At 57.7% G+C, this 65,988-nt stretch overlaps 1 protein-coding gene across 2 annotated transcripts; it reads left to right on the top strand.

The window, feature by feature from the left end:
• Positions 1-34,633: 34,633 nt before the first annotated feature.
• UBAC1 (UBA domain containing 1) lies at positions 34,634-55,320 on the top strand. Of its 2 annotated transcripts, none has more exons than XM_072778652.1 (10): positions 34,634-34,850; positions 39,387-39,507; positions 40,661-40,734; positions 44,422-44,529; positions 45,602-45,704; positions 45,971-46,079; positions 46,705-46,945; positions 49,803-49,889; positions 50,508-50,646; positions 54,703-55,320. In XM_072778652.1, exons 1-10 carry the CDS (start codon positions 34,713-34,715, stop codon positions 54,816-54,818), a joined length of 1,236 nt encoding a protein of 411 aa, XP_072634753.1. In that variant the 5' UTR covers positions 34,634-34,712; the 3' UTR covers positions 54,819-55,320. The 2 variants fall into 2 exon arrangements, with proteins under 2 accessions (XP_072634753.1, XP_072634752.1); XM_072778651.1 differs by lacking the exon at positions 34,634-34,850 and adding an exon at positions 35,554-35,748.
• Positions 55,321-65,988: the final 10,668 nt, after the last annotated feature.

The following is a 65,988-nucleotide window of genomic DNA, read 5'->3' as shown; positions in this document are numbered from 1 at the left end:
CCCAAAAGAGCAAAAAATTAGGGAGGATTTGGTGTCCCTGCCCTCAACCCACTATGCCTGGGGCTGGGTCATCTGTGTATGCATCCCACCCAACCCTGACCCAGGTCCCACTCGCCTCCTATTAGGAGCAGGGCAGGGTCCCAGGGAGACGCAGCCAGGGTGTGTGACAAAGGAGGGGCCCAGGGCCCTCGCTCAGCAGGAGGTGGGGGTGGGAGCCAGGCTGGGCTGGAGTGCATCCCCATATTGTGCTGCAGACCTGGGGGCATGTGCACTCTGAGGCCAGGGGGGCAGGCAGGGGGAGCCTGGAGTGGCAGGTGCTGAGGTTCTGGAATGCAGTGGCAGGGCGCAGCCAGGAGGGGCTCGCAGAAGGTGTTGGTTTGTTACAAGCTGGAATGCTCACTTTGAAGTTCAGTTTTTCGATGAGCGAGGGTGCTCACTTGGCCACTTGTTCCGGGGGCTTGCTTCCTCCTAAGTCCCAGCCCCCCACCCCAGCAGGACCAGACACCCCTCTGTTCCCAGACTTGAAGGAGTCTGTTGGTCCCTCTCCCCGTCCCCAGCCCACTGCCTCCCCAGACCAGGTGCAGAGCAAGAGCAAGCCCGCGCCACCTGTGTGTGCACGCAGGGCTGCGCAGGTTGGCTCAGCCCTCCCTGTGACCCACAAAGCTGAGCCCCCCGCCCCACACCCGGCTGCAGGCAACCTGCAGTGGGGGCTTAGGCACCTTCCACTCAGATTCCTCCTGACTGCTGCCCTGCCGGGAGAGGCTTTGGGGGAGACCTGGGCTGTGGGCAGAGCCTCCTGGCCTCCTCCAGCCAGGCCAGACCCCTGCCTGTGTTTCAGGAAGATCCGATGGCTCCTGGAAAGGAGTGAGGGGAGCTTGGGCAGGCCCCGTGGGAGCTCGTCTCAGCCCCTGTGCCCAAGGCCAGGGGTGGGCAGGGGATAGTCTGGGCCTGAAAGGGCTCCACTCTTGCTGGGCTCCAAACCCACCACTTGGCCCCAAGCTGAGCCTCTCTCTCCACCTCTTTTTTCCCTGACCTGGGCCCAGTCGGGCTTGGAGCTGCGTGGGGCTGGGGCTACAGGCCACTTGGGAACTCACCCTCCTGCATCTGAGAGGCCAGCCCCCAGCATCCTCAGGCGGCCAGTGGGGGATGGAGGGGAGGATGGGTAAGGTGGACCCCATCACCCTCTGCAGCTTCCTTTCCTGACCCCAACACCCCAACGTGCACTTTAATTTGACCATCCCTGAGGACCCTGGGGAGATAGCCAGCCTGTCCTGGCTGTCAGCAGAAGGGCTCGCGCACTCGCTCTCCCTCCTCCCCCTCCCTCCCTCCCCTCATCCCTCTCTCCTCCACTCCAGAGTGGCCGCCGCGGGGGGGCCCCCCCCCCCCCCCCCCCCCCCCCCGCAACCCCAACCTGAGGCCAGGACACGAAGGGGTGCCCCTGGCCCGGTGGAGGCGGGGCGGCGCCCACAGAGAAGGCCTGACCGCTGCTCAGGCCAGCACAAAGTCCCATGACCTCTGTCCCTTAATTGTTTATAACCGCCGTCTGTTTTGTTGTTCTGGGTAAGGAAGGCAAGAGCTATACGTGAAACTTTAGTACTTCAATGTGAATGGGTTCTGAGCTCTCCCTGTGCCCCAGGCGGGCCAGGCCGAGCGTTTTGCACTAATGTGTCCCGCGGTGGACGTGGGTCCAGAGCGTTTGCAGACGGGCATGGCTGATGATTGTATCTGCCGGGGCGCTCCCTCCGCGTCCTGAATGTTCCGCGGGGCGGGCAGCGGCGGGCCTGGGCTCGGAGGGGCCTTCCAGAGTGCCTTAGCATCTTCTGATCATTTTTCCCAAGGAAAACCAATTAAGAAAACCGGACCCTCCCCCTCCTCTGTTTACAAGACGACTAATCCTGTCCTGTGAGCGTGATCCTGACTCACCCAGACCCTGTAGACCGAGAGACAAGCCACTCAGTATTTATGACATGTCTGCACCTTTATTCTCGAGCTTGACTATTAGCAATATGCATACACTATGTAGAGTCTATTATAGAGCTAAGTTAGACCCGCGCCTTCTCGAGGAGGAAAGGGACTGGACCCTGGCGGAGTGGACACGGTGGGCAGCCTGCTGGGCCCCCGTCCTCCCCCGCCCTCCCCAGCCACCGGGCTGTGCCGCAGGAGGCGGCTGGAATGCAGCGCAGAAGGTCCAGAAGCAGGGATGAGGAGATGTGACGGATACTGTGAGCCGGTGGGGCCGCCGGCCTGGCCGGTGCGTCTCGGTACTTGAATTCTGTCTTGTGTTCTGCACTGTGTCTGCTCTCACCCAGAGTTCTCTGTGGTTGCTTCACTTTGCGTTTGAATCGATTGTCTTGCCTTGCCCCATCCCCCCAATGCGGCCTCGTGGGTGAGGGGCCGCAGCCCCTCTGCCGGCCACCCTGGTGCCAGCCCTGGTGCCAGGACCGCCGTGGGAGCTCCTTCTCCTTTGGTTGTGCTTGGAGCTGGGAGGGGATGGTGGGGGTGTGGACGGCCACTAGGGTGTTCAGGGTTTGCGGGGGGGGCCCTGACCCGGTCCCCTTTAATGGCAGGAACCTTCAGAGCACCAGCTCACACCCATCCCCCAGCCATTTACTGCTTAGATTCCCCTCAGATGGGTTATTTTTATGGAAATATCTTGATGCTGGTGGAAGGAGGCCGATGGCCCATTAAGCAACGGAAAACTGCAAGGAAACCTCTGTTTGCTTCTGCGAGCAGTAAATCCTAAACACAGAATTGAGAGTTCATAGCTGTCTTGAGCTTTAACTACTGTTTCAGAATGTTGCTGGTGCATAAATTTGTCATTATGTCAGCCGGGCAGCTCCGAGCACGTGTTACCCGCTGCCACTGCCGGCCAGAGATCGTTAGGGCTTGGTACAAGATGTTTCTAACATGGCAAAGGTTTTGGATTTTGTTTGTTTGTTTGTTTTGTTTCTTTGGAAAAAAAAAACTGAAAAGGAAAATTATGCAGAATCTAAAGCATTCAGATTGGACAACCTGCTTGAATTCTGATCAACCCTTTCATTGTTAGCGTTTTGCACATGATTGTAATTTTTATGTCAAAAGAAGCCAAAACTTGCAATACTATTTTTAGCAGACAAAAAAAAAAAAAGAACTAAGTATAAAATGTATAAATATTTTTGACTTGAACATTTGGATGGCACTGGGTGCAAACAGACCATTCATCCTTTGGACGGAATGTTTGGAAAAAAGAGCCTTTTTACAAAGAGACGGTTGATGTCCAGTCTGGTGAGGGGTTAAGTCCTATTGTAACTCACGACTGTTAAACAATAAATAAATGAAATCACTGTCCCTATGCCGTGGAGCAGGTTTGTTTCCTAGAACCTCCCCCCCCCCCCACCACCGTGAGTGAGCTGGTTCTAGCCTCAGCAGGTGCGTCCTCTCTCCTTCCCACTGCTGTTCCGCAGAGTCAAGACTGTTGCTTCTGAGCCGAGGCCGACGCTGCTGCACTGGTCACTCCACCTGCAGAGACGTCCGCCCCACGGGCGGCCAGGAAACCCAGGGCTTCTGTTGCGCGCAGAGCCAGTTCAGGAGGTGGAAGTCAGTTACAAACAGGAGGATGTGATCGTTAATTGTAAAGCGCTTTGTAAAATTCACATTTACAGAATAATAAAGTCAGTTCAAACCCAAGTGAATAAAGTCAGTTCAAACCCAAGTGGCCTGCACTTTACTCAGTCAGTGGGACTGGGGCAGACACTGCGGGGCCAGGGAGGAAGCCGGCTGTTGTGCAGGGGTCCCGGGGAGACTTGGGACACCCTCTGGGCCCAGGATCACCAGGGGGGAGTGGGGCCCACAGGCTCGTTGCCCACTGCCCACCCAGGGGCAGAGATCTGGCTGCTGTGGGGTCCGGGGCCACTGAGGCCTTACCTCTCCTTCCTCTAATGTCTTAACTTACAGGGGCAGGGGGCTGGGTGGGCAGGATGCCCAGGGGTGGAGGGGGTGACATGCTTGTGGGAGGGCCCTGGGAGGGGCTCCTTTTCTTTTTATTGTCTGTAAACTGGGAAAGCCAGCTCACCTGGCTCACCTGCCAGCCACCCACCAGGTGTGAGGCTACCTCCTTCCACCCCAGCTACCTCCTCCCGGCCGGGTCTGCCCCTAGATGGACAGAGGGAGAATTGCAAATGAACAGAACAGAAGGTGCCCCTGCCTGACTGGGACCTCTGAGACTGGGTGGCCCCCACGGCATCTCCCACCATTGTTGGCACCATCTGACCAGACCAGCTCTGGACGGAAGTTCTCACGTCTCTGCCTCCTTTGTTTCAGCTCCCCCTGAAACCTGAACCCTGGGTGAGCAGGGCATCAGTGTGTCCCTCAGACCTGGATTAGGGCCCCCCACCCCCCCTCGCACATGCACCCCTCCCGCCCCACCTCACCCTCACCACCCACGGGCAGGCTCCCGATTCCTTTATTCCTTCACGTCTGCCCCGCTGCTCTATGCCTGAGCTGAGCCATGGGTGTATTTGCTCACTTGTTTAGTGAGCTGCTTCTCCCAAGGGCGGGGGTCTGTAGACCTGCTTCGTGGGGATGTCCCCAGAATGCAGTCCCCTGGAGCCATGGCCAGCATGGAGCAGGCACAGAGTCTAAAGTGGGTGGGTGTGGGTTTCTAAGGGGCCCTCTGCAGTGGGGAGCCCTGCATCCAGGGGCATGGTGGCTTGGGATCCACACATCACAGTCTCTCCCCAGGAATGCCCAGGGAGTCTGGGCTGGGCGGGGCTGAGGAGCTGGGTATGCATGTGCCCACCCCACCCCCAAGCCCAGCTCTGGCCACTGGGACAGCGTGCCACTTCTGGTCTTGTTTTCAGAGCTGTTTCCTGCCACCCCCAGTCCAGCTGACCGGAGTCATCTCGGGCCTGTGCAAGCCCCTTCCCACCCAGGCCTCCAAGCTGCTGGATGCGGTGGATTCCCTCGTCACCTCCCTGGGCTGGTGGAGATAAGCCCACCCTTGGGCCATGGTACACACACGTGGGAGGCCCTGAAGTCCCCTCACAGGCTTCCAAATGCCCCACCCAGTTGGTCCAGGGCCAGCTGAGGCCCTAGGAGTGGGGGTGCGAGGAGGGTCTGGGCTTGGAACCCAGTTCTGCTGGGATCCTGTGGCATGGGGTCTCCAGGTGTTTCAGGATGAGGGTCCAGGCACCCGCCAGCCTGTGCTCTGTACCACCCCCCCACGCCCCTGTCCTTCAGCCGGCCTCCCTTCCCTCGCAGTCTGGATAGAGACTGGCTGAGGCATCAGACGCTCAGCCCCTCCTCTCAACCCTTTGTCCTGCCCTGGGAGGAGGGTGCAGCGTCAGCAGGACCAGAGGCTCTGCCCTGGAGCCCTTTGTCCTCAGCATAAAGGGTCTGAGCCCCTGGGGTGGGGGTGGTTCTAAGCCTGTGGAGGAAGTGCAGGAGGTGGGCAGGGAGGCGAGAGGGCCGGTTGCTGGGGGCCTGGTCAGTGCAGGGGGCTGGCAGGGAGGAGGGAGGGCCAGGGGCGATCACTCGTCATTGACAAGCCTTCAGTGGTGTGTTCTTCACAACCCCCACTGGATGGGCACCATCCCTGCCTGGAGGGGGAGCCTGAGGCCCTGCACTGGGCACCCCCTGCCATGCTGGCAAAGCCTGGCTAGAAGAGAGTCCCTACTCATCTGCTGCTGCCAAGGAGGCTTGGGGCGGGTCAGTCTCAGCTCTGTTATATCCATGCCATCCGGTGGCCCCAGGAGGGCTGGGGCAGGGGGATCTGCTTAGATGTGGACACAGACACTTGTCAAGGGACCACTGGGGGATCTCCATCAGAAAGAAAGGGGAGGGTGGACAGGTGGACAGTAGATTAGGGCACTGGGTTGGGAAGGGGGGTAGGGTGGTAGAAGGGGTGGGGTCTTCAGTGCACCTGGCTCTGAGATATTTTGGCCACTGGAGGCCTCCACATGTCTGGGCACATGGGGGACATGCAGGAGGTGACAGTAGGGGTTATAAAGGGTCGGCTGCCCCTGTATCCAAGGGGGCACGATGCCATTGCCTTCTTGGGCTCTCCTAAGGAGTCTGTGGCCCGTACTGAGGGATGGGGCTGAGGTAGGGAGGGGCCCAGGAGCCTGTAAGGTGGGGGTGGGGATGCATCAGGTGCCCTCAGTGGGAGCACAGCCACGAGGGGAGGCTGGACAGGATCTCCGGCCTGGGTCTGTCCCTCCCCTGTAACCCCCTCGATGGGGCCTCCATCAGTGAAGGGAAGCTGTTCCGGGTGGACCAGGGGTGGGAAGGCTGCTGTGATCCTAGCCCCCCCCGGCCAGAACTCCCTGGGCCCACTCGTAGGGACCGGGTTCAGCTGCAGGTTTCTAACCGAGAGAGGCGGTGGGGAGGGTGGAGGAGCTCAAGTGGGCAACACGGTGGCCCTGACAATGATAGCGCCAGGGGTCTCATCCAGACATCCTCACAAACCTCCGCCCGCCCCCCCCCCCCATGCTAGGGAGGCAGGTCCAGCTAAGCAGAAGCTGCTCCCAGCCCCCTGGGACCCATAATTGACTAACTCCAGCAGACATTGGGGCTGGGAGATGGTTAGCACTGCCTGGAGGCGGGGGCATGCAGAGGCTCCGGCTTCTAGGAAAGGCAGCCTGTTCCTCCAGGGCGGGCCATCAGGGCCTCAAACAGGGCCAACCAACCTGGGACAGAGCCCCTGTGCCCCGAGCTCGGTGCATGGCCTGGGGCCAGCCGGCTCCTGCCTCAGTAACGCCGTATGTGAGGGATGGGCTGGTGTGTCCCCACTCTGCCAGTTAGGGACAGAAGTGACCCTGGCCAGGAGCCAGCCATGTGTGTCCCTCTGGCTTCCCTGTGGTGACGCAGGCTCTGGAAAAGCACTCCCCCAGCAGCCCTGGGCACCTGGTTCAGGAGGCAGCCCTCCCCGGGATGGAGGTTCCAGGAGGGGGGGGCCCATGCTGGCACCCAGATGGGCCACACCACCCCTCGGGGCATCCCACTCTATGGCTCTCACCCCACTCCAGCAGTGGCCAGCCTTCTGGAGTAGGGCAGGGGCAGAAGTTTGCCCCCAAGGAAGCAGTCGTAGGAGTCTGCCCTTGCCAGGAGGGAAGGTCACCCCTAGTGGCAGCCCCCAGGGACAGTCCATGAGGCAGTGGTGGGGAACGTGACCTCTGCAGGCCCCAGCGGCCCGGGTCTCCATCCTGGGCTGTCTCCTGACCCCCTCCTTCCTCTGGGCCCGTGGAGGCCTGGATGCAGCTCGAGGCTGGGAGAGCATTTCCCGCCCTGAGGGAGTGAGCAGCCCATGGAGCCTGCACCAGCCGGGATTGATGGCTCCCAGCCTCCCTGCCAACAGGGACCCTGGCTGCTCACCGGTCCCATTCCTTCATCCATTGACAGAACCCTTCCCCATGTCCTCGACCTCCAGCGATGCTGCACTGAAGGGACTCTGGCCTGGAGGAGTCCCAGCTTTGAGGTCTGACTAGGGCCATGAGCTATGACCCTGGCATGTGTCTGCCCCTCTCTGGACCTCGGCCTTGGCCTCCCGACTGCAGGGTCTCTGGGGCCTTTGGGCTCTGAGACCCCCGAGGCCTCACCACCTGCCTGAAAGGCTGTGCTCAGGCCTCTGGTGGGGAACTGCTCCACCCACAGAACACAGACAGGGCCAGGATCCAACGTAGGTCCCCCAGGGGGTAAGGAGGGCAGGCAGGAGCACCCCTGGTCTGTGAGCAGGAGTCAGCACTCTGGCTCAGGCCTCACTGGGAGCCAGCCTGACCCTGCAGGATCCCATGGAAGCCCCAACACAACCCTGTGAGGCCACCTGGTCCCAGCCCCATTTTTCAGGCAGGGAAATTGAGGCTCCTAAGTATCCGGGGTCTCCCCTGTGGCAGAGCCAGGATCTGAATCCATCCCTGCTCGGCAATGACCTCAGTGACCCGGGCCGAGGGGCAAGGCTCCCCAGGATGGCAGGTTGGAGGGGCTCAGCCTGGGCCCACAGAGAGGTGATACATTCCCTCAGCCTCACGTGTCGGACCGGGGCGAGGGCTGCCCATGCCTCGCCCCTGCCACAAGGGGACCCGCAGCCCTTCCTCTGAGGAGGGAAAGAACAGGGCACCTAGCCTGTCCCCACGGGTGACCCCGGGGCTCTTTAAGGAAGGGCAGAGCGCCCAGGTGGCTCACCTGGGGACACCCATGAGGGGTACAAGGGGCCCAGAGCTGGAGCCACCTGCCGGGGCAACCCCTGGGCCTAGCAGAGCAGGTGAGGAGCAGGTGAGGAGCAGGTGAGGGGCAGGCGGCCTGGCCTAACACAGCCCTTGCCCCGAGGGGCTCCAACCTGCAGAGGCTGGTGCTGGGAACAGGGGTCTTGGGGGCTCCTTCAGCTTCTCAGTCAGGTCCCCGGAGAGGAGGCGGTTGTGGTCCTGAGGAGCCGGCATCTGGCCCAAGCGGCCACGGGGGGTGAACAGACAAGCCCACTGGGCAATATCTGTGTTCCCTCAGGGTTAGCCTCCAGATGCAGGGCTCAGCAGAGGCCTCTGCATGGCAGCCCCACAACCCCAAAGAAGCAGGGAGCTCACAGCCATGCACATGGGGGTGGAGCACCCACTCTTGTCACCAGCGGTGGGCCTTGAATGACACTTTAGAAGCCAGAGCAGGATTCCCACGGAGGGTGGGCTGGGCTGCAGGCCAGGTGAGCAGCCCTGTGTCAGCTGCAACCCCTGTGAGCGTCTGCCCCAATTCTGGCTTCAGCTTCTGGGGTCAGGGCTCTGGAAAGGGCCAAGGGTCGGTAGGGAGTAATTGTGGTCTGGGGGGAAACCTTAAGGGGGACACTGCATCCAGTACAAACTACAGGAACCCCAAGAGCTCTCTCTGCTAGGGCGGGGCCCCGTCATCACTGCAGGAGCCCCCCCCCCGCCCCCCCCACGCCCATAAGGTTCCCAGCTCCCTCATGGGGAGGCCATCACCCAGGGTTGTCACCCACAACCCAGGGTAGCCCTGTGGCCAGCAGAGGCGAGGCCACAGGAGGCGCAGCCACACCCCACCATGCCCCGCCCCTAGGCCCAGCCCCACCCCCCAGAAGCCCATGGAGCCCCTGCCCCCAGCACCAGGCCTTGGACCTGAGGGCTGATGGGCAGGGCAAAGCTGTGGGGTCCTGCAGGGCACGGGGGTCACAGGGACAGGGGACTGGACCCCCGTGGAGAGGGGACTAGGCTGCGGAGCTTGGAGCGGGGAGGGATGGCCCCAGGGCCAGGACAGATTCCTGAGAAAGGAGCTCCGGGCTGGCTCTGATCAGAGTGGCTGCCTCTCTCCCTGCCAACAAGGTGGGTGTGAAAGGAAGCCCCACCTGCTCCTTGATGAGTGAGGCAGGGGTGGAGGGGAGGGGTGGAGGGCAAAGCCAGACTCACCACCTGGAGGCCCTGTGTGGGCTGGAAAGGGTCTCCCTGGGCTGGGGCCCTGGCTGCAGGGGTGCCTGGCCTCGTCTGCACACAGGCCCTGGGAAGCCACCCGCCTTTGGGACCGCACGCACTCCTTCCAGAACCTTCCCGGGCCCAGGTCCGTGCAGCCCCAGAGCCAGCCTGGGCTGGACAGCTGACTTGTGCCCTGGCTTCAGCCCCTATGGGAACTCCAGTCCCAGGGGACATACCAGGAGGTCGTGCACTGCCCAGTGCTGGCCCATGAGCGTCTCCAGGACCACACGGTGGAGCCCCTCCTGCAGGGGACGCTGGACTTGGGTTGGGAGGGGAGCATCAGGCCACCTCAGACGAGCAGTGCAGGACTGGCAAGGCGGGCACGGCTGGAAGGGAAGTTAGGACCCGGTGCCAAAGTGCTTGGAGGAGCCCAGCCTTGATCGGATGGACGGACTCGCGGGAGACCCACCCTGAGTGGGAATCCAGCAGTGATTAGGCCTGAAAGCTCAGGCCATTTAGCTTTTATTCGATTGGCAGAGAGGCCCTGTGTGCCCTCTGCTTTTTGCCGTTTGATTATATGTCTGTGCTCAAAATACCGCTCCTGGAATGCAGGCAGCCGGCAGGACTTTGGGATGGAAATCAATTTGATTAACAAGCGGTCGATCACGGGGAGGACCCAGGCCGGGATCCAAGCGGAAGCCAAAGTGGAACTTTCCGAGGACACGTCTGTGTAGAGGAGCCCACATGGGAGGGGCTGTGGCGGGGTGGGGGGATAGGCGGCCTAGGAGCAACCAGGATGGGCCGTGTGGAGCACCGCCCCCCTCCTTTCTCCCCGCTTTGGCCTTGGCGTGCACACAGCTCCTCTGGGCCTCTGTTTTTCCCTCCATCAAATGGGATCTGGCTGCCTCCAAGAGCTTGGGACCCCCGAAGTCATGCTTATGGGGTCCACACTGCTGCACAGTGCAGAGTATAGGTTCAATGGGTGCTGGCCGGGCAGGTTCTGCTCAGGCCAGCCAAGAACCTGGCTCCCCAGCCTGCATACGCTCAGCCACGGAAGGATGCCAGTGGGGGATGCTGGCACAAGAATCCAGGGAAAGCTGGGCCCAGCAGCCAGAGTAGCAGGGTCAAGCGGGGACAAGCCGTGTGGGGAAGGACCCTGGGCCTATGTTCCATGAGCCTTGGCTGGGCCACTCTGAACCTCAGTCTCCTTCTCTGTGCAGGAGCAGTAGCTCCCACCTGGAAGCTGTGGAGGGAGGAGGGACAGTGTCCATCAGGCGTGCCACACATTGCAGGGGCATGATCACAGTGGCCTCCCTCCTGTTCTCCTCTGCTCAGGGCAGGAGTGTGAAGGGTCTAACCCTCAGCCTTCACCCCTATGTGGAGGCAGGTGCCCCTCTGAACTGCCTTCTCCTGGTGATCCCTCCAGCAGAGGCTGGCCTGGACCACTGGGTCAGGCCTCCTCCCCATTCCTGCAACAGAGGTGTCCTGTGCCCATGTCACCTCCACCCAGCAGAGGGTGGCCCGAGGCTCCCCGCCTAAGCCTGGGCCAGTGTGGGCCCCTGGCAGGACGTTTCCAGGCCTCCCCAAGATGCTCCACACCTCTGCGCTAGTCCCCACGAGGTGTCATGGGCGAAGACACATGGTGTGGGGTGGGGAGCAGAGCAGCATGGGAACTGCTTCATCCTCTGGCCAGATGCCCCGGGCAGCGAGCAGCCCGGTTCCACCCTTGGGCTGGGGGACTTTTGAAGTCACTTAACCTCTGTGAGGTTTTGCGAAATAACAGTTTCTACCTTGCCCAAGTGGCATGGAAATTGGAAAGTGCCTCTCCATTTGGTATTTATAGAGCACCGACTGCATGCCACGAACTACGTGGCTCACGTAGCGTGTGCTCAGAAACCGTGGCTGTCACCTTTGGAGCCTGGTGCTGACAGCCATCCCCATGGGAAAGCGGGGACAGTTTCCATACAACAGGTGGGGTTACCCGAGGCTACGGACCCCCCGGCTCACACCTCTCTGCTGCAGGCCTGCCTCGCGGTGCCACCAGGGGGCCCAGCAGTGGCACTGGGCCCTGTACACCCCGAAGAACTGCCAGGGGGATGTTGAGGCAAAATCCTGTCCTCCCCCGCACACCATGGCCCTGGGCGCGATGGCTGGGAGGTAGAAACCACCCAAGGGGCATCTACAGGTGAGGGGATGAGCACGCAGGGTCCACGTCGCAACAGAATGCTCAGAACCAGAGAGAGGAGATGCTGATTCACGTGGCCACGTGGATGAACCTGGAAGACATGATGCTGAGTGAGAGCAGCCACGTGCACGAGGACACGCACCGTGGGACTTCACTTGTGCCAAATGCCTGAGACAGGGAAGCAGACCAGTGGCGCGGGGACCCAGACTGGGGGAACAGCTGCCAAACGGGCACACAACCTCGTTCTGGGGGGAGATGACGTTCTAAACTTGGGTAGTGGCATTGGCTGCACCGCATTGTTAGGAATGTACAATTGACCACTTTATAACGGTTAAATGTGTAAATTTTATCTTTTGTGTATTTTGCCACAATTTAAAAAAGTAACTCCTTATGGCCAGTGGGTGGTGGAGCTGAGTCAGGCCAGGCAACACCCTCCACCGACCACTGTCCCAAGCAGGGGTTTGGTGCCAGGGGCCCCTCGTGGCAGGCAGAGTGCCCTCACCAGTGTGGGCTTGCAGGTGGGATCTGGCCAGCCGTGGGGCTCCGAGCACTGAGAGCAGACAGGTGCGGGAGGGCAGGGCCCCAGCGGGGATGTGGTGTGGCTGAGCCCGGGTCTGTGATCTCCAGGATAGATAGCCCAGCCCTGCCAGAGGTGGCTGACTTTCCTCAAGCGGGCAGCGGAGGGACAAAGGCCTGGCTATCAGAAGGGCAGGTGAGGGATCCCTGGGTGGCTCAGCGGTTTGGCGCCTGCCTTTGGCCCAGGGCGCGATCCTGGAGTCCCGGGATCGAGTCCTGCATCGGGCTCCCGGCATGGAGCCTGCTTCTCCCTCCTCCTGTGTCTCTGCCTCTCTCTCTCTCTCTGTCTATCATAAATAAATAAATAAATAAATAAATAAATAAATAAATAAATAAATAAATAAATAAATAAATCTTTAAAAAAACAAAAGAAGGGCAGGTGACAGGGGCAGGGGACGCTGTTAGCTGCAGGGTGGAGCCAGGCTGACCAGGGGCACAAGAGTGGGGCACAGAGCCAGCTTGGGATCGCTGGTCCCAGAAGGGGCTTCCTGACTTCTTCCAGACCAGGGGTGACCTGGGTCAGGAGGGGCTTCCAGGGCAACTTCCAGATACTGGGGGAAGGGACAGGAAGGGACAAGGGACAAGGCCAGAGAGGCAGCCATCTAGCAGGCCCAGGGAAGGGATCAAAGAGCCAGTAGTCTCCCAATCCCAATGCCCCCCAGGCTGTCCCCACATGCCTCCCACCCCCCCAAGGTCAGCCATCCACTGGTGAACCCGCCCCGCCCCTCCCAACCAGGAGGAAGGTGCTCCAGTCCCCCTCCCCTCCCCGCCCAGGCCTGTCACCATCTTGTTCCCCTTGCAAAAGGGTCCCGTGAGCAGCCCCTAGCCACAGGCTTCCCTGCATCTCATGTCTGGGGTAGGGTGTCATGAGGGTCACCTGAGGGGGCCAGACACCCTGGCCCCTGTCCAGGGACAGAGGCAGCAGAGGGTCCACAGTGCCCTGGGCAGCGGTGGAGGGGGGGGCAGGCGGGGAGCAGGACAGGCTTCCTGGCTTCCTGCTGGGGGGGGCGGAGCGGGGGCTGAGGGACACAGCCAGGACAAAGATGGGGCACCCAGAGCCAGCATGGCTGCCCGGCCCCGGGGTGGGGGGGCCCAGCCCTGGAAAGAGAAAGGGGATCTCCTGTGGCCCTGTCTCCCATCAGATTCCCCGGCTGGCTCTGGGGTTGTGCTGAGAGAGAGAGAGAGAGAGAGAGAGAGGGAGAGAGAAGGCCCCGGGAGAGTGAGTGCACGCCCCGGGGCCAGCCTTCGGGGGCGGGCGGTGGGGGGGTGCGACGGGAGCCACAGCTGTGCATGTGAGTCCCAGCACCTTGCTTTTGTGCTGCTCTGAGTCATGTGTTCCCTGCATTTGTAGTTAGTGGAGCAGATGGTGGGCGCAGTAACACTTTAAATTAAGGATGCTAGAAGCACATTAAATTTAGATTTAATAAGACAGTTATTGTATGGAAATTAAAGACCCATTGATTATTCTTTGATTATTGAGATCTAAGCACTTACTGCATCTATTGCCCAGGTTGCGCCTGGGTGCACACAGGAAGCGGGGCTGGCCTCTCCATCCCAGCCTGCCCTGGCCACCTGCCTGCCCCAACCTGTAGTTTCCAGAGCCCAGTCCCCCCAGGCTGGCCTGGATGATGTCATGGAATCCTGCAGGAGAGAGAGGTTGGGGGGATGCCCGCCCATGTGGGTGGATGCCTGAAGGCCAGGTGCCCGGTCTGGGAGGGGAGCCCTGGAGCTTTGGTGGGGTAGGGGACACTTCCTCGCCTTGGGCTGCCCCCTCTGCCGGCCCAGGGGGGTAGAGGAGCTGGGGAAAGGAGTGATTCCGGAGCAGGCCACCCCCACCCTGTCCCCAGCAGGCCCCCACTTCCTCTCAAGCCAGGGGCTAGAAGCCGCTGAGTGTACAACGAGCTTCTGTGGCTGCCATCAATTTGGTCACTGTGTCCCTCCTGAGACAGAAGGGGAGGTTCCTTCCGTCTCCAGACAGCAGGAAACTAGTTTCCCAACCTCGAGCAGATTAACACCCCTACTACCCTTCCCATAACTGGCAGCCGCACTATTGATAATCAATCTCCTTTGGCCCTAAAAGTAGATGTTAATCACCTGCTTCGGGGGAGCCAGTGGCCTCCACCCTCGGCCTGGCCAGGCGGGGTCTGAGCAGCCCTGCAGCCGCCCAGTGAGCCTGGGCAGGGGGCTGGGGGCATGGGGCCTACCGAGGACAGTAGCACCCAGGCCTCCAGTAACTAAGGTCAGTCACATATTCCCTCCTGGAAGGGGGCCGACTGGCTGGACGCAGGCCCCTCTGTCACTTCCAGGAAAGGACCTTGCAGCATGGGCATGGGAGGGTCAGGAGGGAGGTCAGCTCTGTCTGTGTGTACCCAGCAGGGCCTCTCAGGCAGGGGCAAGATTCTGGCCCAGGCTCACCCTGCAGCTGGGTGGGTGCTCCCAAGCTGCCCAGGTGTACTAAGTAAGAATACGTGACATCTAATTAAATCTGAATTTCACACACCAATATTTTTCTAGTATGTCCCATGCAATTTGGGGGCACAAACGAAGGAATCATCATTTATTTGAAATTTATTTATTTATTTATTTATTTATTTATTTATTTAAATTTTTATTTATTTATTTATTTATTTTAAAGATTTTATTCATCCACTCATGACAGACAGAAAGAGAGAGAGGCAGAGACACAGGCAGAGGGAGAAGCAGGCTCCATGCAGGGAGCCCAACACAGGACTCGATCCCAGGTCTCCAGGATCACACCCCATGCTGACGGCGGCGCTAAACCGCTGAGCCACCGGGCCGCCCCTATTTGAAATTTAAAATTAACTGGGCATTCTGTATTTTACTTGGCAATCCCCCCTCCCCCACACCAGCTCCTCCTGCCTCTGACCCCCTGTCTCCCGGGCCCGCTCTGGCCCTCACTCCCTGTGCCTTGACGCCTTGGCCTTCTCTCTGTCTCTGCCACGGGACCTTTGCCCACACAGTCCCTCTGCCAAGGCCACCCTTCCCTTTGGCCCTGGCTGCCCCACGGAGCCCGCAGCTCTGGCTTGGGCACCCTTGGCCGGGGCAGCCTCCCAGGAGGGGCTGTGGTCGCACCCCAGCCACGAGCAGAGCAGCGCTTGTTAAAGGCGCTCCGCACAGCTTCACCCAGACTCATATTTTGGATTGGTGTCTTCCCAGTGGGCTGGAGGTCAAGACCTCGTCTGTCCCAGTCTGGCCCTGGGTCAGACTCAGCACTACCCCGGGGGCACCCTGCCGACCTCGGCACAAAGACTGGCCTTTTGAGCCTCTGTTTCCTCATTTGTAATGGGGGGGACGGTGCGCACTTGAGAAATCTGGTTTCTGGTGATGGCAACAGAAGCCACCTGCCTGCTTTTCTTAGGGGTCTGTGGGGACCCGGAGAGTCCAAAGCAAGGTGGCAGGAGGGGTCCAGGAGAGCCCAGCAGGATTGAGGGACCTGTCCCCCACCCCGCCTTCTCATGAAAATGCAGGTGAAGGAGGGGAGGTCTCTATTTCCAGTTAGATGCCCAGGGAAGAGAGGTCCTCAACACACAGGGGACCCCCAAGCTGGGAGGAAGACAGGAGTCCACATGTGGAATCTCTGGGTAGCTGGGAGGACCCACCTGCGTGTCTGATCTTCAGGCAGTGGAGGGGGAAGGGGATAGGGAGGGTGGGGTGGCTGCTTGCCTCCACCAGATCTGCCAGGCCCCAGGCTCTCTGGACCCCACTCTGCCCTGCCCCATCACCAAGGTCAAGGTATAAGGCAACGCTATTGACTCTACAAAGCACTTTCTGAGTCTATAATTTCATTATGTTTTTCCACAAATTACAAAATAATTATGATAACGGATCATAGCAGCAGCCACGTCCTGAGCACTTGCTGTGTGCCCGGAACTTCCCCCACCCACCCTGTGACCCTGACCAGGCCCCTCCTCAGGGCTCTGCACTTCTGCTGGGGCCACAGTCCTGGGGCCTCTGAGCCATGGGATGAGGTGTCCTCCTGTATACAGGGACCTGGGGAAGGGCGCGGGCAAGGCTGGGGTTGCCCAGCACTTATGCTGAGAAGCTGCAGACTGGCCCTTAGGAGAATGAGGATGTTGGGCCACAGGGCAAATTTCCCCACGGGGACGGAGGGGCCCTGCCGACCAGCTTACAGATTAGGAAACTGAGGCCGGGAAGGAAGCCAGGAGGGAGCCCAGGCCCCTCAACCCCTTCCCGTCTCTCTCTGCTCCCTCCTCTGCCCCACTCGCCACCCCCCACCCCAAGCGGCCTATGGAACCTCATGGGTCGCCCTGGGGTGCCCCCGACCCCTCCCACACACCCCGAGGGCCCCGCTGCATACGGAGGCCTGTGCCCCATGGGCTCCCTGGGTCCTGGGCTGTCTGGGAGCAGCAGAGCCACCCTGTGGCTGGGTACACACATGGGCGCCAGCACCCCCAGAGACGCCCTCCCTCTTCCCGGGAGATGGCAGGCAGCCCCAGGACTTGGGCTTCTTCTGTAGAGAGTGGGGCCACGAGAGGCTGGAGGCCAGGAGGTTACCCTCAACTCGAGATGAGGCTGGGGGGACACATAGGGAAGGCACCCCAGCACAGGGCTCCAAGGCCTCCCCCCCAGATCTCCTCCAGTTCCCACCACCCTGTACTCTGACATGGGGAGAGGGAGAGCCTTGAGGGTCTGGATGCCAGCCTGGCACCAGAGCCCAGGCCCAGCTGCCAGGGACAGATGGGTGGGAGGGGAGGTCCCTCGAGTACCCCAGCCCTGGGAGCTGCACCCTCTGCACCTCTCCCTGCCTGCCATCTCCCGGCCGGGATCTGCCTGTGGGCACTGCTCACTTCTTCTGTTTAACCAGCGAGGTTTCGGCGGGGAAACTGTCAGCGGCAGTCTGCAAACATCCCTTCCCGCTCAGCCGCGCCGCCTGCCAAGCGCCACCAGCCGACAGCTTGGCTGGCAGTCGGCTGGCGCAGGCTGCCTGGCCTGGCACCGGGTTCCTCACTGGTGGCCGGGGAGGGCCGTCCGCTGCCGTGCTCCGCGTCCTGCCGCCTCACAGCAGGGCTCTGGCCCCACGTGCCCCCAGCCTCATCCCCAGGGCAGCCTCTGCAGCCCCAAGGCCCCGCAGAGCTGGGAGGCTGGGGACCCCTGAGGCTCGCAGGCACCCCAGGAGGGATCACAGAAGTCTGGGGAGACAGGAGGTGTGCAAAAAGAAGCTGTAGGAGGGAGCAGGTGTTGCCGAGCCTTGGGGGACCGGTCACCTCTTGAGGTCAGCCCTGTGCCAATGAATGCTTGAATCCTCCTCCTTCCCGGGACACTGCTGCCGACTCCTGTCCTGGCTGGAGGGAGGCCTAGGGCCCAGGGCCTTCTCCATGGAGCCGGGCCTTTCGAGAAGGAGGTCTGCAGGGCACCACTGCAGGATCGACTCCCAGTTCACATGAGGGGCTGGCTCGGTTTCACCCCAGTTAGGCCCCAGGGCCTGCTGGCCAGGCCTCCTCTGGGAACACTGAAGGCCTGGCTGGAGGGAGTGGTTTAGGGCTGCCTGGGAACGCCCCAGCCCCCAACTGCTCCTAGGCCCCCAGGAACACCCACTCTAACTCTCCACGACCACCCATAAGACTGGGTTGCACAATTTACAATTAATAATCACACTGTTTCATGGCCTCATAATTAAGTGTCTGTTCATCCCGATTATTGTCAGAGAGTGATTTGTCGTTCTCCAGGCAATAAAGATCAACCTGCTGAAGGCGGGGCCTCGGAGGAGTGTGTATCCCTCTGCCTGCCCGAGTGCCCCCCGACCCCTGGGCTGACCGCCCCTCAGCCTTGGCTTTCTCTGCACACACCCCAGGGCTGCAGAGGTGCGCGGGGTCCTTCTCGCTGCACTTGGGAGCCGCCAGGCAGAGTGAGCATGCGTGCATACACACATACCCCTGTGAACACAGCGCGCTGGAGGTGGCTCTCAGGGGCTGGGGTTTTCAATGAGGAGCCCCCACCTGTGCCTCAGTTTCTCCACCATCTGCAAGGGCCGATGATCCCTCACCCTTTGTCTCCTGTGGCTGAGGGACGGTGGGTGGAGGGACGATGTGCGAGACCATGGCCAGTGGCCCAGCCCCTGTGGTCCCTCCGCATGGGGGTCTGGACCTCCTGAGACCCCTGGTCCATGAGCCAGGTCCCTGGGGAGCAGCATCTGAGGGTCCAGCAGTTGTGAGGCCCTGAGGCCCACATCTCGAGTGTCCAGCTTGGGGCAATTGAAAAGCCCTTCGCTGCCAACCAGGGCGAGGGCGCACTCACTGGTGTTCCTGGGGAAGAAGCAAGGCCTGGAGGCGCCCAGGTCCTGGAGGGAACAGGCTGGCCTGCCTAGGCACCAGAGCCCCGTCCTATACTCTCCCACCTAGCCCGGAGGGTGGGGCTGCTCATCGTGGAGATTACCCAAGGATCATGCCTCACCATCCCTGAGGGCTCCAAATGGAGGAGGCAGAGGGTCCTCTGGGGCTGACAGGGAGTCCCCAAGGGTGGCAAGAGCAGAAGCCCCCTCCACACCCCATGCTTTCCGTGCGAGGAAGGAGGGAGCTATCTGAGACCTCAGGGCCCCGAGCCTGCCCAACCTGGCCGCCCTGCCCCTCACTGGGCCGGAGCTGTGTCCACACATCCTGCACCTGCACATACAGACCCAGGCATAATCCATATTTGTTTGAGCATTTAAAAATTAGGGCCAAAGTATACATAAAAGATTTTTTGGGGGGAGGAGAAAATCTGAAATAATGAGCTAACAAAAGGCATTTGGTGAGACATAATCTAACAAGAACGGACTTTGAAATCATGGTTATTGGCCATATTTCCTTTCAGGAGCAGCTAAAGACTCCACAGAAAGTAAAGCAATTAAAGTCTACGTTTATATTGCACATTTTCGTCCAGCGAGCCACTAACGAGGTGGCAGCATTAACCTAAGCGTACTTGGCAAGTGGCCGTGGGCATCCTGGGGACACTCGCTGGACCAGCCGGTAGAGCAGCTCTCCCATGCCCAGCCCTGCAGGGGCAGATGCTGAGCCCTGCCAGCTGGAGGGCCTCGTCCTCTGGGAGGGATGGGCGAGGGTGAGCCCGTGGGTTGCACAGAGCCCTGGGCCTGCATGTCCAGCAGCTCCGTGGACATGGGGTTGTTTAGGGGAAAGGGTTCACCTGGGAGAGGGGGGTCAGAGGTGAGTCTAGGCCCTGGACCAAGCTCAGCTAAAGTGCTTCCTCCCAGAGGCCCCACTCTCTGGGGGGTGGGGAACTCAAAAGTCAGGGTGCTGAGCTGGGCTGACCCTGAAGCCAGCACTCCTGCCTCTCCCTGGGCCTCAGGCGCCCTTCCCGGAGTGACTGCCAGGTGTCTCTGCCCTTAACTGGCTGAGGCACTGGCTGGGGCACTGGCTCGGGCAGGTGACACTGCTTCAACTGCAGCCCTGGGGGCCAGAGGAGAGGCCACAAGGGGACTGTCTCCAGTCCTGGCCACACCTTGCCACCCCCCAGCACCGCCTGTGGGTTCTGTGCCTGACTTTCCCCTGCGCAGGGGTTGGGGAGACAGGGCAGGAGTAAACATCCCGCCCAGTGGTAGAAGAAGCAGCCTGAGGACACACTGGAGCTGGCATCTCAGTCGTGGACACTGATAGGGGGCAGCTCTGAGGAGACAACAGGCACAGGTCTGAAGGCACCCAGAGGGATGTGGGGGCTGAGAGGCCAGCCGGGGCTGGAGGCCCAGGGGCAGGAGACAGGTTATGTGGACCTGGAGAAAGGGACCCCCTTTCTTCCCTCCCTGCCCAGGTAAGCCTGGCAGTGCCACCCTTCAGGGTTTTTACCTGGATTGTCTAGTCCCACAGGGTCGGGGTTAGGGGCCCATGCACTTCCTGGAACTCAACCCCTTTAAATATAAGACCCTGCGCAACGTTTGTGTTGGAACTCTTGTGAAAGTCACCCCAGGGCCCTGCCTTCTCCAGAGGTCCCCTGAGCCCCACGGAACTGGCCAGCCTGGGACCCCCCTCCTGGTGCCTCTGCCCACCCTGCTTCTCAGACACTGCTGGGTACCCCAGCCCTCAGATGCTTTCCCCGGGCCAGAGAGTCAAGGCCACTTTGGGTCAGTTCCCGTGTCCTCCTCTGGGCCCTACTGTCCCTCGGGGTGGGATGGGGGGCTGTAGGGTTAGGACCTGTACTCCGGGTCCTGCTTTGGCCCCTCCTCCTTCCAGGGGCAGGTGGTGGGAGCAGAAGGGTTGCCCGGGCCGCAGCCCCCGGTCACACCGTGGGCCTCCACCAACAAGACTCAGATGGATTTGAGACAGGTCTGCGAAGTCTCATACCTATAACTTTAAATTAAAAAAGCCATGTGCTGTTTATGGTTCTGTCGGCAGCTCTGCACAGCAGCCCCATAAAGATCATATTATAGTACAAGCCATTATGTGCCGAGTTTACTATATATACATTTCTAAATGGTTCGGCAAACAGCGGCCTACTTATGGGCAGGGAAGGAGAACTGGTTCATTTGGGGTAACAAATGATCCTTGATTTGATTTTAAATGCAGTGACAGCCAAATTTATTTCTTATTTAATCACTTCCCTGTGCTGTTCAGAACAGAGTGATATTAAACTCCACAACGCAGAGCAGACTCTGGAATCCGCCGAAAGAGGCCTGCGAATAGATTATGTTTATAGGGTAGAGCGGTGCACATAACCAGAATGGGTATTTTTGTCATTTATACAGTGGCTTACATCATTATTTCTTCCTGCTTCCAATTTTTCAGTAATAAAAATATAGGCAATGTGATTCTCTTTGCATTACAGATAAACCATCCTGATTCTTTATTAAATATTTGTATTAATCTCAAGTACTACAAAGCGTTCACACAGATACATCAAGCCCAGGGCAGCCATTCCCCTCTGCTCACTCTCCACGAAACAGCCCCTTTACGAGCAAGCGGCTCCCGGAGAAGAAGGTTTCCATGAGGACCGCCAGGCCCCCCTCTGTCCCTGCTTTATGGCCCGTGTGCATGTGGCACCATTGGGACCAACAGGATATTTGCTCCTCAAGATCCAGCAGTGTGGGCGATCACACCGCAGTCCCCAGTTTTCTGTTCTATTTAATTAGGAATTACCGCCCTGGTGTCAGTCACGGGGGCTGAGACACACAACACCTGTCTGCTGCTCCAGGGGCCCCAGGAGGGGCTGCGCCGGGCAGTGACCAGCTGTTTGGGGTCATGGAGCCCCGGGGGCCGGGCCGGAGGGGTAGGGAAGAGAGGGTGGGTGCCAGCTCTGGCCCCCACTTCCTGGGTGGCCTGGGGTGAGTCTGCCTGCCCCCTCGCCATGGTGGGGAGACATGGGTCACCCAGCGTGGGTGACAGCTGGGTGCTCACGTTCCTGGGAGGCCGGAGGAGGTGGTCCTCCTGTACCAGGAGAGAAAGGAGGGACCCTCAGCCCCAGCTGTGCCTCCATGTCTTCCCTCCACCCCCCTCGGATTCCATGGCTCCCACAAAGGTTGGTCATTGCTGCCTCTGGCCGCCCAGGATCGATGACAGCACAATCGAGGGGACACCTCTGGGTGGTCCCAGAGGGTGTCTGCTCTTGGGTAGGGTGTGGATCTGGGCCTGTCTCAGCTCTGGGTGTGTCTGTGAGAGGTGGGGGGCTGGGGCTGGGGTCCAGGGTTCTCCAAGGATCTCCCAGACTGGAGGGGCTTCCGATGGCCCTGGGGATATGGCAGGTAGCCAGCTGGTGGTCAGTGCAGGGCGCAGTGTATGTGGTTTTGCTGCAACCACTAAGAACACGGTTACTGATGCTCTGTGGGGCCAAGACACAGCCATCACTGACCCCCGTTCCCAGTCCAGGCCACCCCACCCCGTCCGTGTCTACCGACCTGATTTGTGCATGCCAAGGCCCTGGGGCCCTTCATCTTGGGCTCTCGTCAAGCTTTGGTTGGGGGCTCTCTGATCTCTGACCCCTGAATCCTCCACTGACTCCATGTTGGGGGACCCACCCAATCCAGCCTGGATGGGTCAACCAAGTTTCAGGTCCAGTCATGACTCTACCAGGCAGGTCTGGAGGCCTCAGACAAGGCCCAACCTGTGTCCTCTATACCCACCTCCTGGCCTGGCAGGGCTTCTGGGGGTCCTAGTGAGAGAGGGTGAGCCTTGGTGAAGAAGCCCTGTCCCTTAATCCCCGGAAGGACAACCCAGGTCCACATTGACCAGATGGTGCTGGAGGAGCAGTCTGGGAAGGCTTCATGAAGGGGGAGCTCTGGAGAAGGCCATGTGTCCAGCAGGAGCCAGGGCAGGGAGGGGACAAGCTTGGAGGGGGCAATGCATGGACAGGGGATAGAGCAGGGCAGTGGATGGTGTGTGGGGGAAGCAGATGGAAGTCCAAGTGCCAGGCTGCAGGGCTGGCACGACTACCCAGGGAGAATGCCATGCCGACGGCTCCCTGGGGACCCTGCACTTGGAGCCGGCCTAGCCCTGCAGAGCTACAGGTGTCTCCAAGACAATGGTTGAGGTGGAGAAGGGGCGGAACAAGCGACCTGAGCCCAGGGCTTACCCGACCCAGAGGAAGGAGGGGTGACTGGGAACCACTGCCCAGTCCAGCCTGGGCGGGTCAGGCAGGGCAGGTGTAAGCCCTGTGGGGCTCCTAGCGCTCCATCCGGAACAGGTAGGACCCACGTCCCTTGCTTACAGGCGGTCAAGGCATCCTCGGGGCCTAGGCCTCGGACAGTCTGCATCTGGGGATGTGTTGTGTCTGGGAACCTCGCTGCCTCTGCGGAGAGTGCCTGCGTGGAGGAGGGAGGGCAGCTGGCTGGCGGGGCACCAAGGGACGCTGTGTTCCCACCACCGGGGGCCCTGATCTGAATGCAGCTATGTGCGGCTGCAGCACCACCTTGGCTGCCAGGACTGGCTGGCCCAGAAGGGAGAGGGGGTGTGGGAGGGGCCTGGGGAATGCTGGGGAAGGGGGGGCAGGGGAGGGGGTTTGGGAAAGGGTCTGGGGAGGGCTGGAGGAGGGGGTGGGTGGCTGCCCTGAGCCCCTGCCCTGAGCCCCGTGACCATCCCACGGAGGCCCCCTTCCACGGCAGAATTGGGTGACTGAAGTGGAGACCCCTCCAAATCCTGTGATCTCCCCCAAAGTTCCAGTCTCATTGGAGGAATAGGGTGGGGGCTGGGAGGGGGGCAGGGGAGCCACTGTGCAAGCAGCCACCCCTTACTCCGTACCTCCATGTTTCCATCATCTTAGTGGGACTTGTTACCCCTGGGCGGGAGTGGCAATCCCATAAATGCCAGGGGCAGAGCACAGCCAAGTGGGTGCCCACTGCAGCAGAGAGGGGGGCTGGGTCACCTGCACTCTGGCCCTCTGTGCCCTCTGGAGAGTCCACTGCCCCTCCCCCAGCCTGTCTCCGTTGCCCTTTTGACTGGGGCCCAGGGTGCAGAAGGGCTGAGGGGCCTGGGTGCATGTCCTGCCTCTGCTACCTGCTGGCCGAGTGGCCAGGGTGGGATGCCCTGTCCTTACCCATGAAGGTAGAATGCTATGGAGTGTCCTGGGGCTGAGCAGGGCTTGGGTGGGCCAGGCCTCCTGGCTCTCAGTGCAGGGAGACAATGAGGGTGGGCGATGCTGTGTTGCTAGGGGTTCTACGTGCCCCCCCCCACCCCGGACAGACGGTTGCCACCTGGGCTGTGTGCCAGGTCTCCAGCCGGCTGACGAGAGGCCCATGTGCTGAGCCTGCCGGTTCCTGACTCATCCACAACTGGGCGTCCCTGGCATCAATGCTTCCCGTGGTTGCACACAACCCAGTGGGGGTTGGGATCTGCGAGGTCCCTGGGAGCTCCCTCAATCCCCATAGGAGCAGCGGAAGGCAGCCAGCCTCCCCCTCCCTACTCAGGCCAGGCATGGGGGTTGGGCTGAGCCCCAGGATCCCCGAGAGTGGGAAGGCCACAGGCAGCCCACAGACTCCCAGGATCTGCAGGGAGCCCTGCATATCACCTCACCCACAAGCCCAATGACAATGCACTGTGTTGGGGGGCTGTGTGACCCATGTGACCACCTATCAGCTATCACCTCCCCCACCGCACCTCCTCCCTGGAGGCTGCCCCCCTGCCCTGCCCTCCCCTGCCTTGCCCCTTTCCCCTGCCCCCCCCCCCCCGTCCCCCCCAGGGCTCTTCCCTGCCACCCTCACCGGGAGTCTGGGAGTCTTCAGGCTGGAACCCGTGGGACCTCCGGGACCTCCGTTTCTCCTAATCTGCACACAATGCCTACAGAGCCAGGCCCAGGAATCTGAGGTCTCAGCCCCTTAGGGTTGGGGGCAACGACTAGGGGTAACAAATACAAGGGAGAGGAGCCAGCAAGCCCCTGAGGTTGGACCTTGCCAGAAGAGGCCGAGCATTGCTTGGAAGAAATTAATTTTGTTTTGTTCACATCATGCTGATGGTGTATTTGCCTGGCACCTCTGGGGGGTTCTCTATGCTTCTGGTTTCTGGGATGTTATAACGGGAGCTTTGAGATACTGCAGCCACACCAGGGCACCGCGGATCCTGTGGGCTGAGCGCTTGGAGCATGGGGCGGGAGGCCACTGCGGAGGCCCTCAGAGCCCCTGAGCTCTGGCCCGGCAGGCACCCCGGCTCTCCTGTGCCTCTGCCTCGACTCCTACCCTACCCCGGGGTGAGCCCCCTCACCCCGCCCTGTCCCCGCAACGCTGTGCTCACCTCCTCTGGGCTGACGGGAGAGGTCCATGTTAGATGGGGTCAGAGGCTCAGTCTGGGAAGGTGGACAGTCCTGGGGACGAATGGGGGCGCAGCGTGTGCGTGACGCCCCTGAACTCTGTCCTTAGAAACACTAAGATGGTAAATTTTGTTTTGTGTTCTTTGCTACAATTAAAAAATTTAAAGAAAAAAAATTTAAAGAAATTTCTTGGGGGGGGGGGGCATAAACAGACACACACAGGAGAGTCTATCAGAGGGACACAGATGCCACCCTGAAAGAGCCCCAAGGGGCCCCAACTGGGACAATGTGAGAAAAACATGGAGTTGTGTTGGACTCAAACCAAAGTGTGAAATAAATCTCCAGGATCTACTCGGGTATCAGAGTGGGAGGGAAGAGACAGATATCCCAGCAGACACTCCTTGGGGCACACGGTACCCCCTAGATGTCGGTGACGGTGACAAGCCCTGCCCCCCATGCCTCAGCCGGTGGCCAGGGTCACCAAGGTCACCGTGATAGGCCATGCTGACGGCGTGCACCTGACATGTGGCATGAGAAGGGTCCCAGCTCTGGGGTCTCCCCAAACCCCCACCCCAGTCCCATCATGAGGAACACATCAGAGCACAAATCCCAGCTGAGGGCCATTCCATGAAATCCCTTTCCTGTGCTCCCCAGGGCCATCGAAGTCATTGAAAACAAGGGTCATCTGAGCAACCATCCTGGCCCAGAGCACCCCCCAGGACAGCTGCCTGTGGGGAGGGTCCACGGTGGGACCCTGGGCAGGTAAGAGGCTTAGGTGAAAACTAAGGACATCTGGTGAAGTGTGCACTTAAATTAGCTACATTCCTGGGGATGCCAGGCATTCTCAGGGAACATGTGGCGGGGGCCTGTGTGGGTCCCTCCAGCCCCTGACCCCAGGCCAGCTTGTGGGGTGTGTCTTGGTGTCTGGGCCCCGGCTGCGTGGACCACCGGTCCTGGGGTAGGGGGCTCTATGAGGACATGTGGGCTTGGGGGGCCTGGGGGCTCTCAGGGAGATGGAGGGATGGTAGTCAGCGCTCTGAGAGGGTGTGCAGAGGGAGAGTGGCCGGAAAAACCACATTTTAACCCATCATAATGTGGACAGTTTTGTTATGAAAAACACCAGAAAGCCATTAATGTAAATCATGAAATATTCAGCAAGGCAGTCACTTAAATGGCTGGCGTTCCCAGAATTGGTGCCGGATGCTTCCTGCCTTGGGGGCGCCCAGACATAAGCTCCTCTGTGCATGTTCAGAGGTCATTATCTCAGAACTGGGAAGCGTTAGATCATCGCTGTGGAGGCCCGCAGCCGAGCAGGGAAAGGAGGTGTTTCTGGGGCCGCAGCCACTGTGCCCTGCACCCCCAGAGGTGGGGTCCCTGGACAGGGGCGGCCAGGGTGGAGCCTTCTCCATGGATTCCAGGTGGCAGGGTCACAGAGTGAGCTGTCCCCTGCGTGAAAGTCCTCCCTTACCATGCAGCCCAGCCCGCGCTCCTGCAGACGATGAGGAGAGCTGCCATGTGTCCTTATTCGCACTTCATGCACCCCTTGCGGACCTGCAGTCCTTTCTCCTGACAGCAGGCTAGGGCCGCCTGGCCGGTGAACTACAAGCCCAGCATTTGGGTCCGGGGTCTGTTTGGTTTTGGAATTGTGCTCTCAGACATCATGCCTGCCCCCGAAACACTCCCCATAAGATGAAGCAAAGCAAAAAACAAACAAACAAAAAAAAACCCAAAAATAGAAAGCAGGAGGACAAGAGTGTGAGGATGGCCGCACTAGTGTGGGTGCCGTCAAATGCCAGACAACAGTGTCAGTGAGGATGCGGAGACTGGGAGGCCATGCGGGCTTGGAGTGGCCACCCTGGAACACAGGATGGAGAGTCCTCCAAAAACTGAAGGCAGGTCTGCCATCTGACCCAGCACCCCCACTCCCAGTATGTCCCCAGAAGAACTGAGAGCAGGTTTTGAGAAGACTCTTGTATACTCCCGTTCATAGCAGCCAAAAGGTAGACACAATCCAAGCATCCAAGTGATGGTGGATGGATAAGCAAAATGTGTTCCGTCCACACCACGGACCATCACTCAGCCTTCAAAGAAAGGAAATCCTGGCACCTGCTACGACATGGGCCTGAGGACATGGAGCTGAGGGAGATGAGCCAGCACAGGAGGACAGATTCTGTATGAGTAGAAACTCCCAGAAGGCCCCAGAGCCATAGATACTGGGGGTGGGAGAGTGGCAAGGGAGGGCTGGAGTGGGGCGGGGACAGGTCAATGTTTAATGAGGACATAAGCTCAGCCTGGGAAAATGAACAACACATTCTGGGGGTGGACAAAGGGACAGCTCACAACAGTGTGAACGCACTTAATACCCCTGAATGTGCACTTAAAAACGGTTAAGATGATAAATGTTATGTTATATATATTTTACCACAATTGTTAAAATAAAACATGAGGGACACCTGGGTGGCTCAGGGGTTGAGCATCTGTCTTTGGCTCAGGGCTTGACCCTGGGGTCCTGGGATCGAGTCCCATATCGGGCTCCCCGCAGGGAGCCTGCTTCTCCCTCTGCCTGTGTCTCTGCTTCTCTCTCTGTCTCTCATGAATAAATAAATAAAACCTTAAAAAACAAAACAAAACATGAGCAGATGAGGATGTGAGCAGTGTGGGAGGACGGGCTGTGTGTGTCAGGGTGAGGGAGTCCACGGGCAGACAGCCGGGATGTGGCCAGCCAGCGGGGTAGCCAGCTCCAGGGCAGTGTCTCAGCATCTCAGAGAGAGAGGCAGCCACACCTTTTTGGCCTGGAGGGACCCACTGGACCAGGGGTCTGGGCTCAGGAGATGTGGGGTCCATCTGACGTGGGCCTGCTCCTCGCTCTGGAGAAAGCAGGCAGGTGTTTGGTGACATTTCCCCAGGACTTTGTACCTCGGGCTCTGTGGGGCTTCTCCAGCAAAGAGGGCGGGCTTTGCCTGAGGCTGTGCACCTGAGGGCCACCCCAGCTGGGAAAGGCTCTCGAGGGCCTGGGTCCCCTCCTGCCCTGTCCTGACTCCGCATGACCACAGGAAGCCTCCTGTCCACTTAGGGGCTGCCTGATTCCACCCACAGCCTCGGGGTTTCCTGGGTGCCCATCTGAAGGCAGGAGGTGAGCAGGTGAGGCCAGCACAGGGGGCAGGGGAGGCCTGCCTGCATCTCTTATGTGTGGCTGGCCTGAGAGCTGCTGATACCAGCATTGTCCCCGGGGAGGGGGGGGCGTGGCCCCAGCCCCTGGGAGAGGTTTGTCTGTGGGGCAAGGGGTGTGCTATTGGTTGTGGTGCCCCCAGCGGGACTGTAAACAGCATTGGTGCTGAGCCAACTTGCGCCCCCCCCAGTCCCCCTCCCACCCCGGGCCCACAGTGTCCCTGTGAAAAATCACCGCACGCTCCACAAATGCCATTTCAGCAAAGAGCACACAGCCTTCTGGAAACTAAGCCTCTGGAGGCCCTGGCCACTCAGATTCTCTGTGACAAGATCCCAGGGACAGTTAAAGACGTCCGGTTACAGTAAAGCTGCTCTGGTCCTGATCGGTGGTTTTCATGGGGGGCGGGGGTGTGTCAGTGTGCACCGCCCTGCCCACTGATCAGAGCCATCAGGGAGCACCTCGGCACTTGCCTGCTGCATCCTCGGGGAGGTGAGAAAAGCCACTGGGATTTCCACATCTCATGGGGATCCCATCCCTGGGGCCTGCGAGGTGGCTCCTTGGGTGTCAGCAGAGGGCACATGGGCTCCTGAAGGTCCAGACCCCAGGCTTTACACACCTTCCGTAGCTCTACTCTGCAAAGGGAGGTAACGTTCCTAGAGGAGCTCTGGGGGGGCCACACCTTGCCAGCGCGTGCTGTTTCCAGACTAACCTTGTGTCGCGGGCCTTCCCCCACAAGGCCCAGAGTGACTCGTTCATTCGCTCACCCCTCACTCACTTGTTTGCAGAACGAACAAGAACCTGGCCGACTGCCTGCTGTCCCAGGAGCATCGCGTTGGGGCTGGGATCCAGGAGACAATGAGGCCCACCCCCGAGGAGGCAGAGGCAGAGGCAGAGGTGAAGACCAGCAAATAGGAAGGCCTGAGCTCTGATCCAGGCCCCCCAAGGGGGGCAACGCAGAGGATCCTGGACTCACGCCTGGTGGGGGCAGCCAGGGTGGGCTTGGCAGCAGAGGGGAGACTTGAGTGGAGGCTCGGGGGCCACTGGGGGGGCAGGGGCTTTGTGGGTGCAGAGCGTGAGCGAGCCCAGTGGCTGGGGGGCCCGGCCCGGGGGGTGAGGCTGGCCCTCCTGGGTGACTGGCCCGAGGCCAGGCTGAGGAGTGTCCCCCAGTCTGCGGGATGACCATGGTAGGGGCTTTTCGGGTCTGGGTGGTGCCAGGCTGGGGGCAGGAAGGCCAGCGCCTGAGAGGGCACAGGGTCAGGGCCAGGGATGGGGTCCAAGGAGCTCCCCACCTCCCATCAGCCCATCTCTGAGGAGGAAAAGGAGTTCTTTCCCGTAGAAATGCTCGTGGAAGGGAGCTTATGGCATCTGATCTTCCACTTAAACATGTATGTAGTGAACTGCCACGGTTTACCGGGCACTTGGAATGGCCTATGATTGCCTCCAGGGGTAGAAATCACACTGGGAAGAGGCTCCCAAGGGTGCTGCTGGGTGGCATCGCTGCTGCACCTGCTCTGGGGTGCCATCATTCCTGCCCCCTGGAAATGGAAGATCTGAACCTCAGGGCCCCGGGGGGCTGGTACCCTGTCTCTCCAGACCCAAGGTGGTAGAGAGGAGCATAAGGACACCGGCACTGGCTTTGGGTGAGCCTGGGTCACATCCTGGCTTGAGACTCCATTTCGCAGGTGAGCCTCTGAGGCCCTCGGTGACCTGAGACCACTCAGTGTTGGGATTTGAACTGGTTTCTGTCAAGCTCCTGGTCTCGGCGAAGCTTCCCACCTCCCGGCTGGCTCGTGGTGGGCCATACCGTGGTGGCACGGGTAGAGTGGTCACAGGAGCCAAGGGATGCACCTGCTTGCAACCCGTGAAGTGCCCGGGGGAAGTGCAGGGGTGCAGCACACTGGCTACTTGTCCAGCGGGCAATGCTCCTGCCGGCTGACTGTGTGTCTGCACTGAGTGGAGGGGAGGGGAGGCCGGCACCCCCACCGGGTCCCCTACCAGGCAGGGACTGGCTCCCGGGGACCCTCTGGATGACCAGAAAGTCACTGCCATTTCATTACTTCAGGGCCTGGCAAATTGCTATGCGTGACAGCAAGCTTAAAAATGAAATAATAAGTCTGTCCTTTTAAAAAGCAAATTGTGACACTGGAATATTCATGAGCTGTGACTTCACGGGAATGGCAGCAGCCGAGAGATTAGCATTCGGTTAAGTCAGCAGCACAGGAATTTAGGGAAATGCACTTGTCACTCTGAGGAAACGAGTGATTAATACTTTTCCTGTTTGCGGGGCCCCTTAACGGGCGAATTTTTAATGTAATAATTAATTAACCTTGAGACCACTCCTATCTGCCAGGCTCTGGAGGCCTCGGTTCCTCAGGGGTGGGTGCGGCCAGCTCGCACACAGCCCTGCTCGTGGGTGCCCATGACCTCTCTGTAGGGGGTGGTCAGGGGGGTACCCCCCACACTCACGCCTGCCCAGCACCTCAGAGTGGCTTTGTTTGGCCACAGGGTCTTTGCAGACATGATTGGGTACGGATCTGGAGATGAGGTGGACTCAGGGGGGTCCCTGCATACGGGGCACACATCCTCTAGGACAAGAGGAGACAGGCACAGGGAGAGGGAGATTCGGGACACCGGGAGTAGGCTCAGGGGAGACAGGCCAGCAACTCCAAGCCGGGACGCCCCCTCAGCTGGTCCGGGACAGACCCTTGCCCACAAAGGGGACCAGGCCTGCCCACCTGTGTGGCCTCCAGGGCTGGACGGGAGTCTGTTCCTGCTGTTTGGAGCGCCCTGCTTTGTTACATGGCCCCAGGACACTCCCACACCAGGTGACCTTGGGTAGGTGCTGGAGGGCAGCTGAGGGAGGTCGGGAGCCAGCATGGGCTGCACCCTGAGAACCATGAGCCCTCCGGGCGCTGCATGCAGGCTTTTGCATGAACAGGTTGAGAGACCAGATGCCCGCCCCTCCTCTCTCTCTCTCTCTGGGCCTGGAGTCTCCCCCTGCAGGTGTTGGCCCTGACCTGTGCTTTCGAAACTGGGTTCCCCAAGGCACCCCAGGGGTGACAGTTTGTTGGCTGCCTCAGTTTCCCCCTCAATGGCCTCCTCCTCCTCCCTCTTGCTGTCTGGAGGAGAGCTCTCACTTCTCCTTTATGGCCTGTTCCCATCACCCTCGCAGTGCTGGCCGCGCTGAGGTGCCTTCAGAGTCCCGCACCGCCCACGAGGCTCCCAGCAGCGTCCCTGAGAGGACTCCAGCTGGCCCCTGCCCACAGGTCACACCGGAGTGGCAGGACTGCGTGCGGCTCGCCCCCGCCCTCTAGTGGCCACCGGCAGGCACCGCGGGGCAGCGGCTGTCGGAGGCTCTGGGTCCCGCCTCTCTCGGCACCGCAGGGTTGGGTGGGGGAGCAGGAGGGCCAGGGTGGACCCTCGCAGCCAGACGCGGAGCTCTCTTTGCCGGGAGACCGTGTCCAGCCTCTGTGGCCCAGCCTGCTCGGGGTCCAGGAGCCGGGTCTGGGCGGGAGCCATGTGTGTGGGGAGACCCTGGGGAGGGAGGTTGTCCCTTTGGCACCACACGGGGCAACTGGGCTCTCCCTGGAAACTCCCAGTGCCAGTGCTGGGATGGGAGCCAAGGCTGGCCCTGGCGCATCCAGGGACACCTTTGGCTTGCGCTGACTCCCTGTTGGGCCCTGGCCTGCAGTTCCGGCCAAGAGGCCCTTCTTCTGAGAGCACCTCCCAGAGCAGTGGCCACCTCACTCCTTCTGCTCCTCCATCATGGGAAGAGGCTCCCAGCGCACAGGAGGTACTGGAGGCGAGGCAGGTGCACCAGGCGGAGTCCTTGGCTGTGATAGGTCAGGGGCATCATGTGGTTTAGGGCTCAGGGGAGGCAAGGAGAGAAGCTGATCTGCAGGCAGCAGCCAGGCCGGTGGGGAGCTCTGGGGCGGGGTGAGATGCTGGGTCTTTACGCCTGCACAGCCCCTGGAGGACCCTCATCAGTGACCTTGCAGAGTAGGGGGGCAGCTGTGGGCTGCTCCTCAAAGCTGGGAGGTGAGTCCTCCCTCTGCGTGTCCACACATGTCCACCTAGAAGGGGACATGGAGGCCCGAAGAGGAAGGAAGCATGGAGGCCTCTAGGGACAGCATGGCCCCTCACTGTGCCTTGTGTGTGGGGGAGCCCCTGTCCCAGGTCCTCGATCTCGGGGTGGGGGTCTGGTGCCCTACCCTGCATCTCTGGGAGAGGGATTGTTGTTTACTGGATGCTTCTTTAGGTCACTCTCCCTGGACAGTGGTCTAGCGGTGGGCGGGGGGCTCCTGAGATGGGTCAGCCAGCAGAAGGTGGGCGGTGCACAGAGAGCTGAGGGCAGGCCCCCATGAGGCACAGCCAGGATGGTCTTCCTGGAGGAAGAGGAGACCCTGAGTCCTGGGGCTGGGGCTGGGCTCCCACAGGCAGCGGGACCAGGAGTCAGCAGGTAGGCAAGGCGACTCCACGGTCAAGGCCTGGCTTGGCCCATTCAGCTGATCAAGGTACGACAACCCGCTTTTCGAGTCAGGCAGTTTAACAGAAGGACCCGGGGCCCTCATCCCACACGTCAGAGGGTGGCTCTGGAGCTACAGTGGCCTGGGATGCCCACGGACGGGCTGGACCCCAGTACCCAGGAGCCCCCTCCAGACAGCGGCCCGGCAGCTCCGGAGTCTCAGCCCTGCTGCCGCTCCTCCTCTACGTGAAGGGGGGCAGGGTGAGCACCACTGAGTCAAGCTCCGATGCGCTGAAGGCTGCCCCTCCTGGTCTCCAGCCGGCCCTGCCCCTGGACTTCAGCCCCGTGCCTTTAGCCGCCTTCAGGCCCAGTCCCCTGGGACTCCCTGCACATCCAGGGCACCTTCTGTCCCTCCCTCAGGCAGTGGTCCTGCTGTGCACCTTGTCGCCCACACTGGGGACCCTCATGGCATCCTGGATTCTGCTGTCACCTACAGCTGCAGCTGCCCGCCATTAGGTGCATTTCCAAGCCGGGCTACCTTCTCAGGACTATGAGCCATCGTCCCCATTGCTCCCACCATCCACGCTGTCCTTGTCATCCCCACTGTCCCCACCATCCCTGCAGTTCCCACCGTCCTCACTGTCCTCAGTCCTCGTCGCCCCTACTATCCTCACTTTGCATCACTTTTGGAAGGACACAGGAGCTTCCTGGCTTCCTCCCACAGCCAGTCTGGCTCCTCCCTGCCCCCACCAGAGTCCCTACCATCCATGCTGCAGTTCTCACAGCCTCTGATGAGGTCCACTTGCTGTGTCCTGACCCCACCGGGCGCCCCCAGCTTCCTTCCCTCCCCTGGCCACCGCCTTGTCCCAGCTGAGCTGAGATACTGTGTCTTCCTTTCCACACCCTCACTCCACTCCTCGTCCTCAACGCTCCTAGATCACCGGGTCCCATAAGCTCCCCTGTTGCCCCGTCCTTTCTGGCTCTGCTTGCCCAGGTGTTCTTCTGTCCTGTAAGACCATGTCTGCGTAGCTGGCAGCTCTTCCACCCCAGTGCTAGGATGCCTCTCCCTGGGGCCGACCGAATTCCTGTATCTGGCCTTAATTACTCCTGTGTGCCTGGCGGGTAGTGGAGGGTCTGACTCATGGGGCGATTACTAAACACTGGACTGGACAGTCGAGATTCAGACACTGTCAGAATGATCCTGGGGGGCAGTGGGGCACGTGCACAAAGCAGCATGGGGACAGTAAACACCCAAAGGGGACGGACTTCCAGCCCCTTGAGCTGGGCCGGGGTGTCTCTGCTGGTAAAGGATTTTTGGATGGAGGATGAAAGGAGTGAGCGGCTGCAGATCAAGCACCTGGTCAGGTCTGGCCCCAGGGGCGCTTCCAGACCTGTCAACCTCACAGGAAGCACGTGCAGAGCTCCCCGCTCCCCCACCACCCCCACCCAGGCCCAGGTGCCACAGTGCCCCGAGTGACCGCTGGAGCCTCTGGCGCGGGAGGTTCGGGCAAGGTGGGTGGGGGGAACCCGCCTGGCTCACAAGTCCCCCGGTGCTGCTGCCCCGGGGCTAGCGGACAACCCGGAGACATTGCTCCAGAGCATGCTGTCCCAAAGAGGCGCGGTAGCTGCCACGTGTGCGATTGAAACGTTTCCCGTAGGCAGTTCTGTGAGCAGTAAGCAGCAGCAGGGAGCTCAATTTCAATACTCCTTACCGAACCCCGTACACCCAGGCAGTTATTTCAAGGTATAATCAATATAAAGACAACATCGAGCATTTGTCATCGCCTCGAACTCTTGGAGATCTGCCGCGTATCTCACACTTGGAGCCCGTCTCCGAACGGACCTCCAAACCCAAGGGCCCGCGTGCCAGCGGACCGAGCAGGGGCGGGATGGAGGCGCAGCAAGAGAACTACAGCTCCCGCCGTGCCCCCGGGCTCTCCCTGTGACGCATTCCGGCGCGGCGGCGGGTGCGCCGAGGCCGCCGGAGAACCACATCTCCCGGCATGCTCCGTTCGCGCTGTGACGCACTTCCGGCGCGGCGAAGGCAGCGCGCCCCCGGCAGCCCGGCGGCGGGAGCCAGGCTACCGCTCGGCCCGCGGCAAGTGTCGGGCGGCTGGCCTAGGGGAGCCGGGGCGGGGCGGCGGCGGCCAGCGGGGGAGCGCGCGGGCGGCCTGGCCCCGCCCCGGTGACCTTCACGGCCCGGGCGGCGGGCGCAGGCCCGGCGGCGGCGGCGCGATGTTCGTGCAGGAGGAGAAGATCTTCGCGGGCAAGGTGCTGCGGCTGCACATCTGCGCGTCCGACGGCGCCGAGTGGCTGGAGGAGGCGACCGAGGACACGTCGGTGGAGAAGCTCAAGGAGCGCTGCCTCAAGCACGTAAGGCCGCGCGGCGGCCCCAGGCCGGCCCCTCCGCCCCCCGCCCCCTCCACACGCGCTCCCGGGTCGTGAGCTCCTGCAGCAGCCTGAGGGGTGGGGCAGGCCGGGAAACTGAGGCAGGGGCCGCGAAGGCGCCGCGCGGGCCAGCCTCGTGGCCCTCCAGCAGCTGCGCCGGCCGGCCCTGGGGGCGAGGCCCTGGAGGGCGGGGGATGGGCGCCCGGGGCGCAGAGAGGGGCCTGTCCGCTCAGGCCGGCCGTCCGGGGCTGCCCGCTGGCCTGCTGTCGGGGCCGGGGCCGGGGCCGGGGCCGGGGCCGGGGCGGGCCGCTCGCTCGGCCTCTCGGGGGCGGCCACCGAGCGGGGCGCACTGGCCGGGGCCTGCCCGCTGCCTGGGAGGCCGCGGCCTTTCAGGGTTTATTCGTGGGGAAGGCGCCTCGTTCGGGTAGCTCCGTGGGTTGCTCACTTTTGGAGCTAGTTCCTTGGCTTCATCTCCGGAAACTTTTCAGCCGGGGCGGGGAAGTGGCCCTTGGGACTCTGGCTCCCGAAGGGAACTGCACCTGGCGCGATGCAGTGTTCTTGTCAGCCTTTTAGTGCGGGTTCCACATGCTGAGTTTGGTATTTATACGGCTGACAGGTGTTTTGTTAAAGGAAGCGTCTGCTCCAAGGGTGAACTCCAGGTTACGGTAGTAACTACCCACGGAGATCGTTGGGGCTGTTGAGTATGGTTCTGAGGAGTCGTTGTGTAACCGTCCACTGCAGGCCAAAGAGCGTTCTGGTGGCCAGTGCAAGCCCCCTTCTGGAACGTGCTGGACATCAGGCAGCCGCCGCTGTCTTGGACTCACGTCAAGGAGGAGGGGGCTCTGGGCTCACACCCTCAGGCAGGCATGCAGTCCTGTCTTGTGTCAGTGCTTTCCTCAGGTCCCAAACCCCCAGGACAGCACCCAGCCAGCCGGCAGCGGACTCCCTGAGCGTCCAGGCTGTTGGGGGGACCTCTCTGAGCGTCCAGGCTGTTGGAGGCCTCCCGAGTGTCCTGGATGTTGGGGGCCTCCCTGAGCATCTAGGCTGTGAGGGGGCCTCCCTGAGCGTCCAGGCTGTTGGGGGCCTCCCTGAGCGTCCAGGCTGTGAGGAGGCCTCCCTGAGCGTCCAGGCTGTTAGGGGCCTCCCGAGTGTCCTGGATGTTGGGGGCCTCCCTGAGCATCTAGGCTGTGAGGGGGCCTCCCTGAGCGTCCAGGCTGTTGGGGGCCTCCCCGAGGGTCCAGGCTGTGAGGGGGACCTCCCTGAGCGTCCAGGCTGTGAGGGGGACCTCCCTGAGCGTCCAGGCTGTTGGGGGCCTCCCGAGTGTCCTGGATGTTGGGGGCCTCCCTGAGTATCCAGGCTGTGAGGGGGCCTCCCCGAGCGTCCAGGCTGTGAGGGGGCCTCCCCGAGCGTCCAGGCTGTGAGGGGGCCTCCCCGAGCGTCCAGGCTGTGAGGGGGCCTCCCCGAGCGTCCAGGCTGTGAGGGGGCCTCCCCGAGCGTCCAGGCTGTTGGGGGCCTCCCTGAGCGTCCAGGCTGTTGGGGGCCTCCCTGAGCGTCCAGGCTGTTGGGGGCCTCCCTGAGCGTCCAGGCTGTTGGGGGCCTCCCTGAGCGTCCAGGCTGTTGGGGGCCTCCCTGAGCGTCCAGGCTGTTGCGGGCCTCCTTGAGCGTCCAGGCTGTTGGGGGCCTCCTTGAGCGTCCAGGCTGTTGGGGGCCTCCCTGAGCGTCCAGGCTGTTGGGGGCCTCTCTGAGCATCCAGGGTGTTGGGGGGCCTCCCCTAGTGTCCAGGCTGTTAGGGGGGCTCCCCGTGCATCCAGGCTGTTAGAGATACACACCGGTGCTGGTCTAGTGATGTACATTTAAACAAAACAAAACAAAACTGGAGTCCTGTGTCCCCTTCCTGTCTGGCCCATCAAGGACAGAAACTCCTCGAGGGCCCTCGGGGCCTGTGTTTGCATGTCTAGAGCCAGGCTCCCTGCAGGCCCCAAACAAACGTGTGGATTAATGGAATACATGGAGATGGAGTGTCAGTCTGGGACTGCGTGGACATGGCCTGACACCTGCTGAGTCAGGGAGGGAGAAGTCAGGGGGTAAATTGGGATGGCATTTAGCTTAACTCACTCATTTACATAGCTATCATAATATTATTTTATGAAGGGGAGCAGGAAATGAGAACTGTTTGACTGATCCGCAGATGCTTGCTAATGAATTTCAGGAGCTCTTGGGGTTCATTAGGCAGCCAATTTGAATAAGATGCTAATTATTATGTACCTGATATTTATTATTCCAGTCGGGATTGAGGTGTGTCGTTTGGGATTTTTCTGGCACTCTCCTCCTTTAAATTGAGATTTTATTCCACTCTGCAGTCTTTCCAGGTGTGGAGGAGCGGCATAAATCACAGGACCCGAGAGCTGAGCTGTCAGCAAGTATTCCCACGTCTGTGCCTGTGCTTCTGTAGGCAGCCAGAATGCATTAGTTAGGAAAGAGAATTCTCAAGGTGTATACTTGAATGTCACCCTGGAAACCATCCCCTGTATGTCCCGCTACTGCCGGCAGTGAGGCTCACTGTGTGCCCGGGCTTCTGTTCCTCCTCCTTGCTTTGCCCTGGTGCATGCTCGAGCTGGCAGGAATTTTCCCTTCTTCCGCGAAGGGGACAGTGTGGATTTCTTCCGTACCCCCTCCACCCCATTTCCACGGTCCTCTGGGGAGTTTGTTGCTTTATTAATGAGTGGTATTATCTTTATAACTCTTAGAGACATGGATTGTCTCTGTTTATTTTCTCTTTTTGGGTATTATTTATTTTTAAAGATTTTATTTATTCATGAGAGACACACAGAGAGAGGCAGAGACACAGGCAGAGGGAAAAGCAGGCTCCATGCAGGGAGCCAGATGTGGGACTTGATCCCCGGACTCCAGGATCACGCCCTGGGACGAAGGCGGCACTTAACCACAGAGCCACCCAGGGATCCCCTCTTTTTGGGTTTTTATATAAATTGGGATCTTTCATGAAATTGCTGCTGTGTAACGTGGCACCTGTTAATATGGCCGTTCACATTTCTTAGATCATATGACAGTGTGTCTTTGGACGACACATGATATCAAGTGTGAGCGGAACCACCTCCTGGCTCTTCTGGGGAGGAAGCAGGTTCAGGAGGGGTCAGAGCCTCCCTGCCCTGGTGATGGGCTTTGTTGGGGCTGTTTCGCTGCCGTATTTTAGCATGCTCAGAGTGCTTCTGCTGAGAACAAAGACACAGAATGAAGTAATTGTGCACAGTATGGATGACTCATGCTTGCGTTGTGCTCCTGGCACGGTGTTGACATGCTGCAGAGTACAGTTTTTTTTTTTTTTTCAGGAACCATATGAGGATTGTTTTGGAAAATTGTGTTTCATAGACTGTATTCTGAACTTGTCAAATCAACTAGCCTGCAAATTTCAGAATTAGAAGAAGCACACTGAGTAATTCTGGGAGCAGAGCCAGTGTTGAATTTAAGACGATTGACGATTTGCGGGGGGGCGGGGGGGGGGCGGTGTCTGCTGTCATAAAAGGTAGGGAGTGCACCTTCCTGTGGCCTGGATTCCACCTTTGCCCCCTGCAGCCCTGCTAGGTTATGGGGATATGTGGCAACCTTCACGGTCCAGGTGTTGCTGCAAACCCCTCCAGCCTGGACATCAGCATCCCCCACCCCGGAGCCACATTCTGGGGTTTCTGGGCCCTGGCCAGTGAGCTGTAACCACATGCTAGTCAGCCCCCTTGGACTCCCAGGAGGGGCCCTGCCAGCAGCACCTGCAGCTGGCATCCGGGTCTGTGTGGCAGTCGCTTGGGGAGCCAAGGGCTGATTGAAGGCCAGTTGTTCTGCTCATGGGCTTGTGCAGGTGTTGTGCTCAGGCCCCTGTTTCTGGCTGTCTGTGGACTAGCTTCTCTCAGCCCCTTTGTGTATTGGCAAGAGAGAAAAAGTGGACAGATCATACTTAAGATCTTTCGGTGTTCAGGGAACAGTGGACCTGCTGTTTTCATTTTATAATGAGTCTCTAGATCTCTCTAGACTAAGGAGGCGATTCAGGTTGCCACTAATTACCAGCAGGGTATTTTATGTCAAGCTGTGAACCTATTTCAGGAGTACTTAGTGGGTTGGTGGACAGATCGCTGCCCTAGGGGATCAGGTGTTGTGGTATTTTGTTTGGCTTTCTCCATTCATAGGAATTCTCTGACTCCATTTGTGTTTTATTTATTTTTTAAATATTTATTTGAGAGAGAGAGAGAGAGAGGGCATGAGCAGGGAGGAGGAGCAGAGGGAGAAGCAGGCTTCCCGGTGAGCAGGGGCTCAATCTCAGGACCTTGTGATCACGACCTGAGCCAAGGCAGGTGCTTAACTGACTGAGCCAACCAGATGCCCCTCATCTGTGCTTTAATTTTTTAGCTGGTAACCAGTAAATGCCTAGTGTGGCTTGGGGTGCCAGGTCCTAATATCATTAGTGTGATGATTTATTTTCTATCGTGAAATATATGATTTTTTTTTCCCTACCAGTGTGCCCATGGGAGCTTAGAAGACCCCAAAAGTGTGACCCATCACAAATTGATACATGCTGCTTCAGAGAGGGTGCTGAATGATGCCAAAACAATCTTGGAAGAGAACATCCAAGACCAAGGTAGGGGCCTCACAGGGCAGTGGTGGTAGTCATGGTGCTGCTGGGAGCAGGGGACTGAGAGGCAGAGGTGCCCTTGGCGTCCAAGTGTGTGCTCCAAGCTGGGGCCAAGCGGGGAAACTGGGTCAGCTAAAATGGTTTTATTCTTCTTTCGTTAAAACAAAGTACGCATTATGGGCTGTTTGTGAAAAACAGCACAAACCGAAATTGGACAAGCAGCATCCATCTGAGAAACCAGATGTGAACTTTATTTTTAATTCTGTTTCAGAGCAAAACCAAGGCCTCCAGAGCTGCTGCAGGCTTTATTTTGGGTTGAAAAGTACAATTATGGCAATTGTTTCAGATGTCCTAGGAAGATACTCTTATTCTGTGCACATCCATTTAGTTGCTTAGAGTTTGTGCCTGGAGGTATTTGGGGGAGAAACCTTTGTTTTTCTCTGTGTCATTCAAAGGATGATTTTAATTCTGTGATTCTCTTAAATCTCTTTTGAAAATATTGTCTACAGGCTTCCATCGAGCATGGAGGTCAGCCCATAGTCAGGTGGGAGCTGGTCAACCTTGCACACATGTCCTTGCCACACACCGGGTATTCAGCTCTGAGGGTTGAGACCAACTCTCCAACCTCAGGAAACTGAGGCCATTGAAATGAGGACATTTTGCAAGATTTCCACCAGTTCTTGGCACGGTTATCAGGGCTGTGCTGTGTGAGCCTACTGGGCCACACCTCTATGGGTCACCTCTATGACCCAAGGCAGGTTCTTGCCGCACCCCGGAACCTATACATGGGTAGGGACGTGCGGGCAGGAAAGGAGGGAAGCAGGGCTTATGTGAGCCCTGGTGTAGGCATTGGGGTGGGAGGAGTGCTCTGCTCCTCTGTCCTTGGGTCTTCTTGCGGCCATTCTTTTTTTTTTTTTCTTAAAGATTTTATTTATTCATGTGAGACACACAGAGAGAGGCAGAGACACAGGCAGAAGGAGAGAAGCAGGCTCCCTTTGGGTAGCCCAATGTGGGACTTGATCCCAGGACTCTGGGATCATGACCTGAGCCGAAGGCAGATGCTCAACCACTGAGCCACCCAGGTGCCCCCTCTCCTGCCCATTCTGCTGTCTTCTGGATGAAAACAATAAGCAGCCTGATAAATGTGTTTTTTTTCTAGATGTCTTATTGTTGATAAAGAAGCGTGCACCAACTCCGCTTCCTAAGATGGCTGACGTCTCAGCAGAAGAGAAGGTAAGTTTCAGAGTTTGGAGCTGAGAGTCTTTGTTAGTCTCCCACACTCCAGCCTGTGAGAAAGACACGTTCTGGGTACGAGTTGTTCCTAGATCCAGCAGGGCCCACAGTCCCCACCACGGGGGCTTCCCATGGTGGCCGAGCCCCTCCTGGTTGCTGGTCATGTGGCCAGCACATGGGGGATCCCCCATGCTGTGCTCCTCAGGCTGTCACACCTGCTCCTGCCCCTGTCTCTCCTCTCATCGGGCGAGGCCTGCACCCACAGGACGGAGGGGGTGGTGGGTGGCACTGAAGGCCCCTCCTGGGAGTGCAGGTGCGTGCATACCTGCTCCCAGGGGCAAAGCAGTGCTGTTTTAAAGGGGCAGCCACACTAATTTCACAGTTTTCCTTTGCTTCTCTCAGGGGGTAGAGTTTCTTATTCATGCTTTGAAATGCTGGGGAGAGTGCTCAGCCTGGAGAAAGCAAGCCAGACTTCTTGTGGGCCCCTGGCTTCTGGCAGGGTGAACTATCTGAGGGCCTCCTCTGGGGCAGGCGTGCAGGAGGAGGCCTTCAGCTTCGCTTGCCCCTCTTATCTGTGGCCACGCCTGGTCAGCAGGCTCACCCCATCTCTAGGAGACAGATCTGGGCCTGCCCCTGCCCCACCCAGAGAACTGCCCATGCAGACTGCAGCTCCCAGGTTACGGTGTTGGCCACGGGTAACCAGTGTAGATGATGACATTCCCACTGCCCCAGCAGCTCCAGGTGCCTCACAGCCCACTGTGGACCTCACTTGGCAGGTCACCTTTTATGTGCGTGTATTTGCAGAATGAAACATTGTAAGATGTTAATGTCTATTTTTGTAAATTAATATTAATTTTAAGTGAAAATAACAGACATTTATGAAGTCAAATAACATTATATCTCAATAAAAGCATCTTCCTCCCTCCTGTGTCAAGCACCCTAAAGGCGACCTCTGGTAGCTCTTTCGACCATTCCTTCAGGAATTCTCTTCCTGATTTCCAAACCACACCCAGAATTGGCTATTTCTTAGAATATCAGTTTTAGATTCCCTGGCTCCTTGATGTTCGGAGAGTTAGATCTGAACACTGGTTGACTATCTAGGGTTTCCCCCATGGTAGCATGCATGCCCTGTTTTCTATCAGGAGTGAGGAGTACTGAGTGAGGGGTACTGAGGGTATCTGTCCTTTCTCATACAACTTCGTTTCCCCTGGAGTCGATGAATGCCTTGTCCTTTGGTTTTCTATAGGCTTATCACTAATTTTTTCAAGTTCTTTGCCAGGATTAATAAATCCTTCTGAAAGCACGGTCACGTGTATGAGGCCGTCTGCCAGTCCCTGCCATCCTGGAGACCTCCCCCCAGCTCCTTATGGCCACATCTCTCTGCCTCAGTTGCCTCCAGGCCTGTCTTGCAGCCTGGGCCTTCCCACCTCACTCCTGTGTTAGAGCTTCTGAGTCTCTTGTATCTGTGCACTTCCTGTTGCCACCTGTCATGTTACCACAGATGCATCAGCCTCAGACCGCACGCAGCTCCTAGGTCTATAGGTCAGCCGTTGGGATGGGCTCAGTTGGGCCCTACGCTTAGGCTCTGGGGTTCAAATCCAGGTGCGGCTAAACTGTGTTCCTCCATGGAGGCTCTGGGGAGGGGTCCGTGTTGCATTCCTTCAGGCGGTTGGCAGTTGCTACCGCCAAGGGGCCCAGGTCCCGTTGCCTTGCTCTGTCAGCCGAGGCACTTTCAGCACATGGTCCCATGCATCTGCAGAGCCAACAACAGAATTTCTCATGTGTTGAATCTCTAGTCAGAAAAAGCCCTGTCCTTTCTCATGGCTTGCTTGCTTAGGTCAAGCCTACCAAGGAGGGTCATTTCCTTAAAGTTGGCTGTGCCACGGCGTGACCTTACCCCCAGGGTGCAGCTGTCCTGCTCATGGGTTCTGGGATTGTGCAAGTGTGATGGCAGGACTTAGGGCCATCTTTGAATTCTGCCTGCAGAATCTAGTACCTTGCTGTTGACTTGTTCCCTTGGTCTGGTGCAGCCTGGCTTCTAGCATCTAGAAAGGGAAGGGAATCTTGAGGCCGTGCACTGCAGCACTGAGTGGCTGTCGGTGAGCACCAGCTGTGTGTGAGCACATGGGAGTGTCGGTCTCCGTCTCCAGGTGTCCATGTGGCTGGTGCTGGTCAGCCCTGACTCATCTTTTGTGTGTGCTCTGCCCCCCTTCCTCCCTCCCTCCAGGGTCTTCCAGCATCTTGGGGATTTCATGATTTCCATGGATGTAGGTCTTTCCCCTCTGCTGTGCCTGGCATGTGGAGTCTGGAGAGGTGTGTTTTTATTCTGGAGGTTTTTCTGGATTGTTTTTGGAGAATGTTCTCTCTACGTGTTCTCTTCCCTCTTTCTGGAGTTCCTGTTGGATGCCGGACCTGCCTTCAGGGAGGTTTCCCGGACATTATCCTCTAACTATGCTCTGGACTGTTATCTGGCTGAGATATTTTACATTTCCCAGTGGGGACTTGTCCTCCAATGATGGTAGCATCCTGCTGTGGTCCTCTGAAGGTTTTCTGCTGTGAAATCTTTTTTTTTTTTCTTTCTTTTCTTTTTTTTGGAAATCCTTTTCCTTCTCTCTTTCATGCTTCTTTATTTTTCCCGTTCTCATTTTAGTCTCTGTCTCTCGTGTTGCAGGCTTTCCCACATACCTGGCTCTCTTTGGCAGCTTTTTTAATAGGAGGCATGGGGGGCTCACTGGCTGCTCAGTGGGACATGCCTGCCGCTGGGCTTCCCTGTGGGGCAGACCCAGCCTCTGCTCCCCCCCTCCTCACAGTGGTGTGTCTCCTGCCCAGTGTCCTTGAAGCCGGCAGTGGCCGGGCCGGGGGCCGGGGGGGGTGGTGGTGGTGCTGGGTCTTGTCAAGGATTAACCTGGTGCCTCCTTTTCCTGCAGCAGAGCCCAGGCTCCCATCTCCCCAAGTCTGCTCCCCCTGGGTGGCTGCTGGCTGCACAGGGTGATGACGGAGTGCTGTTTTTGGCTCCAGCTGCTCACTGCCAACCTGGCACGCTTTCTTCGGGCTCTGGTGTCAGCCTGGAGTTGGCCTGGCCTTGTTCCTGGTTGGGCTTCTGCTCTGTGGTCTTTGCTAACCACCCCCCCTCCCCTTTCTGTTTTCTATCTTGGAAGAATGGTCTCCATCTCCCATCCTCTTGACCGTCTAACATGGATGTGCTGTTGTGGCAGGGTTTCCGGGAGCAGCTGGGGTGAGTGTGCATTCCTGCTCCCCTGTACAGCCCAGCTCATGTGGGACAGTCTCTCTGTAGCCACAGGGACCGTGTCTGTCTTCTCTGCTGCCCTGCCACCCTCTGGTTATGACAGGCATGAATTGTGTCTCCAGTGAATATGTCTTCTGTCCCCAGAGGTGTGCACAGAACCTGCAGGGACCCTCTGCTGCCCACGGAGAGTGATTCTTTCCATATTCGTTTCTGACTTTATTTTTTTTTTAAGATTTTATTTATTAGACAGAGGGAGAAAGCACACAGCAGGGGGAGCGGCAGAGGGAGAGGAAGTGCCAGGCTCTCTGCTGAGCAGGGAGCCCGATGTAGGACTTGATCCCAGGACCCAGAGATCACGACCTGAGCTAAAGGCAGACTCTCCACCAACAGAGCCCCTCAGGTGCCCCCATTTCTGACTTTCTAATTACTTTTCTGTGTAGAAAAAACAAGACCAGAAAGCCCCAGATAGAGATGCTATCTTCCGAGCAACTGCCAACTTGCCATCCTACAACATGGACCGGGCTGAGGTCCAGACCAACATCAGAGACGTGAGTGCTTGTTGTGGCCGCACTGCATGCTCATTACACCTGCTTGGGGCCACACAGGCTCTTGACGGTACTTGGGGAAGTGGGAGGAAAGGGCTGACAGGAGCTCTGTGTACATTTTTGTAACTTCTCCATAAACCTAGAATTATCTCAAAACAAAAAATTTAAAAAGACATCGGAAGGCAGAACTGAAAAGACAGATCCTACTGGGAGAATATCAGAATTTTGCTCTAATTTTGGCAAAATCTTATAGATAGAATCTGGACTTTGGGTCCAGATTTTGGATTTTTGGATTTTGGATTGGAAAGTTCTAAGTTAAAAAAGCAGAGTGTGTCCAGTATCCTATGGACTGGCCCAGAACTTGGGGTACATCCACATTGTGCAGGACTGGGACAGCGTGGCTACCTAATCTGAGAGGGCCACCCTGAGCACTGCTCTTAGCAGCAAAGAGTTCCTTATTGACCAGGGCGTCCAGCTCTGAAACTCATCCCTGGTTCACATGTGGCTTTGCCCCATGCAGTGTCTCACATCGTATCAGAATCCTGTGTGCGGGAAAGAGGAGCGGCTAACCAGTCTTGCCCATGGGACCGGGGGACCAGTCCATAGGGGTTTCTGATTGCATTCCCAGCAGCCTTCTTCCTTGTTAGGGGCCAGTTAGCTGCAGCCGACGCTGCTGTGCCAGCCAGCCTCTGGCCAGGTGAGATTTGGAGGCCCGGGTCTGGGAAGCCCATCCAATCAGGTTGATCTCTTTTGCTTATGTAGCAGGCTGGCACTTTCTGTGCTGGGCTAAGGCCTGAGCAATGTCTCCAGATGTTTCTTGGTGTTGCCAGCTAAGAAGACATGTGCACAGCCCATTTGTGCCAGCGAGGCCTTTCCTCCCCGCCAGGCGCAGAGCTCTCCTGCCGCTCTGTGGTCTCACTTCCTTCTTTCTCTGTTGGTCTCCACATTCTGGAACCAATAGTGGCATAGTTTGGACTCACAGATATGGAGCTGTAGGGCCCAGGAGTGTGATTATACACCTAGGTAGGTCTCTTGGGCACTTGGAGAAGGAAGAGCCTTTTTTCTTTCCCTGCAGTTCCAGACAGAACTCCGGAGAATCCTGGTGTCTCTCATTGAGGTGGCTCAGAAGTTGTTAGCGCTGAACCCAGATGCCGTTGAATTGTTCAAGAAGGCAAATGGTACGAGCAGGCTCCAGGTTGACTGGGTCCTGTGTCCAGACTCCACTGCTTGCCTGGCCTCAGAGGCTGTATCAGTGGCCCACGGGCCCAGCGTCAGTCCTTTCTGTAGATGTGGACTCCTGTTCAGCATGCCGGCTGAAGGTTCTGTGTAGATTTGCTGAAGTTTAGGGAGTTTGGCACACAGGTGGGGTCCTTGGGCTCCATGGTGGGGGGGTAGCCCTCACGCTGGCCTGGCCCTCACAGGTGGCCCTGTCTCTTGCCCTCAGCGATGCTGGACGAGGAGGAGGATGGGAGAGTGGACGAGGCCGCCCTGCGGCAACTCACGGAGATGGGCTTCCCGGAGAGCAGGGCCGCCAAGGCCCTCCGGTTGAATCAGTACGTCTGGGCCACTTCCTCCCCTTGGTGCTGATGCTTGGCAGCCCCCCCAGGGTGATGTCCTTGGTCTCCTACTTTTAGATTGAACCATTTTTAATAGAGACTTTAAACATACGTCCTAGAAGTAGCTGGGACATCTCGAAGTGTCTTAAGACAGTGGAGATGGACTGGCCTTTGCTCGAAATGTGCCGGGGGCAGGCTGTCCTGTGGGTCCTCCCTGGGCTGTCATGTGCAAGCACCATGTTGAAGCCTGTGCCTGGCAGGGACGTGGTGGCTGAAGGTGTGTGCAGTGTCCCCCTCAGCAGCCTCTCGTGCTTGCCTGGCCGAAGCCACTTGCTTCTGCATCTGCACTTATACCCAACATAAGTGACTTCTGACCCAGAAGATGGTCCATGCGCTGTGCTGCTCTTTGCCATGGAGCTAGGCCCTTAACATATACCTCACAGGCGGGTTCCCCATGCTCTGACCAGGGTCTTGGGGCGGTTTGGGGCAGGGCCTGGAGCTTCAGACCCTTCTGTACTGAGATTCTCACGATGAGGGGCACCAGAGAGGCTGTCCCTGGGGCTGTCAAGGAGGCCCTCTAACCGGCTGGGGGTGCTGGAAGGAGTCTCCCGTTGCCTTTCAGCATGTCGGTACCTCAGGCCATGGAGTGGTTAATAGAGCACGCGGAAGACCCGACCATTGACTCGCCTCTTCCGGGCCAGGCCTCACCGGGAGGGGCGCGGGCTGAGGCCGCTCCTGAGGCCGCTCCTGAGGCTGCCCCCGAGGCTGCAGGGACTAGCACGGAAGATGAGGAGCCCAGAGATGAGCTAACGGAGATCTTCAAGAAGATCCGGAGGAAAAGGGAGTTTCGACCTGATGCTCGGGTATGTGTTCTGCAGCCCTGGGGCAGCCGGGTGGGGTTGTGGTTTCTCTGTGGCGCTACACCAAGTGGAAGGAGCTAGAACCAGCCCTGGCCCTGGAGAGATTAAAGCTGGGTGAGGGGCTTACAGACTGGCCCACATTCAGTTTTAAGTTGTCCTCACAGATCCAGGTGGCTGTTTTTCCTCCGAATAATTGGCTGACATATTTGTCATCTCCTGAAAACTCCTAGTAGGATGCCGGCCACATTGCCACTGTTGGCGAGCCGTGGGCATGGGTGGGGACACCCCTAGAGATCGGGAGATAGGGTGCACAGGATTGCCTGTGCGTGGGGAGGCTGGTCAGGCTCTGGCCATCTGGTGACCGTGGTGTCTGCAGCATCCGGGGACCTGGGGTTGGCCAGCTCTGGCTGTGTTTGGGTGGCTGACATTGCTGTACCATATCTGGTTGCCCCTTTTCCATTACTTCACTCCTGATGCTTCCGTGGCTGCGTGTTCGCCACTGTTCTGTTCTTCTCCTAGGCTCCTGGTTTCCTCTTCGATGTTTTCTCTGTTCTGAACCTGCGGTTTTCTTTCAGGTTATAGATCAGTGAGCTCTAGGCGTTAGACCTGAGTCCACCCGGTCTTGTGATTCTGCTTGGGGCACAGTGCTGTCAGAGTGGCTCACTGTAGACTTGTGTTTCTGTGGGAATCCCATGTGGCTGGGCTGTGGGATGCCTGCTGTGGGTGATTCTGAGGCCGTTTCCATGGGCTGAGTGGCATGTCCCTCTGGGGCCAGGTTTCCCATTAATCACACAGGCAGGACTCCTAGGCCACACGCGTAGTATAAGCCATGGCTTTGGGGTTGGCGCTTCCCTGCACAGGGGCCAGTGCTCCTCTAGCTCCTCTTCCCTCTGGGGGTGTACACCCTTGGCAGGGTCCTGCTTCTGAGCTCCAGGTCCTCATCTCATAGGGACCCAAGGCCCACATCCTGTCTGGGTGTGGCCGCTAGACCCCAGCCCGTAGGCCCTGCTGGTGGCTGCTGCTCCCTCCCAGGGCACACCATTTGTCAGGCCAGGTTGCTGTTCCTTGCTCTCTGGTGAGCTCAGCAGTGCCATCTGGAAGTGTCCTGCTTAGCGGTACCTGCTGGGTCCTGGGCTTCCCAACTGAGGGTGCTCCCATGTCGTCATCAGCCCTGTCACCACCTCGGTGGTGTCCATGTGCTCTCTTCGCAGACATGCACTCAGGCCGGGCCTTACACCGTGGCCTCTTTGTGGTACAGGTTCTGTGACGATTGTTATGAAAGGCTGTTGAGGCTGGGCCAGTGTGGCACACTCTCCCACCCTTTGGTCCTACACCGTTGGAGAGAAGAGTCCATAAGGACTGGAGTGTTAGTGTGGCTCCTGGGAAGCCTGGATCGGAGAGCAGGGCTTGCACTTGAGACAACAGACTTTGCTGTTATCCCCACCCCCAACACCTGCACCCCCATGCCAGTGCCTGCTGTGGGCAGGCAGCGAAGTGCAGTGGGCAGGGCAGTGAGTGCGCAGACTCCTGGCAGGATAGTGCGGGTGCATCCTTGCGGTCACTGTGCAGAAGTCCTGGGGCATCGCTTCCCCAGGCTGAGGTAGAAGTGAGTGACACGAGCGGCTAGTTTTTACTGATGTTCATGGAAAGACCACCCTATCCTTGGATTTAGTGGGAGGTTCTGGACTTTTTCTGTGACTTAGAGGTCAGGCTCTGGTGTGGTGGGTCCTCCCGACATTCATGGGTGGAGCCCCCAGCCCTGGGGTTACGAGCCGGTTCAGGAAAGCACGTGACATGGGTCGTAGTAGAAATGCTGCCTTGTGAGCTCACCGAACCCCATTTGGGTCCAGTGAAGCGTCTGTCCTCACTGCCACCTGCCGCTGACTTCCTTCCTGCCGAGTGCTCCTTGGGACGTCCAGTTCAGGCTGAGCAGGGCCGCAGGGGTGTGGGCCCGGGGGCTCTGCGGGTCACTGCCAGCACTGACCCCTAGGCGCCTCAAAGAAGTAGAGCAGTTCAGCAGGCAGGCAGGAAGAAGACAGGCACCTTGCTCAAGAGCATGATTTGATCTTTAAAGAGTTAACTTGATGAAATCTTTTTTTTTTTTTTCAAGAGGAACCCTTTTAAAGATTATATAAGTCAAGAGTAGGGGTGCCTGTCTGGGTGGCTCAGGCAATTAAGCATTTCCCTTCAGCTCAGGATCTTGGGATCGAGTCCTGCATGGGGCTCCCTGCTCAGCAAAGAGTCAGCTTCTCCCCCTCCCCTTGCCCCTTCCCCACTTGTACTCATTCTTTCTCAAGTGAATAATAAAAAGATTAAAAAAATAAAGAGTAAGGTAAGGTGAAGGATGTATCATCTTATATGATTTTTGTCCTGAAGATGTACGTTTCCCCCACCCCCAAAACATTGAACATTGGGTCATTCCTCCCTCCAAGAATCATTACATGTTCATTATGCTCAGGTGTTCCTACCTTTCCTTCTGGGTCACGAGACCGTCCACAACGAGCTCACATGTGGTTGTGGAGACCGTGTTGTCCAAACATGGGAACCAACCTCAAAGGTTCTGATGTTGGTGTGACCTGCCCGTGGCACATTGGTAAGCGAGCATCTGAGCGTGGGTCTGGCTGCATGGATGCGGCCAGGCCCTGGCTATGTCCCTCTGCTGCTCAGGAGACTCAAAGCAATTTGGTGCAGCTGTAGGGGAGCAGAACTGGGCGACAGGATGTCCTGTGCTGACCTCTCAGCCCCCTACTGGGATGTTGCGGTGTGCAGGATGCGCCTGGCTCCAAAGCTGTGCTGCTCCAGGGTGTGCAGGGCGTTCTCAGCCAGCACAGCCCTGAGTGCTCTGTGGCTTCTCCTTCAGGCTGTCATTTCCCTGATGGAGATGGGCTTCGATGAGAAGGAAGTGATAGACGCCCTCAGAGTGAACAACAACCAGCAGAATGCCGCCGTGAGTACCAGGCCACAGTCCGTGCGCCCGTGAGGCTCTCCTCCCTCGCCAGCATGACCTGCACCAGGATAGTCTGTGTGTTTGGCTCTTTTCTCACATGGCCCATTGGTTTGCTTTTCAAGTGAAACAAGGACAGATGGTCCAACGGTATCAAATGTTTTATAAGTCCTTTGTCTTTCCAAGAAAGTCCATGTTTGGTGGGCTTGTGTGTGATGTGTTTACGGACTTGGTTGAACTACCCCGGAGACAGATCCCATTCCATGGACACATGCCCTGCGGATGGACAGCTGCCCAGGAGGGTGTGGTGGTGGGCTGCGGGGTGCTGCACCACGGGGACACGGCGCCACAGCTGGGCCTCCACTGGCTGCGGGCTTCCTGGGGATGCAGCCTGGGGCTTCCAAGCATTTCTTCACTCTCCTTCTGATACTCTGGATGGGTTCTACCTCACCCGCGTTCAGTGAGCAGCGAGAAGTCAGCCGCTTGCCTGAACTGTGTAGCCGGGGTCTGCTAGATGGGTGTCAGTCCTCCCTGATGTCCACATCCCTAGTCTGGGCCCCACCCCGGGAGCAGCCCTGGAGACTGGGGCTGTGACTCAGTGTGTGGCTCTTGCGTTTGCAGTGTGAGTGGCTGCTGGGAGACCGGAAGCCCTCCCCCGAGGAGCTGGACAAAGGCATCGACCCTGATAGCCCTCTCTTTCAAGCCATCCTGGATAACCCGGTGGTGCAGCTGGGCCTGACCAACCCGAAAACATTACTAGGTACATGGGGTTCCCCAGGGGCAGGCCCCATGGCCGTCACTGAGCGATGGCTCCTCCGCCCAGTGGGGTTACCGCCACCATCCGTGACTCCTGCCTGAGTCACCGTGGGGTGACTGGCTCTGCCCGCACTGTGGCGGCCTCCGGCTCCGGACGAGCTCTGGAACCAGAGTGGCTGGTCCAGGTCTGGGAGGGTGTGGGTGGCCCGCAGCAGGCCAGCATGGTGTGGGCGGCAGGTGTTTGCTTGCTCTTCCTGTTGGGAGGGATTTCTTTGGCCCCACATGGTCTTGAAACAACATGTCTACAGAAGTGTGAATGATTTTTGTAACTTTTGTAACAGTAAGACTGATGATAGCTACCTTCACCTTCCAAAGGTGGTATTAAAGCCTGGAGCGTTCCCGGCCCTGCTGGTCTTCCGGGCGCCTGCCCTGCTGTGCTGCTGTCCCCACAGCCTAGGGAGCGAGCCTTGTCGTTGTTTGGGCTCCTGGGAGCTGCTGCCCCTCATATCTGTCCCCTGAGCCCTGTTACCTCGTGCTTCCCATGATGTGTGTCCGCTGCATGTGTGGCGGTACCCGTGTCGGGGCATGCCACTTTGGTGCTCTGCTGTCCCCGGGCTGTGCCTGTGGGGCAGGCGTGTGCAGGTGGGGGTGCAGGGATGCACTAGGCCTGCAGCCACCTGCGTAGCCCCCGTGGCTCCCTAGGGTGCCTGTTGAGGGCGCCTGCCTCCCAGGTCGGCACAAGTGTTTGCAAGCTCAGCCCTGCCCCTTCCGGAAGCTTCAGCTACACCAGGACCTCAGCTCTGAAAGGCCTCTTTTGGTCTCTTTTTCTTTGGATTACTTTTGTTAGTTATCACGTGTGCCGGATGCTGATCCTTTGTCAGTTTATTTGTGTTCTGAATATCATTTTCCCATTTCTGGTGTTTTGCTGACTCACTGTGATATGTCTTAATGTAGCTGAAAGTGTGACGTGTTTCATTGGTGATGTGAATCCACCTGAGAATACCCTCGAAGCCCAAGGCGAGGAACACATCCTCCTTTGTTTCTAGAAGTGTCGTCCCTTTTGCTTTCCTCATCGATGTCGATAGCCTACCCAGGAGTGTGTGTAGTGCAGGATAGGGAGCCAGCCTTTCTCTTGGTCCGCAGGTTCCAGGCTTTGGTGGCGCGCGCGTGTGTGTGTGTGTGTGTATCTACCTTCTCTGTGCGGGGTGCGTGGGCCCCTCACTCGGCACCCCACTCTTCTGTTGCCTGGGGGCCCGACAGGGGCAAGAAACATTCTGCCTTGGGTAGGTCCACAGCCTCTTCTGAAGGGTTTTCCATTAGTGTTTGCCCAAGGCCACTCTCTGCTGTTGGCTTTCTTGTCTTTTCTGGAAGACATGCTTGGTTAGGTGGAGGGAGTGCCATCACGAAGACATGCATTTTTACTGAATGACTTTCCCCATTTTCTGGATGGCCTAGTGGTGTCACATTTGCACACGTGGAGACTTTTCCTCACATTTCTGAAATGAGGCAGGCAGGGCACGTGCCAACCAGGCAGCGCCTGGTGGGGCTCTGGCCCACGGAGGCGCTGGGGGCCACGGATCTTGGGCTGGGGCACTCTGCCTGCCCCCCACCATGTGGGGCTCAGCTTTGTGCACACACCTTTCTGATGGGGGTGTTGAAGGTGAGCTTTATCCCTCAGATGAAACAGAATGGTCGGCATAGGTGACCTGGGCCGCGGAGGGAGTGCAGAAGCCAGCCCATCTCCAACGGCCCCATCCCGTTGCCAGTTTCCTTTGGATGGTGTGGCCTGTGCACTTCCCACTGTATTCCACTTCCTGCTGGGACATCACCTGGGATGTGTTCTCCTGGCCTGGCTGTTTGTTTTTGAGGTTTATTCATCTTAGAGAGATGCTGAGTGTGTGTGTGTGTGAGGAGGGGCAGAGGGAGAGGGAGAGTCCCAGGCAGACTCCCCGCTGAGCCAGGTTCCATCCCATGACCCCGAGGTCCTGACCAGAGCCACAGACTGTGCCCCCGGTGCCCCTCAGCCTTGCTGTTCCAAACAGGAGAGTTTAGTGGGTGCAGGCCTTTTACCCTGTATGGAGGCCATGGGTCGTGAAGCACACGCTCTCCCCCCAACTCAAGGCACCCAGGTCACTTTTCCTCTGGTGGCCTTGGGCCGAGCACTGTGAGTGCCCTCTGTGTGCTTCCTGCTTCGGGCACAGCTGGCCTCCCTGAGGACATGCCCCCCACCTGCTCCGAGCACTGGCCTCCCCTCCCTCCCCCTATCACCTGCATTGCTTGTGCTGGCTGCTGGCATCTCGTCCCCATGCAGCCTTGCACGTCTGCTGCCTGCTTCGGACGCGAACTCAATCCTATGGCTCCTCGTGTGTCAACACCTGTCCTTCGTCACATGTGCAAACTATTTGCCCTTCGGTTCTTTCTGAAATTCACAAGTTTAAGTCCTGCAGAAGATTGTCCTCCCCCAGATAGACACCCTCCCATGTGGCATTTCACGGGCAGCCACTTCAGGTTCTGTTTGGCCCTTTCCTCCTAGAGCCGCTCCCTTTATGCCAGGAGGAGATGGACATGTGCCTTGTCCTCACTGAGCTCCCACGCTACCCAGACCTGCCGTTCTCCCTAGTTCTTCTGGGGTCTCTGACTGCTATTTATACCTGGTTTTTGGAGGGTTTTGATCGGGATATACCCAGTGATTGTTTTAAGGGCTGGGAGAGCTGTCAGTCCTATATGAGGAGTCCCTCTTTCTTGCTAAGCCACCATCCCAGGTGACCCCACAGAGCTGCTGAGGCCCGAACACACAGGGCATCTGGGCTGTGGTGGCTCTGGGCGGGCTCCGTGCTTGCTGCTGGGCAGGGGTTGCTGGAGGACGGACTTCCCAGCTGCCCCAGCCCTGTGTCCGGGGAACTCACCAGGCTGGGGCTTGAGTTGTAGAACGTTTTGCTAGGAGATACCAGTGTTTCCAGAGGAAGCGGTTTTGTACAACTGTGTAGACAGGGATCCCTGGGTGGCGCAGCGGTTTGGCGCCTGTCTTTGGCCCAGGGCGTGATCCTGAAGACCCGGGATCGAATCCCACGTTGGGCTCCCAGTGCATGGAGCCTGCTTCTCCCTCTGCCTATGTCTCTGCCTCTCTCTCTCTCTCTGTGACTATCATAAATAAATAAAAATTAAAAAAAAAAAAGAAAAAAAAACTGTGTAGACAATTTGTTTTCATGTTGTGAACTGCTCAGTTACATTTTTATCTTTTGTTTTATTATTTATTAAGATTTTACTTTTAAGTCGTCTCTATGCCAGGTGTGGGGGTCGGACTTATGACCCCAGGATCGCGTTTCGCCTGCTCCAACGACTGAGCCGGCCAGGTGCCCCTCAGTTATGTTATGTTATGTTATGTTATGTTATGTTATGTTATGTTATGTTATGTTATGTTATGTTATTTATTTATTTATAATTTTTTTTTAAAGATTTTATTTATTTATTCATGAGAGACACAGAGAGAGGGGCAGAGACACAGGCAGAGGGAGAAGCAGGCTCCATGCAGGGAGCCTGATGTGGGACTCGATATTGGGACTCGGGGGGCATGCCTTGAGCCAAAGGCAGATGCTCAACTGCTGCACCACCGAGGCGCCCCTTGTTATGTTTTTTAAAGTTATTTCCTTAAGACTGAACATTCTGGTTTTCCCAGGCAGATATTGTTAAATTTGCAGCAATGTCTTTCTGTCTTTTCTGCGTCTGGTGATTTTGCCAGGGTGGGATTGGAAGCGGAATTACTGACTCATAGGCTGTGACTATTTTTAAGATTGCTGATAGCCGTTGCCAAATCGCTTTCCAGAATTGGTGTGCCAGCGAGCACACAGGCCACCACCACGTGCTCAGGGTGGGGGACACGGTCTTCTGACTGCGGGTGCGCTGCTGTGCCAGCAGATCAGTGCTGCTGGGGGGTCGTTGAGGGATTTCTGCGTGGTCCCTGGTGACGTGAGGCTCGCCCTCTTAGGAAGGAGCCATCGCTGCCGGCTTCCTGTGTGTGGGGAGCTGTCTGTTAGCCGACCTTGCTCTGTTTTCCTCACAGCATTTGAAGACATGCTTGAAAACCCCCTGAACAGCACCCAGTGGATGAATGACCCAGAGACGGGGCCGGTCATGCTACAGATCTCCAGGATCTTCCAGACCCTGAACCGCACATAGGTGGGGTGGCTGCTCCGCTGTGCTGCCCTAGCACCTGTCCCAGGAGTTGGGGACGGATCCAGACAAGGAGTCCTCTTCCTGTCCCCCAGCCCGTCGCAGAAGAACATGGAGACCCCTGGGTGCTGTGGGCTGAGTGGGGGGCAGGGTGGGGCTGGAGGGGCCTTGCTTGCTAGACCTCGCCCTCCATGCCGCCCTGGGTTGTCGGGGCACAGGGGGTCTTCTCACGCTTTGATCTTCTGCTTAAAAACTTGTGTGATGGCAGTGTGCACGGCCGCATCCAACCTCTGACAGTGTTTACAGACGTGGTGGCCGCTCCAGGAGGGGTCACCTCCCTCCACAGTGTCCCTCTGGGCTCTGGAAACGCTCCTTGACCCAACCCGTAGGCGCTGCTTGTTACTTGGAAGAAGGCATGTTTCAACCCAAAGTGTTAAGGTCCGTACTAACTTAAGTAGAGGAACTCACAGATGATTTTTCTTTAATAAATAAATCCCCTTTTTCCTATTGTCTGTCTTAGTATTATTTTAGTGCCAGAGAAGAACCCATTTGCGTTCTTGATACTTGCCACTCTCCCTGGGCACATTGGCTGTTGTGCACACCCAGTCTGTGGGCAGAGACCACGTTCCGAGCTGAGGGGGCTTGGGAGTGGTGGGTCAGGAGAGCGCCCCCAGGCCTCCCTAGTGGAACCGGGGTGCCAGCGGGGTGGCCTCTACCATCATTTCCTCTTTAAACATTACTTGTGGGGCGCCAGAGTGGCCCAGTCGGTTGAGCTCCGGCTCCTGATTTTGTCTCAGGTCATGATCTCATGGGTCATGATCTCGGGGTCCCAGGATGGAGCCCTGCCATCCCACATCATCGGCTCCACGCTTAGTGGGAAGTCTGCCTGAATTCTCTCTCCCCCTGCCTCCTCCCACTTAGGTTCTCTTGGGCTCTTGCTTTAAAATAATAAGTAAATCTTTAAAAAAAGAAAAACGTTACTTGTGTTGCAAAAATGAGAAAATGGGTTACAGCTTTCCTTTTTTTTTTTTCCCAACTCTGCTTGTTATTTGTTGCTTGAAGAAGTTCTTAGAGGCTTTCCTGAACTTCCCTCCTGAAGTACCCCCACCTACCTGTGCCAGAGGTAGACATGCTTGAAAAACCCCTGAACAGCACCCAGTGGGTGGCACTGGGTATGCTCAGCTGTTGCCTCATGGGCAAGTGCAAGTTGGGGGCCACCTTACTGCAGGGAGCCTTGGCTCAGCTCCTTCCCCTGTTAGCTCAGCACAGTGTGTTAAGGAAATGTTTCTTTCCATTGATCTGGGTTTTTTTCATTGTTCTTTAGATTCAGACTTAAAACTTCTGGATGGAAATAATAAAAGTAATTGTTAGAGGTCATGAATCTCACGTCTTCTGAGCCTCATGTTAAGACCATCTCAATGGTTCGTGAAGCTGTAAATGGTCCAGAGCACCAGAGATCTGCTTTGCACTCTTACTAGGGTTAGTGTTGTGTCCTTTTTTTTTTTTTTTAATATATATAAGATTTTATATTACTTGTTCATGAGAGACACAGAGTGAGGTAGAGACACAGGCAGAGGGAGAAGCAGGCTTCCTGCAGGGAGCCCAATGTGGGACTCAATCCCAGGACCCCAGGGTTACGCCTTGAGCTGAAGGCAGATGCTCAACTGCTGAGCCACTCAGGCGTCCGTAGTGTCGTGTCTTTAGAATAGCCACCTGCAAATGGTTCTTAGACTTTGTGTCCTTGTTTTTCTTTGCTGCTCTGCCTTGTGGAACTGCTCCAGTAACAGCTAGGGGCTGGCTGGGGGCCCAGCTCTCTGTGCCCCTGATGCTTGCAGCCCAGCATGAAACACTGTGTTTCTCAGACTCCCCAGAGAAGCCAGGTTCCTGGTCAGGAACTGACCTGTGGCAGCTTCACTGGGGCGTCAGGCTCAGCAGGTGCACCTTTTCCATCCACTGTCAGGGAGATTCTTTAGTGTGGAAAGTGCATCAGTACTTGGCTTAGAGTGTGTCCTCCGACCACCAGAACAGCCCTGGCCTGAGTTCTGGCTAAAGAAATCTTGTACCCTTCACAGCTGGATGACCAGCCCCCCTCCAGGCACAATTCCTGTGTTGCTTATTGTAGGTGGTTTCAGGTCGGGTGGCAGCTGGGCATTTGGTGCCATCTCCTGGGTGGCTGGGGGCTCTGGCTCCCATGAGGTTTCCCTCCCTGCTAGGGGCCCTGTGCTGTGGACCCCCCGGGCGGTGGTCCTTTGGGGGTATGTGTGGACGGCTGCACCCCTTGGGATTGATTAGGACCTGCGCTGAAGCTGGCGTCCAGGGCCTGCCCCATTCACCCACAGGACATCATGGCATGTCACTAGCACGTCTGCGGGGTATTGAGGTGTTTTGTGCAGACCCAGGGCTGGCTCAGTGGAGTGGCCTTTCCATCTTCACGGGAGCCTCACATGGTCTTAGGCACGGCTTGGTGGGTGGGAAGTGGCTGAGGGGAGGCCTGTGGTCCAGGGAATGGCTGGTGGCGCAGGTTTCTGTCCAAGGGGAGTGGTGGCCGACCTGTTAACGTCCCCATCCTGTCCCTGGTCGGCCGTGCTATGGTGCTGCTGAGAGTCTGCTTGCTGCTGGGTGGACTCTTTCTCCCTCTATGATGAATATCTTATAATACCTGCTTTACTGTCTGCACTGGAATTTGGAGAAAATATCTCCTAATCACTTGCCTGGTTTGAAAAGGAATTTGAAAAATAAAGCTGTAATTTGAATAAAACGTCCATCTAGACTCTCAGGCACGGCCGTTGGTTCCCACACCTATGAGTTGTCACTCTGCCCTCACTGGCTGCGCACTCAGGACAGCAGACCAGAGCCAATGGGGATCGTGACCTAAACCCTGGGGCTCTCCAGAGGGGCGCCGGGTCTTGATAACGTTCTGGGTTCTGCAAAGCACAGCCTTCTCTCCACAGTCTTGGTCACCACGTTCCAGATGATTCCACAAGAACTAAGAATGTGAACAGCAGTGGGTTCCAGGCAGAGCTGGTCTCCAGGGGCAGGTGATGCCAAGGGGGCCTTAGCCATGTGATGCCTGGCAGGCCGAGGAAAGCTGCGCGGGCACAGAGTGGATAAGGCACTGCACATTTTTGGATGTCCCAGGCGCAGGGCAGCCAAGCCAAGGGGCCCAATGCAAGAAGTGCATGAGTGCAGTGGGTTTCCCTCCATCCGCCGGGCACACCTGTGCCTCCCTGCACCCCTCCTGGGTACCCCACCCCCCTTGCAGTCTCGAGTGCTGGAGGTGCTCCTTGTGACTCCCTGGTGGGGGGCTGTGGAAGGTGCTGGCACCTGATGTGTACCAATATGTGCACTCCCTGAGCAATGTCTCCTCAAAGCTTTGGGTGGAAACCAGCCTGAGAGGAGTCGCCTTTGAAGCTTGTGTGGGAACCCAGTCTCCTTGCTTTGCTCAGACCAGGGGCGTGGGTGCTGCAGGTCGGCACGTGGGCCCGCTCCCTGTTGGCCCCATTGTGATCTGCCATCCTTCCTGAGCGGGAGCAGATAATGAAGGGTCTGGGGTCCCCATGCTACTGGATTGTCCCCGGAGTGGCCCTCACCGCACACTCTCTCTGGGAACTGAGCAGCTACATTAAGTCCAGTGTGGGCCCATGGAAGTGGACGGTGTGTGCTCGACCAGCCGGGCTAGGTTCCCTGGCGTGCATACTCCTCAGCAGCATTTGGCTCCAGGATTTTGGAGGTCACGCAGAAGGGAGCCTGCCTGGTGAGCAACTCTGCCCAAGTCACTTGTGAACATTTGGGGGTCATCAGGAAAGGGCATGCCCCAGGTCATGTGTTCCAGAAAGGGCCAGCCCTGACCCTCCCACCACGTGGCTGGAAACAGGACTGGTGTGGGGCTCCCTGGCCCACAGCCATCCACCATGTGGCCAGCACCTTGGAGGAGTAGTGGCCAGCACCTTGGAGGAGCAGCATGGGGTGGTCGGCTGCTGGGAGTGCCTGGCGGTCCAAGAGGTACTCTGGGAAATGTGTAGGAGCCTGCGTGGGCTCAGGGAAAGAGCAGATGGCCCCCTGATGGGGGACGAGGAGCAGACCATCATTTCTTGTGGGTGGGAAGGAATGGCCATCTGCTCCAGGGCACAGTGTGTGTGACGTCACACCTCTGGCATGCAGTGGGTTCCAGATGCGTGATGGGTGAAAAGCCAGGGCACAGGAGCTTGGATGTGGGGACACAAGCCTGGGGAAACACTCAGAAGCCTGAGGTCAAGGGTGAGGGACAGAGGTGTCAGGGATGTGCCCATGTTACCTGCTCTGAGACTCCTCCCACCTCAGGCACCGTTAGGGGTGCAGTGTGTCCTTTAGAGAAGCTGTGTTGAGCCCTCACCCCTAGCACCTCAGACGCACCTGCGTTAGGAGACAGGGCTTTCACAGAGGTGATGGGGTTAGCTGAGGTCACTGGGTGGCCTCAATCCATAGGGGCGGTGAGGAGGCTACACAGAGGGTTGCAGAGCTTTGGGCTGTGCTTCAGCAAGCTGAGGGTGGCCGCTGGCCACCAGCCACTGGGAGAGGCTAGAAGAGATTCTCCCTTTGGGTTCAGGGGGCACCGGCCTCGGACTTGAGTCCCAGAAGTGGAGAGAACAGACGTGGACCAGTTTGTGCTGTCATCCCAGCGGCCCCGGGAACCTCCTGTTCTGTCTGCCCTACGCTCTGCCAGCCTGGAGCACGAACTGGGTGCCCTTGCACGAAGCTGTCTTGCCACAAACTGTGGCAAGCTCCCAGCCGGCCGTGCAGCCACAGAGCACAGGTCTGGGGGATTGGAGAGTGGCTGTGTAGGCAACTCCACTCGCCAGGTGCTGTCCCGTGACAAACACGTGACCTCTTGCAGCCTTTGGTTTCCCTGGCCTTGGGTGACCCCAGAGGCAATTCTCGTTATGAATTTTGTTTCTGGCAAGAAAGAACTAAGAGCCATGTGTGGGACCAGGCCCCCATGGCAAGAGGGGCAAGGGATTCCTTTACAAAGCCCCAGGACGTGTGTAATTTGCGTTTCTGAAATGGCGCAGATGAAGTTTGTGGCCTTAAAATGTACTTTCTCATCGAGTGATGTCAGGCGGGGCCCTTGCTCCCAGGAAGGACAGGGGAGTGCTTGCACCCGGTGTGCTGGGTGCCAGCTGCACGGCCAGCCAGGATGGGCAGGGCTGGGGGGAAGCCGTGATCAATATAAGCCAAATTCAAGGTCGCTGACCTGCAAGCCATCCCCCCAGGACTCCTGGGTCATGGGGTCCCTCCTGTGTGCTGCATCCTCAGAGGAAACACACAGCACAATGGAGGAGCAGTGAGGACTGACCGTGTGTCCCACCCGGAGGGACAAGCCGTGGCAAGCTCCCAGCCAGCCGTGCAGCCGCAGAGCACAGGTCAGCAGACGCCTGCCCAGCACAGGCAGCCCCTTCTCGCCCTCGCACCCCCTTGACACCCTCCCTGTCCTGGGATGCCATCGACCCCAGGGGAGGGAGGCAGAGACTTCTCACAACGTGGCCTGCCCACAAATCCCTTGGGTTTCTTTCCCAAGGGGGAAATTCGATTTTAATGAATTCAATTAAGTTCAAATTGAATTAGTGTCTTACCTTCGGGGGAGCGGTGATGAAGGGAAGGCTGGGAGACCGAACTGCCCCAGCCAGGTGGGAGGGGGCATCAGGCTGGAGGTCAGGGTGCTGTGGTTGGTGGGTGGCAGGTCTGACTTAGGAACGGTCAGCCATGATGCTGGGTCCTTGATTTGGGAAAGGTCATGCTTGTGTCATGAGCTAGCGAGGGTGGACGTTCTGGATTCCCCCTCCCAGCGTGGGGTTAGAGCTTGCCTGTGTACAGTCTATCTGGGTTCTTTAAAGATTTTTATTCTTTTTTTTTTTTTTAAAGACTTTATTCATGAGAGACACAGAGAGAGAGAGAGAGATTAAGAGAGAGGCAGAGACACAGGCAGAGGGAGAAGCAGGCTCCACGCAGGGGGCCTGACGGACTCTATCCTGGGACTCCAGGATCAGGCCCTGGGCCGAAGGTGGCGCCAAACCGCTGAGCCACCCGGGCTTGCCCAGATTTTTATTATTCTTAAGTAACCTCTACCCCATGGTGGGGCTTGAGCTCAAGTCCCCTGAGACTCAGAATTGCACTTGCCACTGACCGAGCCAGCCACCCGCTCCTGTCCTTCTGTTTTCACTCAAACACTTCTGACACCAAATATGCGGATTGTTTCCCCAACAATGTGGCCTCCAGCTCTCAGACGGTGGCGGGGTGTCCCATGATTCGGTTCAGTTAGGTTCAGACGCCCAGAGTTCCCCACAGGACTGGCCCCTTCAGACACCAGCTACAAGAGCCAGGTCTCCAGGGTCCCTGTGCTCTGTCCAACTTGGCAACAAATGAGGAGGGTCCCACAGCACCCCCAGCTCACTTTGCTAGAACAAAACTCTGAAAAAACACTTCATTTACCTAATCTCCCGCTTAGCGGGTATGAGAGGAAGCGACAGGATGAGGACTGGGAGGGGCCCGAGCACGTGGGGCGTGCCACCCTCCTGTCATGCGGATGAGCTCAGCAGCCCAGCAGCTCCCTGGACGCTGTCAGTCAGGGACTTTCCAGGTGGCCCTGCCTGTTGGCGTGATGGACAGTGCCATGGGCTGTGGTGCTGGGCTCTGTGTCCTCCCCCGACCTGTGCTGGGGCCCAGCCCCAGCCCCCTGCTCTCTAGGCGCTCCCCACTCCTATCACCCCTAAACTCGAGGGTTCTTGGAGCTGTGTGCCAGGGACCAGGGACAAAGGCCCAGTATTTGCCCTTATCACATCACAGCTGGGAATGACGGCTAGCCTGGGCCCCCATGAGAGCACATCACACACGTGCACATCATCTGTCACCCGTGTCTGTGTCTGATGGGAAGAGCCCTGGTCAGTGACCTCGGGGCCAGGGTTGCAACCTGAGCAGCGGCCCTCTGGGCCGGGCAGGGGTCCCTGGGGCGGACAGTGTGCCCGGATGTGTGTCCCTTCTGGGGCTGGGCAGCTGCACTGTCCTGAGTGTTTTGGGGGAAGTGGGAAGTGGGTTCCCTGCTGGATGGGTGTCCGGAGGCTGCTGGGACAAAATGCCACCAACACGTAGTCCTCTTTCTGGGCTGAGTGGTGCAGCAGGGGCCTCCACATGGGCTAGTCGCGGTGTGGCGGGCTGGTCCCTCCTGGGGGCTGCAGGAACGGTGGCTTCCTTGCTTCCCCGTCCTCATGGCTTCTCCCTCTGACTCTGACCCTTCTGTGTCCCTTTTATGACAACGGGCCCCAGTGGGCTCCGGCGGTGGTAACGGACCCCTGGACCTCCGACAGGCCCTCAGCCGTGGCTCCAGAGGCTGGAGGTCCAGGGTCCCGGTGCCCGCAGAGTTGATGTCCAGTGAGGCCACTCCCGGTTCTCAGATGCGACCTTGCTGTGTCCTCACGGGGCGGGAGGGATGCCGCAGCCTCTGGGGTCCCGCTCCCTGGCTCCACCCCGCCACCCCGCCACCTCCCACATCCCCACACCTTCACCTTCACCTCAGGCAGGGTTAGGTCCTGACTGGGGACTTCAGGGCGGGAGGAGCGGGGACATGCACCAGCCTGCAGAGGAACCCACCTGGGACCAGGCCCATCCGGGAAATCCAGGACAGTCCCCCATCTCCAGGTCCCTAACCCAGTGCTGTCTGCCCGGTCCCTCTTCCGGGTCATGTGGCACATCCACAGGTTCTAGGGCGCAGGTCGTGGTCCCCTGGGGGGGGCTTGTTCAGCCCACTGCACTGCGTCACCGGCGAGGAGTCCAGGGGACACAACATGGCCTGTCAGCTGTTGGGTAAACCAGTCTGACCTGACCTTGGGGTGCGTCTAGGAGCAAATGGGGAGGCAGCAGGTGATGGGCTGGGGTTTCCTTGTGTGCCCCACAGGCAGGCAGGAGCCCTGAGTGGGCTAGGTGGTCTCCCCTCCCTGGAGGGCTGGGTGACAGGTCCTCACTGAGTGGCCGCCTTGCTCAGCAATCCCATCAAAGCGATGGTCAAGGCTCTGGAGTTGGCACAGGGGGGATGGTTCGGTTGCAGACTGGACACTGGTGCCCTGTCTGTGATGAGCCCAGAGTCAGTGAGCTGGGCTGTGCCGCTGTCATCAGGCTCCCAGGATATTTCTCTCTGCCAGCATCCATCCGCCCCTGCCCCATGTCCCCTAATGCGCCCTCCCGGGGTTCTGTTTCAGTTTCACCTATTCTCAATTTTTTTTTTTTAAAAGACAGGACGTTGGCCTGTTTTGTCCTGGCAAAAATACTTTTTTTTCTTTTATAATACAATCTTCCTTTTGGGATCCTAGAAGGAAATGTGCTGACAAGCTCCGTGGGCCCCACCACTAAGGGACTGCCTGCCCGACTGTCCTGCTCGTGGGCTCAGTTGATGGCCATTGGGGACCCAGCACACCTCAAATTGGGCAGTGACACGTATTCCCTGTTGATGTTATAGGAAAACTGAAATATGCTGGATTTTATGAAGTCAAAACTGAACATAGAGGGATGCCTGAGTGGCTCAATGGTTGGGCATCTGCCTTCAGTTCAGGGTGTGATCCCGGGGTCCTGGGATCGAGTCCTGCATCGGGCTCCCTGCAGGGAGCCTGCTTCTCCCTCTCCTTGTGTCTCTGCCTCTCTCTGTGTGTCTCTCATGAACAAATAAATAAAATCTTAAAAAAGAAAGGATGCTAAGTGACAATATAAAGACAAATACAAGTGTAAACCTCACTGGTAAAGGTAGATATATAGTCAAATTCAGAATACCTGAACACCATAATGGGCATGTAAATCACCACCACCTCCAGTGTGACGCTTAGAAGTTGAAGCAGCACTGTTAAAACAACAGCTACAATAATTTGTAGACGGACACATGATACGGAAAGAGGTAAAGTGTGATGTCAGCAGCATAAAATGGGAAGAAGTGACAATGTAGAGCTTTTGCAGTTGACTGAAGGTAAGCTGTTGTCACCTTAACATAGACTGTTGTAGGGGCTCTGGCTGGCTCAGTTGGTGCAGCACGTGACGCTGACTCTCAGGATTGTGAGTTCAAGCCCCACAATGGATGTAGAGCTACTTAAAAGAAAAACAGGGATGCCTGGGTGACTCAGCAGTTGAGCGTCTGCCTTCGGCCCAGGGCATGATCCTGGGGTCCTGGGGTCAAGTCCCGCATCGGGTTCCTTGCATGGAGCCTGCTTCTCCTGTCTCTGCCTCTCTCTTTGTGTCTTGTGAATAGGTAAATAAAATCTTTAAAAAAGAAAAACAGACTCTTACATCTACATAAAGGAGAAAGAAAGGAGTTAAAGTAAACCCTGCAAAAAAATGAGCCACAAAACAAACAGCAAGAGGGGAATAAAAGAACAAAATAATACAGAACAATGAACAAAGTGGCAATTCTGAGTCCTTACCTATCAGCAGATACTATAAATGTCAATGGGTTAAGTTTTCCAATTGAGGGACATACCCCAGCTGAATGGATCGTAAAACAAGACCCAACAGTATACTGCCTATAAGTGATTCACTTCGGTTCTAAGGATACACGTGGGCTGAAAGCAAACGGATGCAGAGACATGCCCTGCACAGACACCCGATGACAGCAGGAGTGGCTGTGCTTCTATCAGATAAGAGGAACTGTTGGTCAAAACTGGTCATAAGAGACAAAGAAGGTCAGTATGTGGTGATAAAGGGGTCAATTAACCACGAAGATACAATGGTTGTAAACACATAGCACCCAACACGGGAGCACCTGAATGTTTGGAAAAAATTTTAACAGAAGTGAAGGGAAGAATAGACATAAAATCATCGGAGGGAACTTTAATACCCCACCTTCGGCATTGGATAGAGTGCCCAGAGAGAGAGTCGGTGAGGAAACTGCATCTGGACAACGCAGTGTACCAAATGGACCTGACAGACATAGACAGAACACTCCATCCAGCTGCTGCAGCAGCAGAACACAGTTCTCCAGTGTACACAGTGCACTCTCCAGGACAGATCGTATGCTGGGTCACAAAGCAAGTCTTAACAAACTGAAGAGATTGAAATCCTATCACATGTCTTTTCTGGTCACCATGATACAAAACTAGAAATCAGTAACAGGAGGACGGGGCACCTGGGGTGGCCCAGACTGTGATTTAGGCGTCATGAGATCAAGTCCCATGTCAGGCTCTGTGCTCAGTGTAAAATCTTTTTTTTTTTAGGATTTTATTTTATTTTTTTAAGATTTTATTCATTTATTCATGAGAGACAGAGAGAGAGGCAGAGACACAGGCAGAGGGAGAAGCAGGCTCTCATGCAGGGAGGCTGATGTGGGACTTGATCCTGGGACTCCAGGCAGCGCTAAACCGCTGAGCCATCCAGGGATCCTCAGTGGAATCTGCTTGAGATTCTCTTTCCCTCTGCCCTCCATCCCCCTGAAATAAAGAAATAAGTCTTTAAAAAAAAAGGGAGGACAACCAGAAAATTTACAAATACGTTGAAATGAAAAACCACATCTGAACAACTGATTGGTCAAAGAAGAAATCAAAAAAATCAAGAAATCAGGGTATCTTTTTTTTTCTTTTAAGATTTTATGTATTTATGAGAGAGAGAGAGAGAGAGAGAGAGAGAGAGGTGGAGACACAGGCAGAGGGAGAAGTAGGCTCCATGCAGGAGCCCAATGTGGGACTTGATCCCCGGACTCCAAGATCACACCCCAGGCCAAAGGCAGGTGCTAAACCGCTGAGCCACCCAGTGATCCCCAAATCAGGGTATCTTGAGACAAAACACAATGTACCAAAATTTATGGGATGGAGCAAGAGCTGTTCTAAAAGGGAAGTTTATAGAGACGAATGCCTACATTAAGAAAAAGAAAGATCTCCAATAAACACCCTAACTTCATGCCTCAGGGAAATAGAAGAACAGAATAAGCCCAACATTAGCAGAAGGAAGAAAATAATGAAGGTGACTACAGCAGAAAGAAATGAAATAGGGTCTAGAAAAACAATAGGAAAAAAAATCATGGAAGCTAGGATCTGGTGTTTTAAAATGATAAACACAATTGACAGATCTTTTGTAAGACTAACCAAGAAAAAAAGGACTTAAATCATCAAAGGTATGGTGAAAGAGGAGACATTTAGAAGAGACACTGCAGAAATACAAAGGATCATGAGATGAG

Source organism: Canis lupus, chromosome 16 (genome assembly GCF_048164855.1).
Source record: "Canis lupus baileyi chromosome 16, mCanLup2.hap1, whole genome shotgun sequence".
NCBI lineage: Eukaryota > Metazoa > Chordata > Mammalia > Carnivora > Canidae > Canis > Canis lupus.
This window is presented reverse-complemented; position numbering and strand designations above follow the sequence as displayed.

What these genes read in the sequence shown, in the direction of transcription:
- UBAC1 (XM_072778651.1), top strand. Translation starts at nt 35,569, where the DNA reads ATGGTTCTGAGGAGTCGTTGTGTAACCGTCCACTGCAGGCCAAAGAGC. An exon ending in TCCAGACCAACATCAGAGAC is followed by an intron (nt 44,530 to 45,601) that starts GTGAGTGCTTGT and finishes CTTTCCCTGCAG; the next exon opens with TTCCAGACAGAACTCCGGAG. An exon ending in AGTTTCGACCTGATGCTCGG is followed by an intron (nt 46,946 to 49,802) that starts GTATGTGTTCTG and finishes CTTCTCCTTCAG; the next exon opens with GCTGTCATTTCCCTGATGGA.